Raw genomic sequence first — 72089 nt, 5'->3', positions numbered from 1 at the left:
ACTGTTCTACCTGATCATTTTGTTGAAGGTATCATCAGCATATGTAGGAAATTTACATATATACTATATACTTCTCGATAATTCAAATTACAGCTTCGCAAAGATTGATAGTTAAGGCACAGAAGGCAGAGTATTTCTTGGAACTCTAAATTGATGACAAACAAGCTATACAATCTGAGGTTAAAGCATTACAAAATGACTTGAAAGGGTTTGAATTTTCATTTATTTATTTATTTTTGTTCTCTGAGCTTTTTTCTGAATTATAGAGAGACACAGGACGACTCTCAAGAATTAGGTAACCAATTTGTAGAACATTTATGTCACTAACAACCTAGTGTGAGATCATAGAAAATAATGTAAATATAAAATTTATTGGAAAGAAAAATACCAGCTTAATCAAGTATTGTATGCTAACATCACGTATATTCGGAAATGTCAACCTCGCTATGTTTCAAGGAACAAATGATGGGCAGAACAAAATTTACCTCAGCTTCAAGGGCCTTGCATCTTTCCCTTTCTTGATTTAAATCTTGCAGCATGTCACCGAGAATCTCCACTTCTTTTCTTTTCAATCTGTTAAACTCAATATTGAAGAGGTTTATGACGTGACTAAACAGAGAGCAAATAATTCAGTGTGTGCATAAAGAAAGTACCTTTCTTTTAACTGAAGATTCTCTTCTTTCAACTGGGCTAAAACATGAGGACTGGAACTTGATGGTGAAAATTCAACGTTCTGTTGGCACATTTATTCATCGGTATTAACTTAGAAGTGTCATGGAAGCAGCAAGATAATTTCTAAAATCTAATAATATAATTCCAGGAACACATCATGAACATGAATGCAACACATTGATATTCATGTAATACACATAAAAGTGGAATTGTTGCCACGAGAGTATTGGTTTTGCAATTTTAGTTTTAACTCGCACAGCCGATATGCAATGAAAACAAGATATTGTAACTTCATCGTCAAGTAATCTTTTACTACTAGCTTATATGTTTACTGAAAACCCTTTCTTCATACTTGTTAATATGAAACCATGAACTTAAAAGACATCAATAATACGGTAACAAAGTAATCCTTACGTTATGGAAGGATGAAAGCATTGACAATAATTTACCTTCAATAGTGAAGAAAACACAAACTGCACAAGATTTCAATTCTATCAAACTCAATCCTTGAAAGAGTTAGAAACTAAATACCTGTGAGGCTGAACTTCTGGTTACTCTAGTAGTTCTTTGGGAAGGTGTCTCATATCGTTCAGCTTCATGATTCGATATGTCCTGTGATTTATTCTTTCCATCCGAGTGCTTTGAGGATGATTGATTGGCTTGCTTACCAAAACTACGATTTGGCAAATCATCATCATCACTAGCATCAACTGTATGTGAAGAGGGTTGAGCAGTATAACTCGGACGCTTTCTAAGCACTCTTGCATCCCCCTTTCCATTCGAATGCCCATTGCTAGCACCCTTGTCTACCAAATTATGTGTCTTGTCACTTGTAGCACTCTTTTTTGTCTTTGGTTGAGGCGTAGGTGTATCAAGCCCCGTCCCTGGAAAATGTAGACACTTGTCAGTTAGATAACATACTGAGTTTAAGTAATTCTTTGGAGAGCGGGAAGTGGTTATAGTTACTAAGGCATCTCCTTTATGAAAACACATGAACCCAATCACTTTCTTTGGTCTTCGATACCAAACCACACTCTCAATTGCCTTACACGCTAAGTATAGCTTCATCCCCAGTTTCTTTATATTACATAAAAATTTAAACAACAAGAAGTAAATCAAGTCCATATTACTCACTCATTACTTGCAATTGACATAGAAACTGAATTTCATTTGTGCTCAGCAAGTATTATCTCATGCACCCTATCATCCTAATTGCATGCATTCAGATTCACATCTCACAAAAGACACATTGCTTTACCTTCAATAACAACACCCAAACAATGTGTATGCCTTACCTCTTTGATGGTTTTTCTTAGAGCCTCGTGGAGCATAGCCTATCTTATGACAATTTGAAGTCCTGGCATAACCACAGCATAACAATTTTAAAAAAAAAAAAAAAAAAAAAAAAAAACCCTCAAATAATAATGGCAAAGTAAAAACAATTACGAAATAATTTGTTGAAAAGTAGAATAAAATACAAACCAATAGGTCCTCTGCATCTGAATCAATCGTGTCTCAAGTCTAGCAAGGATTGTAGTTCGCTCAAAACCTTGCTTATCATGAGCTGGTTCAATAAAATTGGCTTCAAGCACACCTTTGGCAAGGAAAGACAGAAGTAAGCAAGATAAAAAAGATAATTAAACTTCTAATAGTACAATCAGTAGCATACCTATAACTCCACGGCCATCACTACCAGGAGGATGCCATACTCTCCAAAATGGCTGGGACAATGACAATATAGAACATTAGGTGTAGATGCTTGCATTAAGAGAAAAAAACACAACATCCCATAATAGATATTACTTTCAATTTATAATTAATCAGATGATATAACCATGGTTCTTGAGATAAGGATTAAAAACATGAAAGACGTGCATATATTAAGAACATTTGAAGATGGAACAATTAAACCAACTATCTTACATATATAAAATAAAACTCTAATCCTAAACACATGACCAATGATTGCTTAGCTCTCCAATACAACATACAAGTTCCAAGTATGCTGAACCATACATTTACAGAAATACATTAAAAATAATTAGAAAAGGATACAAACAGGAAATAAATAGAATAATTATCCTCAATTCATATCGCCATAAGTTGAATTTTGTCACTTGAAATCAGAAACAGCAAGTGAACATGACACTACCTTGATAAGTCTATTCTTGTGATACACATTGAACCCCTGAACATCAACGTGAGACCTTGCATCCTTCACAAACCCAATGGTAACAACAGCAACCATCTAATGAAACAACAAGTTAATAATGAGATATAATTAAAGAAATTGCAAATAAACATAACAAATCATCAACAATATAATTACATTTGAGTCCTTCGGAATCCCATCAACGCCTGGCTGAGGCCGATAAGTAACTTCCTGAGACATCATCATATCATTCACAATATTATGGTGCTCAATATCTTTACCACGCAAGATCATTCGAAAGTTAGGAGGAGTCCTGAGATAGAGTATAGCCGCATAACTCTGCAACCCAACAACCAATGTGATCAACAACCGCAGAAATTTATGTTTGTTATATAAGCATCACTTGCATGTATTCATGTTTACGAAAGTTGAAATCATCAATTGTAAAAGCAACTCATCAAAGCAGTGAAGCACACCCCAACACCTAGAGCCATTGTCTACCTCCCTTGCCTTTCAGATCTGTTCCTGCACATGGTATTATTTCACCTAGACTCTACCACAGTTTCTTTCTTCTCATCCTATCCACCTATTGTTAACATGTTTGCCCCACCTTCCCCAAGCCTAGAAACTTCATTTCATTACATTCATAAGTAAAGGCTATATGAAATATATTGAATTGATTGTATTCACGAGATTACAAGCTTATAGAGAAGTTCATTCTATGAATGTTTGTCCATTTATTTGGGGGAACAAGAACAGCAAAATAACCATCCTTTACCTTCATTTTTCAAATATTTAACTTGTTTAAGCAAAAAACTAGGTTAACATCTCTGGAACTCAAATATCATTAATTCACACAAAGTAGATAAAATATCACCAAATAAAAAGTTTCATCTCTTACATACATGATATCAAATGAAAGCCTTTCTAACAAAAATGCAGCACATAAACGATTAAGCTTGAATTAATATAATAATGCTTCCACTGCTATAAATTAGAAATAGTAAACAAACTTTCGTGAAGCTATTCATCATCATCATATTACTTGTCCACCCTAGCTTGAATGCTTAAGATAGATGCATGCACATATAAAGCCTTAGACCTCCACCAGTATAATACATCGACAAATAGTGACACAAAAGGAATAAATTCAGCCTTTTAAATATAATTGAAAACCAATTACAGTAAATATGACAATGTCTTTCTATTTACACACATCCATACACAACATGACAAAGAATACCAGATGGAATGTCCCAAAAAAAGTCAACACAAAGGATATGACAAACAACTACTCAAGAATTATAAAACTGAAAATTACTGAGAAAAATCATTTCAAGAATTATATGACAGGTGTAGGCTTACCCTCAGTGAATGCCTATACGTTAGGAAGTGCTTTGAGTTGGGGCATTTTTGGGCCATATCTATGTTCTTCTCATCCCTGTTGACCCCTCTGATTTGGATGTCCTACAGATCAACAAACCAAGGTTTACACACGAGGACTTAAGCCACATACAAATCAAGTTCTCCACAAGCATAAATTACATGAACAGCTTACATGTGGGTCACTGTCAAAATCAAGTTCCAGCAAACCCTCATCATCCTCCCAGAGATTATATATATAGATCCGTGTACCTTGATCTTGCATATGATTGAACTACAGAAGTTGCAGAGTACACATGACAAATTAGCAAACAGTCAGCACACAATTGCTCATGGAATCAGGAAGGAAAAGTTTCAATCACAATAAAAAAAAGTAACAAGCAAGAATAACAAGAATTAATTACTCTTCACCTGCTGGAGAAGATCTGCTTCACTTGAAAATGGAGACCACTGCACTATTGTCTCAACATTTTGATTCCATTCGGTAGATGATGGCCTACCAATCCTAATCCAATCTTCTCCAGCTCTTTCATAATCAAGCTTTCAAGAAAAAAGTACATCACAGCCAATGATCAAACAATATTGTAATTGCCAAAAGTATGATATGTTGGCATAAAGGATAAGGGGAGCAACTTAAGTATCAATACTAGCAACATCATAATTTTGACAAAGCTAAATGGCAAATTGAGGGTATGTTTGGTTACCGGTTGGACTATTGAATTTGAAGTTGGGTTGGAAGTAATTACATTTAGTTAATATTTGATTTATGATCTAATATATATAAGATTAAAAAAATTGAAAATGTGTTTAATTATTTAATAAAATATATACAATATGAATATCGTTTTGTAGCGAATAAAATTTTATATAATACAAATAAATAAAAAAATATAAATATTTATTTATGATTAATATAAATTAATTCACAAATAAATAGGGAATTTTGAATGTATATAAATTTTTATTTGTTTATTGAAGAGAGATTAAAAAAAAAAAAAAATTGAATAGGTTTTGAGTGGGTCCCAAAGATGTTATATTTTGAAAAAAAAAAAAAATTGGGAATACAATGCCAACGTAGGCTGGGACGCCAACCAAACACACCCTAAATACTCAATAATTTTGCCTTATAACTCATTTGCAGAACACTCAAAAATAGCTTATCGCATATGAATTTCATTTAAAAATCTCTAATGAAGACATTAAAAGAAGATTATTAACTTAAAGAATTATGGGATACCACTCACCATGGGAACCACAATATCCTCTTTTCCTGTGTTCCTCAAAAATGTATAGGAGAGCAAGCCAATACTTTGTGTGCACCTGATAATCCAATCCATCAAGTAGGATTGCAGGGCAAGGGGGAAGAAACAATCAAATAATTCAGCAATTGCAATGCAGAATGCATAATCATAAAGCATGTTGTTAAGGGGAAAAAAATATACATTGTAGCTGGAAATTATGTTAGGTCGAATTGCTCTTCACAAAAGATAAAAAGCTGCTGCAGGATGTACTATGTTATCTACAAAACCAATTGATTAATCTTTGTAACTTATTACAAACATATGGTGCCACTAGAGAGGAGCATGGTGTATAGCATCAAGCAAATTGGAGAGGCATATGTCCTATATGTTCATAATGATATCCACCTCAACAACTAATCTGATGTGCAAAGTACAACTAGATAAAGAATGCAAACCTTTTCCCATCATTCCCAAGACTCCGAGAAAATACTATAACATCGGCGCCAAGTCTCATGGTGCTTGTCTTGAAGCCATTTCCATCTGGCACATACATCTTCAGCAGTTAATCAAGAAGCAATATAAAGATATCTTTGGAAATAAAACTATGCATGTGAATGTGTGTAGAGAATGAAATGTGAGATGTATTATCGGCACACATGGAAGAAATGGAAGGAGGGAGAGAGAAAGCACATTGTCCAATAGTATCTGCCAATTTGCTCTTCGCAGAATAACCAAGAGACATGCAGTGTCGTATTTTATCCGGGTCCATTCCACCACCATCATCTATAAAAGAAAAATATCAAAGCGAATAGTGCACACGAGGATGAACATTTACTTAGGATACCCAAAGGCAAGATATAACAGATAACTTGCAAAAACCAAATTTTATAATTTCCGTAGATTATTCTGAATTTTAAAATATATAATAGAAATTATTAATAAATGATTGCAACAAAAGAGAATTAGAGAACTCAGACTATCTCATATCAAGAAGAGTCTCAGTGTTTGTATGCATCCTCAGAATCCAAGCATACAAAATAATGAATCTATAATTACAAGATAATCCGAAGCATCTGTGGCGAAGGAAACAAAATAAAGCACCTTCAATTAGCAACATTTTGCTCCCATTTTTTGTGTTTTGGGCCATATCAATGTTGACATATGTTGCTCCACTGCGAACCTATAACAAAATTGAAAATAAAAAGGCAGAAAAATTAGATGACAAATGCAACAACGATGGCTTAGTCATTATCAACAAAAGATACATGGTAGTTACTTCATCCAGTGAGTTATCCAAAAGTTCAGCAAAAGCTGCACATCAAAAACCAGCATGCTCAGTAAGAAAATATATATAAAACATAGAAATCCACCCAAAACAGAAATGTTTATAATATGAAATTTTGTTAATTACATATGTTCCATTACCTCCAAGAACCCATTTATGGCTGGTAGCATTGGAATGTAAGAATTTAGGGTGTACCCTAACTCGATCCATTCCTCCTGTAAAGAAAAAAGTTATTAGTTAAACCTAATGCATTTTCGAAGAAAGGTTTATCTAATCAACAAGGACAAAGAACATAAGAAGTTTTCAAATAGCTATTTGAGCAGTATCACATATAATTAGAAGCACAGTATCTTCCATTAGCTGAACAAAATGCAACTCTTTCTAGAGTGCAACAATCTTTACACTACTAAAAAAATTCTTCCTTGTCTCCTCACAGCTTTCGAGAAGCATCTCAAGTAAAAAGAACAACATACACAATAGAATATAATATATAGGTGTGTTTGTTTGGGGTTTATTTTTGGGTTTGAATTTTTTAATAGTAAAAATTGAATTTAATAGTTGTTTGATGTGATAAAAATAGATGTTGGTGTAATGTTTTGAATGTAAAATAGATTTTTAGTACTCCCCCCGTCCCAACTCAAAATAACCTTTTTATCATTTTCGTATATCCCATTCAAAAGTATTCATCTTCTATTTTAGTAAAAATAATTATATATAATGCAAAAATATCCTAATCTTTTACTTAAAGTACAAATATACCATTACACGTACAATTACTTTATACATAAAGTCAAAGAACAAAATTGCCAAAACTTCTTCCACATTTCCACTAACTAATAACTATTATTTCTTAATCTACTACAAAACTCTAAAGGGGTATATTTATCTGGGACGAAGAGAGTATAATATTAAAAAAAAATATATATTGATCGATTTGATATTTTTTAAGGAAAAAAAAAACAAACTGAATATTATAAACCCCTGGAAAAACCCACAAAAGAACACAACCTTGATGGTTCTCTAGTCGAAACATGAAAACCTTGCAATCAGCTAAGCTTACAAAAGGGAAAAAGAGAAGAGACCTACAAATGGGAAGACATGTCAAGTGTGTAGCTAGAGAGAAATAACAACGTTGCATTACGAGACTGTGGATGGATTAACAATGTGAGATGGTATCTGACAGGCTGGATTGACACTTGACAGCAATCAGCAGGAATAGCAATGATAACTGCGAGGGCAACTCATCCATCTCATGCTTGGACAGAGATGAACCAATACTGTTAACTAGGCTATTGATATTTCTCGTAAAAAAATCTCTAGACCCATAGTTGTCAATCTCGGATAGGGTAACAAACTAACAGTCAACCTCTAAGATACTATATCAAAATAGCGGGGATAACAGGATGGCCACTATAAAAAATTTAAGCATGCATATATTAAAATGATTATATATAGAAAATTACAATAAAATGCATAAGAAAATTCTATAAATTAATTTAACAATTCTCATTCAAACCAATAAAACTGCAGATATATAATCTTAATAGATAGTCAAATATCCGGCTATTGCGTGTTTCTTGGAACCAACCTCATAACTTGGAAGGCCAAGAAATAAAGTATAGCGAGTATTTTATCTACGGAGGCAGAATATAGAAGTATGAGCAAAATTACTTATGAATTGCTATGGGTCTCCTACATCCTAGAAGCTCTGTAGGTTCATGTTCAATAATCTACACACTTCAGTGTGCCAATCAATCAGCTATCCACATAGCAAAAAGCCCGATCTTCCATGAGAGAGCTAAGCATCTCGAGATTGATTGTCACTTTGTTAAGACACCATTACATCAAAGGGATTCGTTGCTCCAATTCATGTCCGCAACAGATTTTAATTAACATTTTCACCAGCCCCTTGGCTTTCAAGAATCTAAGCAGCAAGCTTTTCTTGAACACACTTGGCATGAGGGTAGGGTATGAGAAGAAGGTTGCAATTGTACAATGATTCTAAAGTAGAGTGGTGAGTAACAGAGGATGAAGATGAAGACTGCCCTCCTTAATTTTAGCATCAGGTGTTTCGTATATTATGTAAAAATATTGTGTTTTTTTGTAGGCTTTACCAAAGATTTTTACTCCTCCCTCCGTCTCATAACAAAATATCCATTTTAGTCCGTCCCATAACAAAGTATTCATTTCCTTTTTTTTTAGTAATTGTACCATCTACCTAACATTACAAATACCCTTTCAACTTACAATATACTACACAAATGCAATTACCTTTATATCACACAATACTGATAAGGTTATTTTAGTCATTTCTACTTTATTCCTACTATATTCCAATATAATACTAATATTTCTAAAACCCCATGCAAAAAGCAAATGGATACACAGTTATGGGACGGAGGGAGTATTCAAATTCTTTTTTCTCCAAAGATATCAAATCAAACAATCTTTTGTTTTTTATATTATACTAACAGTCTATTTTACATTTAAAACATCACAACAACATTTATTTATATCACATAAAACAACTATTCAAATTCAAATTTTTACTATTCAAAAATCCAAATCCAAACCCACAAACAAACACACCCATCTGTTTGTTAGGCAGTTAGATGGACTCTTAAATCACATCAAACAACTATTCAATTTCAAATATATACTAATAAAAAATCTAAACCCACGAACAAACACACCCGATTGTTAGGCAGTTAGATGGACTATTCTAGAGTGGAAATTTTCTGTTAGAAATTTGTTATAGAGTGGAAATTTACCTCTCACAATTTGTTTCTTCACAAGGAACAGCTATTTGTGGCAGTTCCTTGCCGTGTTTGCAGTTATATATACACAATGACAGAATACAGAGTAGAGAGTGTGCATATGAACGTTCATTAAACCCTAATTTCTCCAGCGAGTGTTATTGTGTGTGCATTATCTGTTCAGTCACTAAATCCTACTAATCTTCAATTTTCATTTCCATTTTTATTTTATTTTGCAAGATTTCCTAGGGTTCAGTTGTGAGCAGTTTATTTCAGCCCACTTCTTCTACCAGAAGAGAAGCTTCATAGTTGAGAAACAAACTTGCTAGAGATATAATCGGTGCTGCTATGCCCTAGATCATAAATTTGAGGAGGTGAAAACGCTTGAACTAACGATTCAGTCACCAAACAAAAGAGATACCAAAATTGAAGAGCAAAATCAAGACATGCGGAAGAAAATCGGGAAGAAAGCACATCACCATTGGAAGAATCCCAATCCCCAGAAGGCGCTCCCTCATAGTCCCCCGCCTTCCAGAACTGCTTCATACTCGGCTCCAGGCTCCCTTCCGCAGCTGGAATCGCCAAACTCGACGGCTCATCCCCCCTCCAAGGCAACGGCAACGGAGCCCCCTTAGCCGGAAGCGGATCCAAAAACCCCACCGGCAACACCGAATCCAAGTCCTCCGCCGCCCTCTTACGCTTCTTCTTCCCATTACTCTTCAGCTTACTAACGGAACCGCCATCGTCGGAAGAAGAGGAGTCGGACTGCAACCTGGAGTCAGACTCAGACTCGGAGCCAGAATCGGAGTCGGAACTCGATAGTTCAATTAGAGGAGTAGCCGCACCAGGATTTGGCTTCGATTTCTTGGATTTGGGAACGACATTGGTGCCGACTGTCTCCTTTTTCACGCGAGAAGAGGAGCCGCCAGCCATTGGAGAAGCAGAAGGTGAAAGGATTGTGGGTTCAGAGAAATTTGATCAAACGAATATCCCGAGCTGCATTTATTACCTACTGAGAGGAAGGCGGTTGATTTTCTCTCCGGTTCGGGGTTTTACGGAATTCTACAATTCCTTAGTAAATCGCGCCTGCTGTTGGAACTATAAAAATGTATTCAAATAAGTTAAAAACTAGGGTTATTTAAATAATAAAATTTTAAATTAAAATAATTATTGGTATAATATATAAATAAAGAAACAAAATCAAGTTTGTAAGGATAATCCGGTGGTGTTACAATGTGTCACTGTGAGGTCATGAGTTCAAACTCTCAAGCATAACTCTCACGCGGTTTCGAAATTTTGCGTACTATTTTCGTATACTTTAAAAATTGCATGACAATATTCCCCAATACTTTTACAAACGTTGCATGTGACCCTATCCCCGATTTCATATTCATATTTTTTGCATGACGAAGGGTTTGATGCAATATTTTTTAAAGTATAAGAGGTGTCATGCAATTTTTTAAATAAAATAGAGATTTACACTGAGTTTCGAAACTATATAGGGGATTTCATGCAACGTTTTTTAAAATATAATGAAACTCCAAGCAATTTTAAAATAAATAAGAGACTTACGCTGAGTTGCGAAATTATAAGAAAAATATGGGCAATATTGACATCATAAAAGAACAAAGCTATGTAGTAATTAATTATTAGTGTTGATGTAATTAATTGTTGGTTGGAAATTTCCAATGCTCTAAGAGCCTCATTAGGTAATTTAAATTGACTAAACGTTCATTCTATAAATAGTAAGTGAAAATTAAATGTACCTAATAGTGGATGTCATGTGAACCTTATCTGTTTTAGTAATAGCACAGAACAAAAGCGCGCATGCCTCTGCCTAATTTCATCTTCCCACATAAAGAAATTTTTTTAAATAAATAAATATGAAAATAGTAATATAAAAAGAACAAAAGAAAACAGACCCATTAATTAATCTTTTAAGGTGTTTGTTTGTGGGATTGGATTTTAAATACACTATTCATTCAAAAAAATTTCCTCCAAAACATCAAATCAAAGATTTATTTTTTATTTTTTTTAATATACTAAAAATCAATTTTATATTCAAAACATCACATCATCACCTATTTATAGCACATTATACAACTATTAAAATTCAAAAATTTTACTATTCAAATCTCAACTCAAAATCCAAACCCCCGAACAAACAAACCCCTAGGTATTAACGAGTTCAGAGGTAAAAGTTTAATTACCTATAAATAGAAATATACTCCATCCGTTCCAAAATTAAGTATCCATTTGTTGTTTGCACGTAGTTTTAGAAATATTAGTATTATATTGGGACATAGTAGGAATAAAGTAGAAATGACTAAAATAACCTTATTAGTATGTGTGATATAAAGGTAATGGCATTTGTGTAATATATTGTAAGTTGTAAAGGTATTTGTAATGTTAGGTAGATAGTACAGTTATTAAAAAATGAAATAGATACTTTGTTATAGAACAGACTAAAATGGAAAAATGGATACTTGTTATGGGACAGAGAGAGTATATAAAGTGATCCGCACCTAATTTAGCATTTTTTTTTTCTTTTTCGTTTATATACTTTTTATTGTTTTATTTCACTTTTAAGGTTTTATTTTAATATTTTTTTTGTTCAATACACAACCAATTTAAAATAAATTTGAAGAGAATAATTTTATTTTTCTTTCATATATCCATATTTGCAAAGAAAATTACAAAAAAAATTTCAAGTAAATACTCCATTCTATTGTCATTTCTATCGTATATTTATTTCGTTGGCAAAATATATTTTATATATTTGCTGGTATGAGGCCAAATGACAAGGTGTTTTTTAGCAAATGCTGGGCAATTCTTGGAAAATACTTATTTATAATTTCTTGCAAAACCTAGTAGGGAATCGCATTTTGATATGTAAAATAATTCAGCATTGTTGAATATTAACCATAATCTTTAGTTTATATTTTGTTAAATCTACATAGTTAGATACCAGCGCGGATGTGCTGATTGAATTTATTCAGCACCTTTGTTGACAAGTTAAAATATAATTATATTAATTTTTATAATTAAATTATATAATTAATATAATTAAACAAAACATATTTTTATGCATCAGCACAGGTGCTGAATTAACAAATTCAACACCTGATCTGTGGGTATTAGATACTAGTATTATTTAAATTAAAAATTGAGATTAGATTCAACATTACTATAATGGAATTAAAAAAAATTGGATTTTATTTGTTAAGCTTCTCATTATGAGTAGGAGTCCCACTTCTATTAGTTTTATTTTTTAAATATACATACATAAAAAAAAAAAAAAAAAAAAAAATTATTCTTTTAGTCTCGTAGTTGATTTTTTTTATTACTTTAGTTTTGTATAAAAATTATCTTTTTTAACACAATTGGTTCACCGGTGCCAAAAATGTGAACGTGGCACCCACCTAACAAGTCGGAGCACACATGTCTACCAAGTAGGCGCCGTCTGACGAATACGTGGAATATTTTTATTTAATTTTTGAAAGATTATAAACAAACAAACAAGTTTATGTGTCTCTGTGAGGTTGCGCTTTCCTGACAAACATATAAACAAGCTTAAATCATCGATGTAACTTTGGTGTAGGGGTAACATCGACTTTCTTTTCGGATGATGTCACGCGGTCCGTTCCGATTGGTTCACATAAAGATTTTGTAATCCTTCATTTTTTTCGTAAGATGTCGTTTTCATTCTGGAAGAATTTGATTGCAGGTCTTCCTTTTCTCGTCAAAATATTTATATTATTTTCTTTTAATTTAGTGTCAAATTTACTATGATTCTATATATGTACATAATTTTTGTACGATATTTTCTATTTTAAGTCAATTTCGCATTAATGGTTGATATTCATTATACAATAATTAATGTATATGCATAAATAAACACCGTATATTCATTTTATTAAAATTTTATTTTATTTTTCAAAATATATGATATTTAATTTAATTTAGGTATTTATTTTAATGCAAAATTTAGAAGTATTGTCTCATTTACAATTCAATCTTATTTTTATTTAAATTAGAAAAAATATCCAAAAATAATGACGAATTGATACGGATTCCAAATAAAATAAAATCAACTTAATTTTCCCATTAATTTAACATCAAATTTTGTATAAAATCATTATCCCATCACATGTTGGGTAAAAAAAGAATGGAAAAAATTTTAATTACACAATATTTATGTTGAATTGACATCATAATGCCATATTACTTAAATGAAATTATAATACTGTAAAAAAACATACTGTTAGCCTAAAAAATAATTTTCGGCCTAAAACTTCTCATCGGGAGTATTGGTGGGTTCACGGGCAACTCAATGCGAATCCCTGATGGTATGCAATAAATTTAAGAACAAATCACACAAAAATAATCAAAGAAAAACGGCACAAACGAGTTGTATTGATTCAAAATCGATTCAACATTATTTTACAAAAACAAATGAAGAAAAAATATAAGAAAAATGTAAAGAAAAGAAGGATAATATTGTGGATTGAGATGTGGTCAATCCTTATTCGATTGGTTCTCTTTTTGTCCCAAATCATTTCATTAATTTTTTGCATTAAGACCTTCCCATGATTTCACCCCACTGCTCTTTCATAATTGCATATAACATCTCGTTAGAAACCTTAAAAGGTCTTTTAACTTTCTTGCATAATGTATAACCATCAAACCTCCTTATTGCACTCATCAAGACTCTGTTATTGACAATTAACTCTAAGGGTCTCCACTCCACTCGTCAACCCTCAAATATCATCGATTAAACCGGTTTTTCATTGGTCTTGCATTCTTTTGAGCCGCCACTAACATTATCCACCATCAATTTAAATACTTGGACTTGACGCTAACAAAATTATATTGCGTTGGCCTAAGTGATTTTGATCAAATCGATCAAAAGTCCTCCAAAAACGACCCGCCATTATTGATGGAATTTTTATGTGGCAACACATACTTTATAATGTTATATATAATTTGTTTTCCAAGAAATGATTACCGGGCGAATGCATCATTTCCAAGCTCTGACAATACGTACATGAAATATTGTAAATATACACATAGACGATGGATATAAACTAGTTCATTGTGCTTCTTTCTGCGGAAGTGTGGCCGACTGCAGGAGGGAGTCGACGGCGGACGTGGCTGGGAATTGTGATGAGGGAGTGTCGTTCTGATGGGATTATGATTCGGGTAAATTTCGGGGCTAGATGTTTATGTGGAAGGATTAATTAAATTAATCTGTTTGATTTATTATCTTAATAAAAAAAATTGCTTCACCATGTTATCTCATGTATAACATAAAAAAAAAAAAAATGATTCATCTAAAAAGATAAAGTGAATATACAAAAGATATTAATTTGTATATTAACGACACAACTTTCATACATAACATAATGCATTTATCTAAAAACATAAAGTGAACAATCCCTTGTTTGAGTATTATTTATTTTATTAGTTATCAAATGTATTATTAGATAGTGGAAAAATATGATTTAAGTATGATTTTTGTTTGAGTATTATTTATTTTTTTAGTTATCAAATGTATTATTACATAGTGGAAAAATATGATTTAAGTATGATTTTTTTTTAAAAAAAATTAATTAAATATAAAACAATCTATTTAACGTTAATATAATTTTATTTCTCGAATTGTCATATCTTATAAATATTACTTCATTCGTTCGGCACTAAAAGTTATATTTATTTTTTTGCATATTGATATTTGAATATTAATTATATATCAAAATATAGTACAATTTAAAGGGGAAAAAAAGACAAAAATACTTTTATTAGTATTTTATAATACTAATATAATAATTTTTTTTTACAAAAAATTATACAAATATAAAAATATTTTTAATGTTAATACAATGACGCAAAATATAAAATAATATTTAAAAGCTGACGGAGATAGTACAAAATAACAAATGATAATAACAACAACTAGATATTGTAATATTTATTTTTATATGATTTAAAATCAATAAATAGTACTCCCCCATTTCGTTTAATTTGTCTACTCTTTTTATTTTCGTCCGTCTCACATAATTTGTCTTTTTTTTTCGAAATATAATTATACACTTTAATTACATTTTTAAATTCATAATTTATATATTTTTTATTTTAATTAAACTATTTAGTCATCTTAATCTTAAATTATAAATATTCTTATTAATCATAATTTTTTTTATTAATATATTTTTTACTTACTTACTAATTATCCAATATTTAAAACTTCGTACCTTACCTAAAGTGGAACGGAGGAGTATAATTTCTTATTAAAAATAAATCACACTTAAAAAATATATTTATCTATAATACAGTATAATTCTTATTTATATTATTGTATATTAGCATATAATAATAAAGAATGGGCGGAGGAGGTGGCTGCCTTTATAGGTTCCCACCGCAGTGCTTCCCGTGGTAGATATTATACTCTCTACGTACAATTTTTATTGTTCTAAAGTATATTTGTACAATTTTTTAGGTAATTGTTTTTTTGTTATAAATTAACAAATTTGTCCTTAATTGTATGATAGAGATTAAAAGTAATAAATAAATGAATGGAAAAAATATAAAATTTGTGTTTAAAAAAAGAAAATAGAATAATAGTTGTTGGACGTCCCAAATAAGAAAGTAGGACATTAGTTTGTGGACGGAGGGAGTACTAAGCAAACAATAGTATTACAAATAACACAAAATATATATTAATATAATACAAATATAATATATGAATTAACAACACATACTATAAGCTCATACAACACACGCAACAGTTGATTTTATCACATGATATACTCTATTACAATACACTTGTAATTATAAACAAACGACATCTATTTTTTTACACACAACATGTAATGTGTGTAATAAAATATGTGTTGTTTGTATATTTTATATGTGCTGATTTTTCAAATCAACACTGCAACTATTTACAATCATCCACTACGATTAGGCATCATGATGATAGCGATGAAGACGTTGTTTCGAGTGCACATCTTAAGTAATACTCTCTTCATTCGGCTAGAAAATATACATATTTCTATTTTGGGACGTCAAATTATAAAGTATATATTTCATTAAATATCTTATTTTTTTTACAAATACTCTTACTTTATATCACATTATTACTTTTACACCAAAAAATAAGAGCAAAAATGTCATTATACCACATTCAACTACTCACTATACTTAAAATATTATTATTTCTTCAACACCGTGCCAAAAGTAAATATTTACTTTTTATATGGACGGAGGAAGTATAATAATGACGTTTTTTACCAACATTGAATAGATATGTAATTTTTTAATACTAAGTTCATCTTTCATGTACATGATTAAAAAAATGATTATACATTAAATTTTTTACTCCCTTAGTTTCAATAAATTTTCTATGTTACCGTAGACATGAGAAGTATAATTATTAAATAATTAATAAATATATTAATAAATAATTATTATATATTTTAAATCATTTAATTAAGATCAAACAATTATAAATTTTAAAATATAACTAAAATGCAAAATTTTTTCAAAAAATTATATTCGACGAACGAAAATAAAAAATATGAATGTGAGGCGTAATGAGTATTAATTATTAATTAATCTGAAAAATATTTGTATTTTCTAACTAAACATTTTCCAATACTATTTTATATAATTGTTATATTGGGAAATCCATGATTTTAGAAGAATTTCGGAGGAATCGAGACGGAGGAAATAATAATTGAACTCAGAGGTTGAAAAGAAGTCCATGACAAAGATCATTGACCAATACAATTTTTTAGTTTTTTTATTTTTATTTTTCAGTATTTTACTTTTTTTCAATGTTTTTATTGTTTTCATATTTATCGGCTTTCTTTACCGTTTTCTTTTAATTCGTTTGTATCTTTCTTTTTCAGTTCAATGAAACTTTATTTTTGAGTCTTTTTTTTCTTTCACTCCCATCAGTGAATTTTCTGCCGAAATTCATTTCCGCATATACGAAAGATCACTTAAGGAGCCCATCAGTGAATTTTCTGCCGAAGTTCATTTCCGCAAACACGAAAGATCATTTAGGAGCTTTCTGGAGTACTCTAGAGAATCATTGACAATACTACTATCGATATTATCAAACTGTTGTAAAAATCGATATATACGAATTTCCGTATACCATATAAATAAATTTATGTATTTTTATTATATAAATTTTATTTTTTACAATATGATATTTATATTGCATATATTTCATTAAAATATAATCTTTAAAATATTTCAAAAATTTTTAATCATAAATATTATATTTTATTTAAAAATATCAACAATACAATTCACATATAATAATATTATGACATATGTTATGAGAAAACGAGAAAGAAAACAAATAAAGAACACAGAGGTTTTACGTGGTTAGGTGACGGTGTGTCAACCTACGTCCACGGGCAGGAACCGGAGAGATTTTATTATACTGATTCAGAGATTTACAATATGTCATCCGACTAAGAACCATAGTTGTCTATTTATAAGCACCCCAAAACACCCTAAACCCTAAGCCTATTTGTTATTAATTAGGATAAGCCCAAAAGGAACCCTGCCAATTGAAACAGCCCTTTCGCTTTGGTTTAGGGTCGGGTAGACCGCTAAATCCAAGTCACGTTTCAACAATCTCCACCTTGACTTGGAGTTTTTCCAACCGCCAAAGGTTCGTCAGTATCTCTCAGTCGCCTCCTTCCTGCCAGATGCCCCGAGAAGGCTTTACCTCCTACGAATATTCACCAAGTTCAAGCAGTACTCAAACTTCTCCGTCGGTAGCGCCTTTGTCAACATATCAACTGGATTCTGTTCTGTAGCTATTTTCTGAATAGAAAACTTGTCTACCTCCAGAACATCACATATAAAATTCTATCTTACATTAATATGTTTGGTTCTCTCATGATACACTGGATTTTTAGCCAAACTCAAAGCACTTTGACTATCACAGAATAACACCGGTTTCTCCACCTTCAGACCCAAACTCTGCACCAGACCATGTAACCAGATACCCTCCTTAATACCTTCAGTCATTGACATGTATTCCGCCTCAGTCGTCGACAATGCAACCGTAGGTTGTAAAGTAGACTTCCAACTGACTGCACATCCAAACAGAGTGAAGATAAAACAAGTTAGTGATCTTCGTTTCACCAAGTCACCCCCGTAATCAGAGTCTGCATAGCCAACAAGACCATCACGATGGCCTTTATCATCATATACCAGACAAATATCAGACGCTCATTTCAAATATCGCAAGATCCACTTTACAGCTCCCCAGTGAGCTTTACCCGCATTAGCCATAAACCTGCTCACCACACTAACCACATAAGCGAGATCCGGTCTCGTACATACCATCGCATACATAAAACTTCCAACTGCACTTGAATATGGAACCGTCTTCATGTAACTAACCTCTTCATCTGTAGCCGGTATAGTGTTTCGATCAAGTTTAAAGTGTGCCGCCAAAGGGGTACTTACCGGTTTGGACTGATCAACAGAGAATGCCTGCAAAACTTTCTCAATATACTTTTCTTGAGAAACCCATAACCGTCTTGCTTCTCTATTACGCTAGATCTCCATACCAAGTATTTTCTTAGACGCACCCAAATCCTTCATCTCAAACTCACCCTTTAGTAGAGCCTTCAAGTCATTAATTACAGCCATGTTTTTAGCTGCAATTAACATATCATCCACATACAACAACATATACACAAAGGAATCAGTAGAAACTTTCTTCGAGTAAACACAATTATCAAACTGATTACGAGTATAACCATTAGACACCATGAATGAGTCAAATCTCTTGTACCATTGCCTCGGAGACTGCTTCAAGCCATACAAAGATTTTTTTAACAAGCATACCTGGTCCCCTTTAGAACTGTAAAACCCCTCCAGTTGAGACATGTAAATATGTTCTTCTAGATTACCATGAAGGAATGTTGTTTTTACATCAAGCTGCTCCAGCTCCAGATCAAAAGCACCCACCATTGCCAAAAGAACCCGAATGGTTTTGTGTTTCACCACAGGAGAAAAGACTCCATGGTAATCGATTCCTTCCTTCTGTGAAAATCCTTTTGCCACCAGTCTCGCCTTGAACCTAGCAGGTTCAACACCAGGAATTCCCTCATTTCTTTTAAAGACCCACTTGCATTCCACTGGCTTCACCCCTTTTGATAGTGCAACAAGATCCCAAGTCTTGTTCTTTTCAAGAGACTGCATCTCTTCATTCATTGCCATAATCCAGGTTTCTGCATCTTTACTCGCCACAGCTTCTTTATATGTCTTTGGCTCATCAGAGCCAAGATCATCACCAACCGCTAGTGCATAAGCCACAGAATTCATGTCCTATGTATTGACACATCCTGCAAACTTAGCCGGTTTCTGAATATTTCTCTTTCCCTTTCTTGCTGCTATGGAATCTTCAACCCCAGTACCAGCGTCATCAGCTTCCCCCTCAACCGGTTTCCCTTGAGGTTTTGACTGATCTGGTTGATCGGATTGATCAATAGTATTATCCTGTTGCTCTTCATCTAACACAACTCTGTCAGGAGTCTCAAACTCCACCCTCTGGTTAGCACAACAATCTTTTGTACCTGCAATACTTTCACAACCTCTACTCTAATCAAGCATAGAAGATTCATCAAAGGTTACATCTCTGCTAATAAGAAATTTACCAGGATTTTTACCTTTTGTACACCACAGTTGATAACCTTTTACTCCTGTTGCATACCCTAGAAATATGCATTTTACCGCCCTTGGCTCCAGCTTACCATCATTCACATGAGCGTATGCAGGGCATTCAAATATTCTTAGATTAGAGTAATCAGAGGGTTTACCGGACCATACCTCTTGAGGAGTCTTTAAGTCAATTGCAGTTGATGGAGATCTATTAACCAGATAGCTAGCAGTGTTTACTGCTTCAGCCCAGAATTGTTTAGATAAACCAGCAAATAATATTATTGATCAATCCGATCAACCAGATCAGTCAAAACCTCAAGGGAAACCGGTTGAGGAGGAAGCTGAAATAACAAAGACAAAAGAACACAAGATTTGGTAACCCAGTTCGATCACGATGATCTACGTCTGGGGGCGCTGCCAAGCCAGGAATTTTATTATAAAGTACGCAGGCACCTGTTAAAGTGAAAATACATGGATATTTATAGCCTAAGCCTTTGACAATAATATCCAAATCATATCTCTAAAATCTAAAATATAATATCCAAATCATATCCCTAGATTTTAGGATATAATCAGGTTTCATATCCCAACAATCTCCCACTTGAAGACTGATTTCATCTTCCACTTCAACATACCTCATCCAATCTCCACTCCCCACCATTCGGTGTTCTGATTCGAATCATTCATTTACCAAAATTACCTGTGGTATAGGATTCCATGATTCCCGAATCACTGCATGAGTGGAATGACGCTCCTGAGACCAAAATTCATGACTTTATTGGACTGCTGACGCTTAGAATCAGCGTATCGGATATCTCTTCCGTTGCGTTTGCTGAACTCTGATCCTTTTCCCGTGCCCTGCACTGTCGTTTCAAGTGCCCCTTGCAGTTCCAACATACCACCTGACTTGCATCTTCTTTTTCCTTATTCTTCGGCTTTAACTTTGACTTGATCTTCACCCTTTCCTTTTGCCTCAAATCTAAATTCAGTTGAGACATTCTCCCAAAGGGTTAGTCGAACCGCACTCATCGTCTTCCTGTCGATCTTCTTGTATTCGGCTTCATCCATGTCTTCGGATTTCTCCTTCAATACCGCATCTAGATCTTTACCATTCATGTAATCTTCTATATGCATATTTTAGAAACCGAAGTTCATACCATCGAATACCTTGACAACATGACGATCACCCATCTTGACTCCCACAAACAAACCCAAAGCTCACTTGGTATGAGAGCACATCTCTTATATCTTCTCCGCTGCGTTTGCCGAAACCCTTATCCTTCCCTGCCTGCCTACTGTGCACTGCCTATCACAAAGGGACCCGCTGCCTGACCTACCAGTCGGAACCGACGCAACACCGCCAGGAGACTTTCGACACAAGGCACCTCCGCAGGTCACAAGGGATTCCCACAGCCACAATCAATATCCGATGCCTCCCAGTCCACCTTACTAACGAACCAGGCTCTGATACCACTTGCTATGAAAAAACGAGAAAGAAAGCAAATAAAGAACATAGAGGTTTTACGTGGTTAGGTGACGGTGTGTCAACCTACGTCCACGGGCAGGAACCGGAGAGATTTTATTATAATGATTCAGAGATTTACAATATGTCATCCGACTAAGAACCATAATTGTCTATTTATAAGCAACCCAAAACACCCTAAACCCTAAGCCTATTTGTTATTAATTATGATAAGCCCAAAAGGAACCCTGCCAATTGAAACAGCCCTTTCGTTTTCGTTTAGGGTCGGGTAAACCGCTAAATCCAAGTCACGTTTCAACAACATATTATTATTAACTTACTAATTTCTATTATCTTAAATACAATGTCATTAACCAAACACGTCGATTGCAAAGAATACATTTTTATTATTTATAATGTATTTATTATGATATTAATATAAATTAATTCTATTTATTTTTTAAAAATAAAATAGTGTATAAAAAATAGTGACAAAAGCCTACTGCATTAAAGAATATTAATATTATATTGATGGTTAAAAAATACAGATAAATAAATTATTCTTGTGGATGTATTTTAATTTAAATATAAAATATATTCATACTTGTCTAGTAATAATAAAAATATAAGAATAAATGAGATTATTATTTTAAAATAAATGGTAAAATAGACTGTTCGATTGAAACAAAATAAAGATGTCACAAATTGCACAATAAATAATTTATTTTTTTTTTAAAAAAAAATCAAATTAAACACACCCTGACAATGAAATGTAAATTTTGACCACAAATACAACAATATATATTTATATACTCCCTTCGTCTGAACTACCATGTCCACATTGCAGTTTTTGTTCGTCCCATATCCCATATTATTTTTTTTTTTGAAAAATTATTATACATTTTAATCTCATTTTAAAATTTCTAATTTAATTTTTTTAATTTTAATTAAACTAATTAGTTATCTTAATCTTAATCTATAATTATCTATATTATAGAATAATTATTTTTACTAATACATTCTTAATTATCTACTAATTATACTTATTTTAAATTTTCGTGTCTACAGTTACTCAAACATCCAATATGGGACGGAGCGAGTATTAATTTTGAAACAATAATCTCCACATGTTTTTTTGAGTGGATTAGTTTGAAATTAGAGCCACTAACTTTGCAATTATTAAATTTTCCCCAATAATTTATATATTAATTTGGCTTTTTTTGAATGTATAAATTATATAAATTAATAACAATTAGAGCCACTAACCTTGCAATTATTAAATTTCCCCAATAATTTATATACTTAATTTGGCTTTTTTTGAATGTGTAGATTAAATTAATTAATGATAAGTAAAATAGGATGCTTCATGGAAAGATGGCTTGTCATAATCTCCATTGCCCTCACACAAACAAAACCAATTTGTATTTTTTCTAATGTGTGGAAAAACTACATATATAAATCAATTATTTAAATTACAATTGAAAGTATCTGTTTTATTATTTTTGTTTATCCAATTCAGAATCGACATCGAGGTGCCAAACGACTCTGTCGATAAGAGCTCTTGGGAGTCATCAGCCTGTTATCCCCGGCGTACCTTTGATCCGTTGAGCGAGAGCCCTTCCACACGGGACTCCCGGATCACTATGGCCGACTTTTGTCACTGCTCGACCAGTATCAATTTTTTATTATAATAAAAATAATTATACATTAATATCAAAATATCATTTTAACGTTTATATAAACTACAAACATATCATTATACATAAAATTAATTTATATATTATAATAAAATATAATATTCCCTCCGTCCCATTGAAAGATAGTCATTTTCTATTTTTGTCCGTCCCAAAACAAGGTTACTATTTCCTAATTTAGTTTTTGTACTGCCTACCTAACATAATAAATATTCTTCAGGGGTATTTTTATCATTTTCACAACAACCCAATATAATACTAATATTAAAAAATTTACGTGCAAAATATAAACGGTAATCTTTTTACTGGACAGAGGAAGTACTATTTTATTTATAATTAGTTGTTAAGAGTAGAAGGGGGAAGAGAGTAAAATTTTTTTATTACTTTTTAATCAATTACAAAAGTCAAAATGATCGATTTAAATTGAGACAAAGAGAGTATAAGATACAAGTTTTAAAAAAAATGATAACGAATATGGTATTGTAGCTAAAATTCAATGAGAATTTAAAATATAATTAAATAATTATTATCATAATAATTCTAGATATGTTTTATACATTGGGGTTTTATTTTTAAAGGAATTTATATTAATCCCTCCGTCCATTGAAAGGTTGTCATTTTTTATTTTCGTCCGTCCCAAAACAAAATTATCATTTTCTGATTTAGTAATTGTACTATCCACGTAACATAATAAATACCCTTCTAACTTACATTATATTACACAAATGTCATTACTTTTATATTATACAATATTGATAGGGGTATTTTCGTCCTTTTCACTACAACTCATTATAATACTAATATTAAAAAATCTAAGTGCAAAAAGAAAACGAAAACCTTGCAGCAGGGCGGAGGAGTATTATTTCAATTGAATTCCAATTGGGTTGAATAGAGATTTGTATTGAATTAATAAGTAAAAAAAAAAAAATGATATAAATGTGTATTAAATTAAATTTATGAAAATAATAATAATTTAATTTGAGTATCAATTTATGTCAATTATAAATAAATATTTATATATATTTTTAATATATTATATAAAAAAATATCTACAAAATGACATATTTATTGTAATTTTATTTTTATTTTTTTACATTTTCCAAACACATAAATACAATATATATAGATTATTATTTTATTTATATATTTTTTTCATTTTCCAAATTAAACTCACGCATTGCAATGTACAATTTTATTTATTAATTTTATATTTTATGAAATTAAATATATATATATATATCTAAATGAATAAAATGAATCTTGGTTGAAACTGTCCCGTAATTCAACAAATTGAAAAGAACTCAAACAATTTGGAATGACTATTGACTTTCTTTTATGTTTATTTATTTATTTATTTTTCCCAATTATATATTGTGCAATTATACAATTTTATATAAAAATTATACATTTTTCATATAAAATAATACTACATTAAACATGTATTTTATTAAAATTGCAGACAAATATATATAATAATGTCATATATATACAATTTGCTCAAATATTATTTAAATTTAAGCAATGACAAATATATATATATATATATACATCGTGTATTAATAATACTAATAATAATAATAATAATAATTTAGCATTATATAACAAATATTGACGAAGAAACAATCTAATTGTAAATTAAATTAAATTAAATATGTGCATAATATATGTGAATTCAAATTTAAATATGGAATAGTTGCATTTCATTTTTTTTTTAAAAAAAAAAATTAATAACAAGTAGTACATTTAATTGAGACGCGTGTAGAGTTATTAGTAAACTAACAACCAACACTTTTAAGAATTTTTTTTAATATTTTCGCTTGTCTCACTTTAAAGTATTCATTTTTTTTTATATATAATTAAAGTAATCATACACTAATACCAAAATACCTTCAATTTTTATTTAAATTAAAAGTATACCATTACACATATTTATTTTTTACATAAAGTCAAAGATAAAAAAATATCAAAATAGACATTTCCACAAACTAATAAAATACGATTATTTCTTAATCTACTATAAAATTCATTGAATGGTCTTTTTCAAAATAGGAACGAGGGAGTATTAAATAGTCATTTTAATAATAATAAAAATAATTAATAAATATATCCAATAAGAGTAATACTTTAAATACTAGTAATAATATAAAATATGAAATTGTCATCACGTTGCATATGCACTCGTGTTTGTTTTGCGTTTTGATTTAAAGGGAATTTTTGTTTACGTGAAATATAACTGTTGGGGCGCAAATTCAAGTCCCACATTGGAAGTTATAAAGAAAATTACACACCTTATAAGTCTCAAGTGAACTCCACTAAATATGAGGCCTTTTGGAGAATATCCAAAAACAAATCCGTACGAATCCGATTCATTCTTATTCAATACAGTATGCGAATAACTTTGTCAACACTATCAAAACAATACCCAATCGGCCCTTTGTTCGAAATAGTGATTGTTATTACATACATCATGTAAAAATATAAATTTAACAAAAAAAAAAAAAATACTCTATCCGGCCATTAGTAAAAAAATTTGATTTGACTTTTGCATACATTAAGATAAATCGATATTTTATATATATATATAATATAATAAAATAGTATAATATCTATTTTATCCTTGATATTACAGGAAAAGTAATTTAAAAAATAAAAGATAAAAATATTTTAATATTTAGTGAAAAATTATTTTTATTAAAAGAAATTAAAATAAAAAATTTTAATTTTAACAAAGTAAAATAGTAAAATAAAAAGTTACTAAGGGTGTGTTCGGTTGTAAGACTTTTACAAAATTTTATTATTCATCCTATTTTTTCCCCCCAAAAACATCAAATCAAATACCTATTTTTCATTTTTTATATTATAATAAAAATAAATTTTATATTCAAAATATCACATTAACACCTATTTATATCACATCATACAACTATTCAAATTCAAAATTTTTACTATTTAAATCCCAACTCAAAATTCAAACACCCAAACAAACACACCTAAATAGATGGAGGCAGTATATAAAAGAATCTAAAACGTGGAGTAATTTTAATTGCAGGGGTAGGTAGCTGTTGGCTGTTGATGCACTTCACCTGAGATGCCAATTTTGTTCCATCCCTATTTTGTCGTCTTCCTACCACAATCTCTCTCTATATATGCACAAAATATGTATCTATATCTATATATAGACGTACCCAAATCCAACCTACAATTTATTTTTTTTCTTTTCACAAAAAACACGTATACGTCAGCTTGAACTTGGACAAAGATATCGAGGGGCGGATGCAATATCAAGCAAGGTAGGTTAATTAATTTATAAAAAAATAATATTATATTCGTCAGTCTTTAGAAATTATATTTACTTTTTGCATCATTATACTAAACATTAAAAAAAAAAATTATATTTATCCTTCTATTAAATCCTGTTTAGATAGGCTTTTGGCACGAACTTTTACCTTCTGTTAGAAAAAGCATTTTCTATTTGTTTGTATTGACTTATGTCTAAAAACAGAAACAGTTTTTTAGGCTAAAAAGTGTTTTTTTAAAAAGTACCTTGGCGATAGCTTCTTAAACAAGGAGAAACACTTTTCGATTGAAATTACTATTTTATCGTTAATAATAATAATAATAATAATAATAATAATAATAACAATAATAATAAATACAATAATATAATATAATACTAATATAATATAAAAACAATTAATTTATATTTATAATATAGAAAAATATATAATAAATTTTAATAAAAATAAATTATTATTTTTAATTTATATATTATACTTTAATTAAAATTTAAAATTATAATTAAGATATTAAATTTAAATAGAGTATATAAATATTTTAATTATATTAAAATTATTAATATAATTTATAAAATTTTAAGATAAATTTTAAAATACAAGTAATTTAATTTTGGATTGTAAATTTTATTTTTAATTTATATATTATCCTTAAATTCAAATTTTAAAATTTATATAATTAAATTTTTAAAATATATTTTTTATACTATAATTTAATTAAAATCTTTAAATATAATTAATAAAATTTAAAAATATATTATAAAAATTTTATAGAAAAATACTATTATTTTAACATCGTGTCCTTTTGAGTAATTTTAATCGTTTAAAAGCACTTTCAATTATGTTACATTCAAACATTTTTTCAATAAAAGTTGTTTTTATATAAATTCATCCAAACACAAAATCAAACCGCTTCTGCTTGTGCTTTTGCTTTTGGCTTCTGCTTATTTTTTTAAGTCAATCCAAACGGACCCTTAGTATTACAAGACGCTAGTGGAAATATTTTTGCAATTTTTTTTTAATTTGTACTACATTTTGATATACTAATTAATATTCAAAGATCAATTCGCAAAAAGTAAATGAGACCTTCAGAGCGAACGAATGTTGTAAATTGTAATCTTTTTATCTTAAATCGGTCTCTTATTATTATTTATTTCTATATAAAAAGTTATTTCGCTCTGTTCACCCATCACTATTTTTTAATTGTGATTCCAAAAAAATAATAATAATAAATAATAAGAGTCAAAATACTTATTATAAAAAGTCAAAAAATCATTAAAAAAAATAAAAAAATCAAATATTCAACATAAAATAATATATTTTATATTTTTGACACAATTCTTTATACCGCACACCAAGAATTATTTCATCTACAAATGTTGCATGAATGAATGTAATACCTGGAGTTGGGCCGGTGTTAGGCCAACTCTCATCGATGAGCCGGTGTCAAGCCATCCAATGTTGAATATAGATTAAATAGATTGAATAGACTATTCATGTCAACAATGCGCATATTTCTTTTCGAGAGCTTTACTGAAATAATTTTAAAGTTAAGCGTGCTTTAGAGTAATTTGTTGGCATGTGAATTCAGTCTACACGCCACAATAATTCAATCCTTTTTGTAATATTTTTATTTATAATAAAATTTCATCATTTACCCTTGTAAAATAAATTTATACACAAAAAATAAAATTAAAACTACCAAAAAAGCTATCAAGATCATATTATTCATTTAAAAGCTTATATAAAAACAAAAATACAAACATTTCACAAAAATAATAATAATAATTATCTTTTACTTAGAATATAAGAATATTACATATATATATATATATATTAATACTTTGAATTAGTTTTTATTTATCTATTTTAAAATCAGACAATGTGAGAAATTTTAAAATAAAAAATAAATATTTTATGTAATTTTTATAGAAAAATTGCTAAAAATTGTAATGTAAACTTGTACTCTTTTGCTTTTTAAGTTTAGTTTTAATTTTTTACTATGCAATTTTTGCAATTTATTATAAAAAAAATATTATTTTATATTATAATTATTGCATTTAAATTACTCTTTAAATAATAATTTTAAATTAAATTCTAGAAAAAAAAAAAAAAAAAACGATAAGAGTAAAGCCTTCTTGAGTTCGAAACAATTTCTCCATCATAGACTTATCCTTTTAAGTCTTCTAAGACATGGTTTCGACCCAATAGAATAGGTCATCGATAAATTTATAAACGGCGTCCTTATCCTCTACATACGCAAAATCAAACAAACTAAAAAAAATAGATCAAGCATGATGATTAAGGATTGTGAAAAAAAGTATGTTTGAAAATAATAACAAATATACCGTATAAATTTTATTTTATTTTTATCATTTTATATAGTTTTGTAAGTCACCGCGTGTCATTCTTTTCATCATAAAATCTTACAAGCAATCACGAGTATTATAAATTCAAAATAGAAAAAAAAAAAATATCTTAATTGAAGGATAAGATACAACTACATAAAATTGTACAACCAAGATAACATCATGTGAACATTTTTAAAATTAGAATTGCAAATTTTCTCAACAATCTATTTTCAGGAAAAAAAAAAAAGAAAAAAAAAAGAAAATCTTGAAGTCAAAACTTAAAGCAAAATAGAGATGTGTTTGAACTGAAACATCGAGAAAAAAAAATAATAATAAAAAAGAAAAAAAAAGAAGAAGAAAGAAAAAAGAAAATATATAATCCATTAAAATTAACTTTTATTTATCATATATTGTAAACCGAATAAAAATATAAATTTATCACCTTATTAAGTTGATTATGCTAAAATTTATAGTTATTTTTATTTGATTTTTGTTTGAATTTGAAAGTTTTAGTTGCATTTGGATTTAAATGTATTTTTAACATGATATTTTGGGAGAACAAATAATATATTTTTATTAAAATCGTGTTAATTGAACAGTGGATATTTGAATTTGAAGCTGAAACTAAACACAGTACCAATATTTTTTAAAACTTGAGCACAGTTTGTTATTTAAATTAAGTCGAGTTTGGAACATAGTGAGTCAAGATTTTAAATATTTTAACTCAAATTACGATTATATCCATACTGAAAAAAATAAAAATATAAAGTAAAGATAGTAGTAAAATGTTTGAAATGAAAATTTAAAAGAATAGTTGTCTATAATTGTTTCGTTGTGGCTTAAAATTGATTTGAAATTGACTGTTAATTTAAATTTTTATTTAAATAGTATTTTGATATGATGTTTTATGAGAGAAAATAATATAATTTTATTGAAAATTGTATCAAATGAATAATGTTAATTTTGATTTGAAAGGTTAAAAGAACAAACTTAACTATAAAAGTATTTATAATATACTATTTCCGTCTGGCTCTAAAGGCCTCATTTATTTTTTGCGTGTTGATATTTAATTATTAATTATTATATTAAAATGTAGTACAAATTAAGAAAAAAATTGCAAAAATACTTTCATTAGTGTCTTATAATACTAATAGAAGAACATTTGTAAAAAAAAAATTATACAAATATAAGAATATTTTTAATATTAAGTACAAATATACATATGACCCTAAGAGGCGGACAGAGGAAATATATCTTATATAAATTTATGCATAAATTCAACATATATTTGAATAGAAAATAGTTACCAAGGTTTTTAATAAAACTTATTGATGGTTTAATGCCAATATTTTTTAGGGTAAACTGTTTTTTAGTCCCGTAACTGGACTCCCTTATCATTTTAGTCCCGTAAGTGGAGTCTGTCGCAAACTAGTCCCATAAGTGAAAAATTTTCGCTGTTTTAGTCCTCCGGCGCCGAAGACGCACACGTGGCTTGCCGGAGGTGACGTGTCCGCCAGGTGTCGCTGACCTCGCGGACACGTGGATTATTTATTTATTTTTTAATTTTTTTGAAATTTTTTTAAAACTTATTTTTAATTTATTTTAAATTTTATTTGTATTTTTAATTTTTTTTGGTCCAATTTAAAAAAAAATAATAATAAATAAATCCACATGTCCGCCAGGTGTCGCTGACCTGGCAGGACACGTCACCTCCGGCGAGTCACGGGGTGTCTCCGGCGCCGGAGGACTAAAACAGCAAAAATTTTTCACTTATGGGACTAGTTTGCGACAGACTCCACTTGGGGGACTAAAATAATAAAGCGGTCAGTTACGGACTAAAGAAACAGTTTACCCATATTTTTTAAGTAAAATAATTATTTAATGTAATATTTTATATTAAATAAATCTTGAATATATATACTTAAAAGAAAAGAAACCCAAAGTTAGAAACACAAATAGATAAGAATTTTCTCAATCAAAAATATTAAATTTAACAACCTTTTATCTTAAAATTTATTAATTTCTTTTTAAAATTTCCTAAAAAAATTTACACTAAACATAGCTTTTTATTATCTATGATATGATATTGTCCAAAAAAATAAAAAATAAAAAGTGAATTAATTAAATAAATAAATTATGGAGGTGGCAAAGAAAGAAGATTCAAGGCAAAGTTGGATTTTGTGTTACATTATACACATGCACTTAGATTTTGTTGAGTTGACATTTGAGAATTTCTTTGTCTCTATCCAAATAATGTATATATATATTTATTTATTAATTATACTAAACTTTAACTTTTATTTTAAATTTTGTGTGGGTAAACTGTTTTTTTAGTCCGGTAACTGGACCCTCTTATCATTTTAGTTCCGTAAGTGGAGCCTGTCACAAACTAGTCTCATAAGTGAAAAATTTTCGCTGTTTTAGTCCTCCGGCGTCGGAGACGTCCGCGTGGCTCGCCGGAGGTGACGTGTCCGCCAGGTCAGCGACACCTGGCGCTGACGTGGCGGACACGTGGATTTTTTTAAAAAAAATTTAAATTTTTTTAAAAAAACTTATTTTTAATTTATTTTTAATTTTAATTTTTTTTAATTTTTAAATTTGATTTAATTTAAAAAAATAAAAAAATTTGAAAAAAAATAAATCCACGTGTCCGCCAGGTGTCGCTGACCTGGCGGGATACCTGGCGGACACGTCAACTCCGGCGAGCCACACGGGCGTCTCCGGCGTCGGAGGACTAAAACAGCGAAAATTTTTCACTTATGGGACTAGTTTGCAACATGCTCCAATTACGGGACTAAAATGATAAGTGGGTCCAGTTACGGGACTAAAAAAACAGTTTATCCATTTCGTATTGCATTTAACATTTAATTATATATTTATTTTTTTCAAAACAAATTAGTAATATTTTTTTGACAGTTTAAAAAATAATCTTTTAATTACATTTAAAAGAGTAACATGGAAAACAAAATAATGAATTTGTTCACTCAATATATATATTTTTTTATACGATTCTTTATAAATATTACAAAAATATAATATGTATATATGTACTAATATATAATATATAACATATATTTTACTTATTCACAAAAAATAAACAATCCAATGCAAAATATAATTTTTTCTATTATCGATACGATTTTCATACCTAATATAAAAAAATACATTTATCCTACCCATTTTTTCTCCATTCATCAAATATATGTATCTATTTTTTTTTTCTCGTAAATTTATTACTCCCTCCGTCCCGCTGCAAGGTTGCCATTTGATTTTTGCGTCATTGTACTTGACATTAAAAATATTATTATATGTGCTATTACAATAGACTAATAAATATATTCTTGTATTTTTTTTTTTAGATTTGTACTACGTCTTGATATAATAATTAATATTCGAATATCTACTTATAAAAAACTAATGACAATCCAACAGTAAGGAGGGAATATTATTATTATTATTATTATTATTATTATTATTATGTAGTACAGTAAAAAAATATGGAAGGACAACTTTACCTTTAGAAAATGATAGTTTAATTCAATAATGATTATAATATGTATGCAATAATATGTAAATTGTAATTTTTAATGTTACGTGAAAATAGAATTACTAATTTAACAAGAAAACAAAGCTGTGTTTGTTCGGGGATTGAATTTTAAATATACTGTTTATTCAAAAAAAAATTTCTCAAAAATATCAAATCAAATATCTACTTTTTATTTTTTATATTATACTAAAAATCAATTTTACATTCAAAACATCGCGTCAACACCTATTTATATCACATCATACGACTATTCAAATTTAAAATTTTTACCCGAAGAAACACACATTTGAGACATACCATAATAGAAATTAAATAAATAAATAAATAATTATTTATATTACCCATATAATTCTCATATTTCACATTAAAAAAAAAATTAAAACTAAACAATTATTAGAAAAATAGCTACTAAAAAAGTTATATTGTTACTTTTATATAAATCAATATTTTATTAATAATGAAAATCATCTTTACCAACAAGAATATTTATCCTTATTTTGTTTTGGATAAAATAATGTAGATAAATTATATATAGATATAGATATAGATATAGATATATAGAGAGAGAGAGAGATGGGGCTATATAATGTGCAGGTAGCCTCCATTTATTGAGAGAAAGATCGCCATTATCTTCCCCCACTTGTAAACACACTTAGCCCATCTCCTCTTTTATATCTCTCTCTCTCTTAATCATCTCTCTCTCTCTCTAGACTCTATATCTATATCTATATATATATATATCTGCATGCAGTAAGTAAGAATCAGCAGCAGTTCGATCTGATATAATCATGCCCGAATTCCAGACATCATTAATACGACGACGAAGAAGAAGATACGGGTAAGGATCACGACGCGGATCCAAACCCGAACCCGAACCCGAACCCGAATCATCAAGAAATTGAGTATTATATATTATATATATATTTTTTGTATGTATAGTTGAGATGGAGGCCAAGAAATTGGGTGTAGTATTGATGAAGCTAGAGCGGTGCTTCAAGAAGAAATTCTCCGGCGGCGGCGGCGGCGGTGGAGGGAGGGTGGCGGTTTTGGTTGGACCGGAGAGGCGGCGGTTCGTGATTACGACGGATGACGTCAACCACCCGATGTTTAGAGCGCTCCTCGACCGGGCCGAAACCGAGTACGGGTTCGCTAATGGCGGCCCATTAATGCTGCCCTGCCACGTCGACCTTTTCTGCGATGTGTTGGCCGAAATCCGCGCCGCCGCCGCCGCCGCCGACGATCGCCGGGAATTGATTGGCGGCGGCGGCGGCGGCTGCAGCCCTTTCTTTCCGGCGGCGCACCGCCGTGGAGGGTCCTATCGCCGCCTCGTCGCTCGGGGTTGACGTTGATATCGTTATTTTTTAAGGCGGGAGTCAATTCGACGTCGTTTTAGGTTTTTTTTTTCTTTTATTTACAAAATATTAATTTGTATTGCAATTGGAAATAGTTAGGGTTTAATGTCAATGGTATTTTTTAGAAGTTGATTATTTAATTATATTATTATTATTATTATTATTATTATTATTATTATTATTTGGATGGTTTTGAAAAATCTTCCAACATCAATCTTAAAATAATTTAAATCTATCTTAGATATATGTTTACTAAGCTATCATGCAAATAACAATTATTTTTGTCACTGTTTATCTATAATACTATTATTTTAAAAATATTATTCAAATAATATGTTTGTCATTAGATAACATGAGTTTTAATGAATATAATATTATATTAATTAATTGTAACATTTAGTATTTTGGATAAAATGAGTATATAAATATTTTTTGATATATATGTAATTAAGTAAAATATTAAAAAGATAAAAATAAAAGTGTATATCAAAATTATTTGCTATAAATAAAATATATAGTATTTTTCAAGACAAACAAAAAAGTAAAATAAATAGTTCCATTCGTCTCACTTTAAAAGCGTCTTTTGAGATTTTGCAGTAGATTAAGGATATCATTTTACTAAAAAATAAACATTTGAATTTGACTAACAAAAATAGACATTGGAGCTATCAAAACTGATTCGCGGACGGATTAGTCCATAATTGGCCATAACCTGTTATTTGCAGACCAATTCACGACGAACGGGCTAAGATTTAAGCCGCCCAACCTAACCCACCAGTGAGTGGCGAACCAAATGGGCCTACGAACTTTTAAAATATATTTAAAATATTGTTTTTTTATATATTTAATACGAAAATAGTTATATCTTAAAATTTAAACAATAAATACTATTTTAAATATCTAATATAAAAATTTAAAATTCTAATATTATTGGTTGATATTTTTTTAAAAAAGAATGCATAATGAAAAATATTTAAATAATAAATAAATATTACTCTTATAGATTTTTCAATAAATTTTATAAAATAAAATTTAATAGAAAATGAAAGAGGAATAAAACGAACACAAAATATTCATTTTGGTGTTTTTGATATTAATTATAAAAAATTGTGTTAGTAATATAAGAAATAATATTTTGTATTAAATATTTTGATTTTTTATGAGTATATATTATAAATATTGTAGTAATTTATCTATATAATATTTTTTTTAATAATATTTATAAAAAATTATTTAAATACAAATACTAAATGAATATCTTATATTTCTTGAAACAACATAAGCAAAAAATATCAAGTAAAAAATAATCTCATCCGAAAGGGTTATGTTTCATTTAATTTGTTTATTAATTTTATATCATTTTATCCCACATAAATTATTTTTTTTAATATAATTATACATTAAATCATATTTTAAAATTTAAAATTTATATATTTTTTTATTTTAATTAAATTATTTTGTAATCTTAATCTTAATATATAATTGTTTTTATTATATCATAATTATTTTTACTAATAAAATTTTTAGTTACTTATTAATTATATAATACTTAAAACTCCAGTCTCCCAGTTAAAGCGGACAAATTAGATGGGATAGAAAGAGTAATATTTTTAGATGACAAAAAAATAAATATAACACTGTCTTGTATTTTACAAAAAAAAATTGTACAAAACATCGTGTGTTTTATTTTGATGCCTGAAAACCTTATACCATATTTGTCCAAAATTGATGTTTAATTATAATAAAAACCTAAATTACGTAAATTTTTAAATCTTAAATAAATTTTTAAATTAAATAAATAAATAATAAATAATTTTCTTTTTTAGATTTTGTAAAATAAGATAACATTTTGTTTTGAAAAAATTATAAAATAAAGAGTTAAATCAATTATTTATTTATTTATTTTACTCAAAAATTTATTTAAGATTTTTTTATCTATTTTATATAAAATTTGCATTATTGAATTCATATTTACAATAATAAAATATCAGTTTTGGACGAATAATATATTTTTTACAAAATTTTTTTTATGACGTGGGAATCCGCAACTGCTACTCGAAAAAAATTCAAATAATAAATAAAATACATGATATTTTATGCATTTTTATCAAAATAGGGTGTTATAGAAGTTATTAAAAAAATAATAAGTAAATACAAATTTAGTTGACATAAAGCTTATTTAAATTTAAAATATTACTACTACTCCCTCCGTCCCATATAATTTTTTCTCTATTTTTATATTTTTGTACCGTACCACGTAATATAATTTGTTTTTTTATTTTTTTAAATATAATTATACACTTTAATCACATTTTAAATTTTAATTTTTTAAAATTTTTAATTAAACTATTTAATTATTTTAATATTAATTTATAATTATTTTTACATTACAATTCACCACCCTTACACTAAAGTTTGTTTGTTTGGTTTTTTTTTTTTTTTTTTTTCAAATTACTAAGGAGTATAAATTAATATTTGCAATTGCCGTAAGAGACCTCTGAAACCTCCAAAAATCACCGGGGGCGCCATGGAAGGACCTTCGCAAGATTTGGAGCTCTATACGATACCCAGCTACTCCAGTAAGTTCTCGTTCCGAGCCATCTATCTCTCCGTCAACTTTTAATTTGCATCTCAATCTAGGTTATTTTGCCCTAATTTATCGTATTTAACGATTTTTCATTCGCGTAATTACGGGGAATAAGGTTGGTTCTCCTGGAACAACATCCACGAAGTGGAGCGGTTTTCTCTGAGGGAATTCTTCGACAGCTGTTCCATCACCCGCTCGCCGCGAATCTACAAGGAGTACAGAGATTTCATAATTTCCAAGTACAGGGAGGATCCTTCTAGAAAGCTGACTTTCACGGATGTGCGGAAGTCACTGGTGGGTGACATTAGCGTCCTGCTTAAGGTCTTCACGTTTCTGGAGAAATGGGGATTAATTAATTACAATGTTAGTGGTGATACTGGTAAGGAAAATGGCGATGGAGGGAATCTTAGGAGGTGTGAGGATGAGGAAGAGAGTTGGAGGGGTAGGGTGAAGGTGGAGGAAGGGGCACCCTATGGGGTGAGAGTTGTGGCTGCCCCAAATTCGATGAAACCGTTGGTTGCTCCGCCACCGCCGCCTCCTTCCATGGCTGTGGATGGCGGCGGCGTTGTTGGGGAAGTGGGTGAAAGCGGATTTAAATGGCCGCCATTGGCGTCGTATTCGGATATATATGGTGAGCTGATGCATCAGGAGATAAAGAAGGGGTTGTATGTGTGTGGAAGCTGTAAAGAGGAATGTGACTCTGCTCACTATGAGTATGTAAAGGTAGTATGGCTGACCTTCGATTTTAGTCCGTAATATATTTGTTTATGTAAGTGAATTTGGTTGTGTAGATAGTTTGGATTTTTTGGGTGGTTTTGATTTGTTCAGTATAATTTCTTCGTGCGAATTGAAATGTAGGGCAGTTTTAATGGAATGTGACATTTTACTTGATGATCGAGATAGGCAAATTAGAAATACCTTTTATATGACAGTCGAAATATGGTTATATAATAGTGAAAATTGACTTTTTTGTGTGTTGTTTTGATTCGTTTGTTATCGCGTGTCTGTACAGATTGAAGTGTGAATAGGGTAGTTGTAATGGATTTTGACATTTTTACTTGATGATCGAGATAAGTAAATTAGAAATAGCTTGAATATGACAGTCGAAATATGGTTACATGGTAGTGAAAGTTAATTTCTTGTGTGTTGTTTTGATTCGTTTGTTATCGCGTGTCCGTACAAATTGAAGTGTGAATAGGGCAGTTTTAATGGAATGTGACATTTTTACTTGATGATCGAGATAGGTAAATTAGAAATAGCTTGAATATGGCAGTCGAAATATGGTTATATGGTAGTGAAAATTAATTTTTTCTTTGTGTTGTTTTGATTCGTTTGTTATCACATGTCCGTACAAATTGAATTGCAAATGAGGCGGTTCTTATGGATTATATGATCCTTATTTGATGATTGAGTAGATAAATTAGAAATAGCTTGACTATGACAGTCGAAATATGGTTACATGGTAGTGAAAATTAATTTCTTGTGTGTTGTTTTGATTCATTTGTTATCACGTGTCCGTACAAATTGAATTGCTAATGAGGTAGTTCTTATGGAATATATGATCCTTATTTGATGATTGAGTAGGTAATTAGAAAAAACTTGAATATGACAGTCGAAATATGGTTATATGGTAGTGAAAATTAAATATTTGGTTACGATGCTCGATAATATGGTTATATGTTGGCGAAAATGAATCATTATAGAACTTTCTTTTTTGTTTTCTGTGGTGTAAGTCCGAGCTGTTTTTTCTTTTCACATGGCTTTAGCTATTCTTATCCATGGCAAGTTTAGGGGCCTTAATGCTGGTAGATAAACCATTCTTACAGTTTGACATGTATTAAGCCTTCCATCCGGCATTTCTTTCACGTTGTTTTTTCCTCCTCCCAAGTTTTACTGTCGCATAAATGTAAATTTATTTTGCACTTCTTTCTTGTGATACAGTACAGCAATGAGTTTCATTCTGCAGCTTTTATATTTACCGAGTTAAATATGGTTTGATTTCTTATCAAGCTATTACAGATCTATCATATAAAAACTTATTTTTAATTAGGATGAAGTAAATTTGAGCTTAATATAACTTTTAGCTACAGCTAGAACTGCAGAAGAAGATTCGCAAACAGCTGAATTTATTATTCTTCATTTTTTGTATCAGGAAGGGAGCTTCATTCTTTGCGAAAAATGCTTCAAAAGTGGAAATTACGACAACGAGAAATCAGCAGATGATTTCAATTTAAAAGAGAATTCAAATCACGGCGCAGCATGGACCGAAGCAGAAACTTTACTCCTTTTAGAATCTGTTTTGAAGCATGGCGACGATTGGGATCTTGTTGCTAAAAGTGTTCAGACAAAGAGTAAACAGGAATGCATATCGAAGCTTATACAGCTACCTTTTGGTGATTTTATGTTGAAATCTGCCGGCATAAAGAGTAGTTATCTGGATGATATCGGTGATTTCAATAGCTCTAAGCCAGCAGGGATAGAATCGAACGAATCACAAAAACAAGAAGTCACAAAGACAAAGGACCATGAACCCGAGAAACCCGAGGAACACGAGCATGAGGTTAAAGAACAGAGCCCCGAGTTTAAAGAAAATGGCGAAGAGCGAAATGGAGATGCTGAGAAAGAAGGTCCGCCTCAGAAAAGAGTGTGCACTCGTCCATCTTCGGATACTGAAAATTCCTTGATGAAACAGGTAGTTTTAATTCAGTTTTAGCATAGCATTTTTGTTTTTTTCACAAATCAAATCGATAATACAAAAAAAATTTGAAATTTGACAGTATTGATGTCTTACTAGGTCATCCGTGTTGCAACAATGCTGGGGCCACATGTAGCCGCATCTGCAGCCGATGCTGCTGTTACTGCCCTTTGCTACGAAAACCAGTGTTCGAGGGAAATATTTGACGACGATGACAATTACAATGTTTCAAAAGCGTCTCCCAAAACTGATGATCAGAAGAGGTAATTCTTTCACCCATCCAATTTTTTTCCTATATCTCAAAGATTGCAACTTGAGTTAATATTTCGAATACGGTTCAATAGGACTTCTGAAGCCAATGATTCCATGGAAGAAAAGCCGAGTAACGAGTCAGGTCCGATGATAATTACTGTTTCTCTCATTCTTTTAAACTTTCGAAAGAGATCATTCTTTTAGTGTTGGTGTGAGATTGGATCAGGACTCAAAGAAACAGAACCCGCGCCTATTATGTGGATGACATCTATTTTATAGAAAAAAAGCATCAATATAACTTTTTAAGAATCATTTCTTTCCCTAATTTTGTCTAAATAGTTAAGTTGGAGGCTCATTTTCGAAGGTCATCACAATAATAGGCGCGTGATTCTTAATTGTCGTTACTTTACCCTTTATATCTTTATTCCGGGTGAATATTTTTTGAATAAGTAGGTGTGTTGAGGTTCCCGAGTTTTCGATCTCCAGATAAGAGTATAATTCCGCTAAATTTGAGGACCCGGGCTGCAACCGCTGCAGCTCTGGGTGCTGCTGCTGCAAGCGCAAAGTTGTTGGCCGATCAAGAGGAAAGGGAAATCGGCCATCTGATGTCCACAATGATCGAGACACAGGTTTTTAGCCCACTCTTCGCGTTCATCAAATTATGGCAGTAATAGTAAAACGTTTTATTGGAATGATTGTTTCTTCTAAATGCAGCTCAAGAAACTGAAACACAAGATGAAATTCATCGATGATCTTGAAGCGATGATGGAAAAGGAGCGCGCCCAGATTGAGGAACTCGAAGAATCTCTTGTAGCAGATCGGATAGACGTGCTGCAGAGGGTATTTGCTGCTGGCGCTAACAAGTCGAAGGAGCAGATCTCGACAAAGCACCCGATGGATACTGCTCGGTGAGACTGGTAAGGTTAACTGCATTTTTCCATTTTATGTTTTAGATAATGAATATAATATATATATATATATATAATTAGAAAATGGAAGCCTAGTCGAATTCTTTGCTCAACTTCTAGAAGATGAATGCTAGCGACGACCTTCGTATAATGTTTATGGTACTGTTGGTATAATGTGAAACCTTAAAACTCTAACTTAAGATTGCCAAAACCTTAAATGCGCTCTATTGAAATAATTTAAAATATCATGTCGTTGATTTATTTCAATTTAAACTTTAGTTATAAATGTTGTGTCTCTTTCGAGTGTTTGAATACATGATCTTGTTATATTTACTTGTCGATCAATATATACTAGACGAAAATTAGATTTTAAGGAAACGTAGTTCCATAGTTTGAGTGAGATTAAAGCTAGTAAACGACAAATGTGCGCCAACCATGTTAGTTTGGGACATATTGTATTATCTTATTGTTGTATTTCTTATGTTGATACTTGATACATGTGAAAATAGGTAATTAGATACGTAAATTTGAACTTTACGTAATTGCGAAAACAAAACCTATCCACATTTACATGAGATAATACTTATCCAGACGATAGTTGTGTAAGATGTTTGAAAACTAAGTTGAATAGTAGGACCCTTATTTTGAAGGGTGCTATCTTGCATATTCATTGTTATGTATATATTTGAATTAATTGCGCAAGATGGATTAAGATTATCGATACAAAGGTAAAAAAAAAATTGGAAAATTGTTATGTTTGTGTGGGCTCTCAAGTAAGATATATATTTATATTTTTTCGAATATGTCAAAAGCGTATTTTTGAATAGTAAGCATGGCCAGAGACAAGACTACTTACAAGATGAAATTCTATATTTCTCACGTTGAAGAGATGTTTTATGGCAAAATTCTATTTGAACATGAATGATTGTAGCTATACATTTTGTCTTTGATGAATTTGAATGGACAAATGCAAAATCTTGTAGTATAAAAGTCGAATCATAAAAAGATCACATGAACTTACGTAATCTTTTAATATTTGTCCATTCAAATTTATTAAGACAATATGCATAAGTACAATTGTTCGTCGTTACATGTTCAAATGCAATTTTGTAACTATCCAAAGACAACCTTTTGTCATGATCAAGAAACTTTTCTTTTCCTATTTAAGTTTCCCGCACAAACTTAACATTTTCCCAAATCTTTTCCGCCATTGTATCGATAGCTTTTGATTCATCTTATGAAATAGATCATTGTTTTATACTATTCAGTTTATATTTCAAATATCACACACATATCGTTAGAAGAAATATTATCCCATGAAAAATGTGGACAAGTTTTCAAAAATAATGTCATAAATTTATTGTCAATCATGTACTAATGTGAGGAGAATGTATATAACTAAAAAAAACGAGTAATAATAAATTTTCATAAACATCAATCATTATTAACAAAATGAGCGGTTATTACTAGACATTCATCATTATTTCTCGTTGGAGTTTTCTAATACACATCATCTTGTTCATTTTCACCTTATACAATTTTAGAATATCAAAATTTGTCGTAAATATAGTAATTAATTGCACACTGAGATAAAATATATATATATATATATTAGAAACATGTTCAATACCATCATATTCAACAAATTAAAACGGTTAATTACACATAATCATTGTGAAAACAAATTTTCAAGATCAAATTAATCACATCCACTAGAGACATGGTACCTTGATTGCATGGAATACCTAATCTACGTCTTTTGTAGCATATTTTTCTAATGTCGACGTAAATGCTTGGTTCTCTAACTATGCCAAGCAATCAATGTATTAGTAGTAATCTATTTATATTGTGTAATGTGTATGCTATTAGTAATGATGAATTTGGGTTTGGCCTAGCGTAGCTCGAGTTTTAAAAACTCGAGCTAGACTTAGATTTTTTTGGGCTTATTGTAAGTTTTTGAATTTAGTCTTTTCCATTTTTTTGTGCTAATTTATTGGGCCGTGTTCATTTTCTATAGCTCTATTCAAAGTCTTTGTTCGCAACATCTTACAAGAAGATATAGGTCTTCATTTGCAAACTCAAGTAAGTAAAATCCTCTTTCCTTTGACAAAGAAACCTCGAGGCTCTGAAACTAAATTTGTCGGGTTTGAGTAATCCTAGAAGAATTTTAAGAAAATATCGTATACATTTTTATTGCTTGCGTGATGATAAAATATTTTTCTGCTACATGAGTATGTATAGTAGAATTTGTGCAATAAGTACATACTATTAACTCGAAAATAGTAACGACTTAGTCTTAGATTTTTGTCTTTGAAATCGTTTCGTTGAAAATCTTCCTTATCTTGATAGCCTTCTTTGTCTCGGAAATTATAGGGTTTGTTCGTCTAATAGTTTGTTTTTTTTGCTCATATGATTCTCAATATATAAGTAACATTTAACATTAAATATTACTCCCTCTGTGAAATAATAGTATTTTATTAGTTAGTGGAAGTGTGTAAGAGGTTTTTGACATTTTTGTCATTCGACTTTATATATAAAGTAATGACATCTGTAATGGTATATTTGTAATTTAAGTAAAAATTAAAAGAGTATTGTGATATCTGTGTATGATTACTTTTTTTTTTTAATAGGAAATAGGTATTTTGAAATGAGACAAATGAAAATGGTAAAAGGAATGCTTTGAATTAGGACGGAGGGATTATTTTTTACATTTTCGACATGATTCTTTATACCTCACACAAAAATAAATACCTCAAACCAAAATACTGAAAAAAAACAAACCTTATAACTTCTTCGTAACCGCAAATTACATTCAACATCCATCGTCTTGATCTTTACTCATTTCTCATTACGTCGCTTCACATGACATCTCACGTAAGCTTCCGTGCCAAAATCTTGACTCCGTAGTTCGGTTGAAGGGACAATCTCATGACGGGCGAATGGACATAATTGGGAGATAGCGTAAAAGAGAAATTGGTGACAATGGATGCGACGATCAACTTGAGCTCTAACATGGCTAAGTGTTGCCCGACACACACTCGTTGCCCTAACCCAAACGGCACGTACGCCCTGGGGCTCTTGCAAGCCCCGGCGATCCCATTTTGAAATCTCTCGGGTTTGAACTCAAGCGCGTCGAGGCCCCAAATGGACGTGTCCGTGTGCAGTGCCGCAACCATAACCATAACTTGGACGCCCTTGGGCACCCGGATGTCGCCTATAGTAATGTCTTGTAGCGCCTCACGGGACACAACAGGCGTTGGCGGATATAAACGCATGCTTTCTTGAATCACCATAGTCAACTGAGCCAAATTTTTCGTCATAATTCAATTTATCTTTTATATGTATATAAAAATTAAAATCTTAAGTGAACAAACCCTTTGTTGTTGTAAGGGTGAGCAAAATGTTTAAAATTCGAAACTTCAATATGATTCCAAATGAAATTTAAAATTTAGTTCGAATTTTTGAATTGGTTCGATTTGAAAATTTTATAAATTTTGAATTTTTGGATTCATATACTAAAAATCCGAACCAATCCGAAATCTGAAATATAAGTATTTAATATATTTTTATTATATATATATTTAATACTATTATAAAACAATTATAAAAAATAAAATAAACTTTAAAAAAAAATTAGAATTTCTTTGGATTTTTAATTCAAATTTCAGATTTTAAAAATAATAAAAAATTTCAGATTTTTTTGTTTGGTTTGAATTTTTTAATTAGAATTTCAGATTTTCTATTTTAGTCTCTCCATTCAAAATTTCTCATTTTTTTTTATTTTAGTCTTCTCAAATCTTTTTATTTTCTAGGATAAAATTCTCTTTACATACATTGTATTATATTTTAATAAAATATTATTTTACCTAATTTCGGCTGCCAAAAAGTAAATAAAAAAATTATTAGTAGAGGGAGGGATTAATAATTTGAATTCATATAAATTGAGGTAGATTTTATTTTAATTTTTTTTTTTAAAAAAAAGTAAAAAACAGTAGTATTAATTTAATTTGATAATTTTGACAAATAAAAAGAAAAAAAGTTGATATAAATAATAAATTCACAAAACCTCCCCAACCCCTAACCAACCAAACACGGCATAATGTTTTTGTAAAGAGTTAGAAATAAATAAATGTTGAAGCGAACCTGTTTCATGTTGCGAAGCATGTTCATGTCGGGGCTCCGGCGGCCGCCGCAGACGTCGTTAATCTCATCTCTGACTCTGCTCTGCCACTCCGGATTGGAAGCCAGCAGCATCACGCACCACGTCGCGGCGGAGGCGGAGGTCTCGAATCCGGCCAGATAGATGTTTCGGCAGTTGTCCACGATGAACTGCCGGATTGAAATTGATTTGAAATCGAAATCGAAATGGCTGCTGCTCTCTGCGCTTTCTAGAAGTTTCTGCAGCAAGTCCTTCTCCGATCCTCCTCCGCTCATTTGCCTTTCCTTCACCGTTTCCATGATCAGTGCCTCGATTTCCCTCTCCAACTCCGCGATTCTCCGGTTGTTCTTCGTCGGGAGATATCTGTGCGTTCAATGCAATAGTAATCAAGGTAATCGATCTGTATGTCTGGTTTTTTGATTTCCCGTTTTCGATAGAGATTGATTGATTATTTTTACCTAATTCCGGGAACGCCGAGAGATGTGATCCTGGTGGATATGATCTTCGAGAGATGCCCTAATTTTTGGAAAATCTGTTGCACTTTGGAGCAGTTTCTGCCGAAACAAGCTCTGGAAATTGTGTCGCCGGAGAATCTTTTCATATAATCATCGATTGTGATTTCCACGGCTCCTCCATTGTCGATTTCATGATTCAAGGAAGCTACCAGTTCGTGAGCTGATTCAGTGATTATGTCCATCATTCCCTGCGCCAATGCATTCAAGGTGTTCGACGAAATGCCTGAGAGAAAAAAAAAAACACAGAATAATACTACTAATGCTAATGCTATGATAGTGTTCTTACCTTGACTTTATCCATGAATAATTCAGGTGCTATGATCTTCCTCTGGCGTGCCCAAATCGAGCCATTCGACGTCACGATTCCCTGCCCGAGCAACGGACCGAGATCCTCCCGCAAATGAGACGGCTTCCCCAAGTCGAGCGACGTGCAGGTTGCTATCGCCTTCACTAAATCAGGTTTCGACACGTACAGTATTTGCAAATTTCCGAGCGAAAACAGGTACAATGGACCTGCAATCACCAAGGTATCATCATTGAATCCCATTCATGTTTACTCTACAATGTCGATATTTTTCATTTTGAATACATACGTACGTACATATATACATACCGTATTTCTTTCTACTTTGCTCGAGAAAGGAGAAAATAAAGTCGGCCGTGTCGTGGATGAGGGGAGGGCACGTCTTCTCCATCTCATCCCGGGATTTCTTCAATTCAAGAATGTTGCCTAGCATGAACTTCGGAGGATGGCCATCGATCCCTTGTTGAACCAAGATTCTGCGCAGCTTTCGCGGCTTGGCGACGAGAGTGTCGTAGAGTCGAAGCAGTAAGAATCCAAACAGGATCACAAACACTGGAAAAATCATTTCATCAACCATCTGTAAGTCCAAAATTCTTATGCTTTGTTATTATTTTCTCAAGCTTAAAGAGTGAGATCCTTCCTGCCTCTTTATATATATATATATATATATATTTTGTTTGTTTCATTGCTGTTTGAAATTGATTTGAAATATTGAATTTTGTTTAAATAATATTTTAATGTGATATTTTATTAAAAAAAATAATATCGATGACAAACATGTTGAACCATATCTTGCATTATTGACTTGAGACTTGGAAGTTGGCATTGTTCCTCTCCACTAAGTATTCGATCTTCTTCGACAATTATTTTGGAAATATTTTTGTTTTTTTAATTGAGTGGTGGATGTGATGTTTTGAACAGATTTTGTAGGTAATATTTTAATTATGAATTGATTGTGAATGTGATGTTTAGGGTTTTTTAATTTTATTTATTTATTTTTTTATGTATAGTACGAAAATAATTTGTTTAATTAATCTTGTGAGAAAATATATGTATATATTTTTATTGAGAATTATGTACTTTTACTTTGAAGGATTAGATTATAATACTTATATTATTTGTATGGATTAAATAATTATGAGATTAATTAATATGGTGTGTGTTTACTTGTAAGATTATGATTTTCTATTTTGGTTTTGAATGGTAAAATTTTGAATTGAAATAGTTAATTGATGTGATATAAATATATAAAATTAGATTTTAGTATAATAAAACAAATAAATAATATGTTTTTTTGGAATGAAAAGAAAGTTGAAATAGTAAAATTAGTTATTAAATCCCACAAGTAAATACACCCACGATGTTTACTTTGTTTAATTAAATATAAGATAATATAAACTTTAGTATAAATATTATTGGGATAAATTAATTCTACCTATCTAGGTAGATTAATTACTTTAATTAGCATATTAGTGTGGCAGACTTTAATCAATCTCACACTTTAATTCATATAGTAAATGTGTTATTAGTATTGATAAAAATAATATTATTTACCTTAATCATTCAAAAAAAAAAAAAAAAAACACACCTCTAAAAAGTTAGTGTATATATATATATATATATTATAGATAGAGGTTTTTGGAATTTTGGAAATTTGAAAAACAAATAAAAAGTTAATATTTGATTTGATGTTTTGTGAGAGAAAAAATGTACTTGATGTGGTGTTTTTTTAAAAAAAAAAATTAATGCAAAATGAGTAAAAATGTGTTGGGTAAACAAAGCCGATTTTATTTGTTTATGAATTTTCAATTTGAATTTTACTGTTCATTAATTTCTTTTTTAAAAAAATATCACTTAAAACCTATTTATATAACATAAAGCAACTTTTTCAATTTAAAACTATACTATTTTAACCTTTAGATCCAACTTCAAAATCCACAAACACAACCCTGATAATTATATTTCATTGAAAAGTTACCATTTTCCATTTTCGTCCGTCTCAAAATAAGGTTACCATTTCTTAATTTAGTAATGGTACTTAATATAATAAATATCATTTCAACTTATAATATATTACACAAATGTCATTACTTTTATATTACACCATACTAATAGAGGTATTTTTGTATTTTTTTACTATAATCCAATACAATATTAATATTAAAAAATTTACGTGTAAAAAACAAACGACATCCTTTCAACGAGATGGAGGGAGTATTAAAATAGGATAAAATATACTCCCTCTATCTCACTCCAAATGGACTCTTTGGGTTTTTTTAGTAAATTAACGAAATAATAGTATTTTATTGGTTAATTGAAATATGTAAGAAATTTTGACATTTTTGTCCTTTTAACTTAATATATAAAGTAATTGTATATGTAATGATATATTTGTAATTTATGTAAAAATTAAAGGTATTTTAGTATTAGTGTATAATTATTTTTACTGAAATAGAAAATGAATACTTCGAAGTAAACGGACGAAAATAATAAAATTAATACTTTGAGTTGAGACGAAGAGAGTATTTTTATATAGTCTATTAACTTTATATGAATTATTTATTTATTTATTTATTTATCAACTTAATTCAATTTTAATTATTACTTACCCATTTTTGTTAATGTTTAACATATAAAATTACTATAATTTCGGTTACATTTGAAATATTGAAACAATGCGAATTCTCGTATTCAACATAAGGCACCAATTATTCTATTTGCAAATATTTTAACAAAGTAATAAGAACTAAAAATGAATTAATTTAATAAATAGAAGACAAAATTGACACATGATTAAATTAAAGGAATTGAAAAATATAAATTTATTACCTTATCCAAGTCTATATTTTTTGTTCTTTAACTATTTTATATTTAAAATTTATATTATTGGATTGACACAATTTTTTAATAAATACATTATTTTATAACAAAAATATTATATCAATATATCATTTAAATAGAAACGTGCTACTAGTGCCAACCAAACAAAGTTGTAAATGATTAAAAAATAAAGTTGTTGTTTCTTTCCGTCTCATATTCTATGTCATTTTTTTTTTTGGAAAATGATTCCACACCTTAATCTCATTTTAAATTTTTTAATTAAACTAATTAGTTATCATAATCTTAATTTATAATTATTTATATTATAGGATAATTATTTTCACTAATAGATTCTTAATTATCTACTAATTATACTCCTCCTAGAATACCGTGTCTATGGTGTAGCGGACACGGTATATGTGGGACGAAGGGAGTAATATTTTAAGAATTTTATTATTTTTTTTTTTTGTGTTGATCTTTGGATATTAATTATTTACGAAAACATAGTACAAATTAAGAGAAAATGACAAAAATATTTTTATTAGCGTCTTGTAATACTACTCCCTCTGTCCCATTGAAAGGTTGTCATTTTCTATATTCGTCCGTTCCAAAACAAAACAAGGTTACAATTTCCAAATTTAGTAATTGTACTGCCTACTTAATATAATAAATACCCTTTCAACTTACACTATATTACACAAATGTCATTACTTTTATATTACACAATACTAATAGAGGTATTTTCGTCATTTTCACTACAATCATTATAATACTAATATTAAAAAATCTATGTGCAAAAAGCAAACGCCACCGTTGTTCCGGAACGGAGGGAGTATTATATAATAAAATTTGTGCAAAAAATTATACAAATATACAAATATTTTTAATATAAAATACAATAAGGCAAAAGATAAATCAGACCTTAGATCCGGACGGATAGAGTATTCTTTATTTATTTATTTACAATAATATTTTAAGTTAGAATAATGTACGTATCGTTCTGATTATTTATAATATTTATATAAATCAATAAAAAATTTGTATTGAACTTGAATGTTACAGTTGTCTTAGGAATAAAATCTCGATTTTATTATTAATAAAAAAATTTAATGATTCTCAGATATTTTCTTATTTATTTTCCTTCAATAACTAGAGTTAGTTAAAAATTGACAAAATAAGATAATTTGATGATACATATATTTTAATAAAATTTATTCGTATATATTTTAGAGTTTTAATTTTTTGTTTCGATGATAAATTCTATTTAAAATATTAGTTTTGGTGTTAAACGTAGATTTTTTAAAATTGTCATTGATGTAATTGATAGTATAGAATTAAAATATTTATTCAATATTAGATAAGAAATAAATTAAATTAAATTTTGATTAATATATTATTATAATATTATCAATATATATGTTACTTTGTAAAAAATAAAATTTGATAAAATAAAAAAAAACTATTAATTATTTAATTTCTGTTCATTTTATTTTTTAAATTGTTATAAGAAAATATTGTTATTTTCTTTAATAAGAAATCATATTATTATAAAAATTAGCAATATATTAAGTAAAATATTTATTAATATTACAATAAATAGTCATTTTAAATAAAAACTTGGTAAAATTGTTTATAACTCCCTGTAGTTTCGAAATTCAACGTAAAATTTCCATATACTTTAAAAATTGCATGGTACCCCCTTATACTTTAAAAAACGTGCATGAAAGTTCACCACTATGAAACTTTCTTCATGTGATAAAAAGATGATTTCCTATCTATATGTTTTGCATGACATGGGGGTTTCATGCAATATTTTTGAAAGTATAAGGAAGCGTCATGCAATTTTTTAAAATAAAGTGGGGATTTATGCTAAGTTTCGAAACCACAGAGTAGTTTCTTGCAACATCTTTTAAAGTATAAGGCGGCGTCATGCAATTTTTAAAGTAGATGAGAGATTTACGTTGAGTTTAGAAACACAAGGGAGTTATGGACAATTTTGCCTAAAAACTTAGGTTGTGTTCTTTAGTGAGTATTACCATATATTTTTACTATTTAACTTTTTATTTTCCTCTAAAAGTTTCAAATCAAATATTTACTTTTTATTTTTTATACAACTAAAAATCTATTTTACATTAAAAACATTACATAATATCTATTTATATCACATCAAATAACTATTCAAATTCAACTTTTTACTGATACAAAAACACAATCTATTCCAAACACATACATCATAAGTGTACACCTTATGACATTAGGTGTGAATGTTTTGTCTATACATACGTACCTTTTTATTATTGGATGCAATTTTGTCCGTAAATACTAGATAAATTGTACTTTTTCTATTTCAAATATTTTGCAATATTTGGTTTTTTATTTGTACCAAATTCACTGCAATATTTTTAAATTTAGAAATAATTAATTACATATATATAAATATACATTTTACTTTTATCCCATCAAATCACTTAAATAAAAATAAATAAATATACATTTATCTCTCCAATCACATCACATAATCTTCAAATTATCTAAAATTACCCTACTTAATACTACTCATTTAAATTCTCATATTAACTAAAATGTTGTGCAGTGTTTAAGACGGATGGAGTATTTGTTTAAAGATAGACTGAAATCAATCAAATTCACTCCATGGTCGTATCATTTTTCTAACTCTCTTTAATACATATATTTATATATATATAATATATGCTACCTCCATTTGACTCGAAATGTCTCATTTACTTTTTGCATATTGATTTTTGAATATTAATTATTATATCAAAACGTAGTACAAAGTAACAAAAAATTGCAAAAATACTTACATTAGTGTCTTATAATACTAATAGAAGAACATTTGTACAATAAATTATACAAAGATAAAGATATATTTAATATTAAAGACAATGACATAAAATGTAAATGTAAGCCTTAGAGGCGGCACGAATAAAATTATATATATTACACTCTACAACATATATATATATTCATATATAGCATATTATAATATATATTTATATACATATATACTTTAAATATATTACTATTTCCGTCCGACTCTAAGGATCTAATTTACTTTTTGCGTGTTGATTTTTGCATATTAGTTATTATATCAAAATATAATACAAATTAAAAAAAAATTGCAAAATACTTATACTCCCTCCGTCCCGTTGAAAAGGTGGCGTTTGCTTTTTGTTTGTTTTGTACTCATAATTTTTTTAATATTTGTATTATATTGGATTGTAGTAAAAAAAAAAAACAAAAATACCCCTATCAGTAGAGTTGTTAACGATCCGAGCCGAGCAAATTTTAAGTGTTTGTTAACGTTTGCAAACAAGGCTCGTGTTCGTTCGTTAAGCTTTTAAGCTCGTTTGTAGTGCTCGAGTTCGGCTCGTTAAGAATTTTTGTTGTTTGAGCTTGTGTTTGTGTTCGGCTCGTGTTCGTGTTCGGCTCGTTTATCTTATTTTTTAAAATTTATATATAAATTATAAATAAAATTTAAATTTATTTTATTTATATATTTTAAATTAATATTTTATTTATATATTTTAAATTAATATTTTATTTATTTATAAATTATAATTTTATATGTATATATATTTATAATAAATATATTTTTTTTAAACAAACATTCACGAATGTTCGCGAACAAAGCTCGGGCTCGTTCGTTAACCAAACGAGCCTGTTTATGTTGTTCGGTTCGGTTCGTTAACGTTTGCGAACTAGCTTTAACTGAGCCGAACCGAGCCGAATTCACGAACGGCTCGGTTCGTTTAACAACTCTACCTATTAGTATGGTGTAATATAAAAGTAATGACATTTGTGTAATATATTGTAAGTTGAAAGGGTATTTATTATGTTAAGTAGTTAGTACAATTACTAAATTAAGAAATGGTAACCTTGTTTTGGGACGGACGAAAATAGAAAATAGTAACCTTTCAATGTGACGGAGGGAGTATTAGTGTCTTGTAATACTAATAAAAAAGATATTTCACAAAATTATACAAATATAATGATATTTTTAATATTAAGTATAATGACAAAAAAGATAAATATGACCCTTAAAAGCGAATATAATATATAATTACTGGTTGAAGATAAATTTCTATTTGTTATTCCAATAATATTAATATTTACGACACAATCAAATATATTCACTTTTTTAATTTCTCTTTAATGATATTTGAATTTCGTCCTTATGTGAAATTCTTTACTTTACTTTTAGTACATCTTCTTATACACTTTGAATGGAATACTAATACGATGGGTTTGTTTATTTGGAGTATCGGATTTTAAATATAGTATTCATTCTATTTTTTTCCTCCAAAAATATCAAATCAAACATCTATTTTTTATTTTTTACTTCCTCTGTCCTAGATACCATGTCCCGTCCCACATACCATGTCATTTTCCTTTTTTGAAAAATGATTACACACTTTAGTCTCGTTTTAAATTTTTAAATTTTATTTTTTTAATTTTAATTAAACTAATTAGTTATCTTAATCTTAATTTATAATTATTTATATTATAGGATAATTGTTTTCACTAATATATTCTTAATTATCTACTAATTACACCCCTCCTAAAATACCGTATCTACAGTGTAGCAGACACGGTATCTGGAACGGAGGGAGTATATTATACTAAAAATTATTTTTATATTTAAAACATCATATCAACACATATTTATATCGCATCATACAACTATTCAAATTCAAAATTTTTACTATTCAAATTTCAACTCAAAATTCAAACCCTCAAACAAACACGCCCTTAGAGTATGTTTACTTACACATTTATAAAACGTGTCTCCATGGATATTATTTTAAAATACAATATATTTTATAACTAACATGAAAAGAACACTTAAAATTAGAAATACAAAACAAACTAGCCTAACATGCAAACATATATATGATACATATAAATTTTATGCATTTATAAAAAAATTCATAATTTAGCACAAAATATTATTCTTTATATTATATATATATAATTTTTTATACTTAATATAAAAAAATCCATTAATCTAAAAATACAAAATAAATACATAATTAAGCAAGACAATAATATTGAAAAAAGAAAAAAAAAAAAGTAAACAGAAAAAGAAAATGAAACTTCATTAAAATAATATTAATTAATTTACAAGAAACTGTTTCTTCAACGGTGTCTTCAATCCTCATTATATTAGTAAGCCTAAAGCTCTCTCTCCCCCTCTCCATGCTGCAAAAAAAAAAAATATTATCACGTTGTCGAATTTAATTTACAGACAATTAAATTCAATTCGAAATTTTTACAAAATAATACAAAAAAGATAACGGCTATAGATCCCACGTTATAAAAAAAAAATTCGTTATAAAAAAAAAATTTAAAAAAAAAATAAAAATATCATCATGCATATAAAAAAATTAGTCTCTCTCTCACACACACACCCATGGAGTGTGTATATTTTTATATTTCATTGTTGATTATATTAAAATATAACTATAATAGCTTTTATTTTAAATTTTATATCCAAAAATAAATTGATTGTAACGTTTAAAAAATACTGATTTGTTTCGATCAATACATTAAAAACTGATAAACAACATATATATATATTCATTCATATTTACAAAATATGTTATATCGACATATATCTTGTATTGAAATCAAAAGTAGTATGTAACAGCCCAAATAAAAAAAATAAAAAATCTTGAAGTGTCACAATTTTATAAATTATCCATCATATATTATCTAGTATATAATGTGAAGTAACTTCGACATTACACGATGAATTACCAAATTTTAACAAAATAAATATGATTGTCTCAATAATATCAAAATATCTTTAAATTAAGTTACCTTATTGGATGTAAGAAAATGAACAGATTTGGCCGTGGTTTTTCCTTTCCCGTTTGGTAGCGCCGTGTGTCTTTTAATGAGCTTCTCCCTCACAAATTTCTCGTATATAAATGCCGCCCCTCGGAATTGGGGCAGCACCAACCACGCCACCATCGCTAGCTTCACGTCGTACCATATTGGTATCCTACGCCATGCCAACGATAATATTTACAATAAATTAAATACTCACTCTATCATTCATAAATATATTCATATGATCGGATACGAATTTTAAAAAAAATAAATTAAAATATATAAAAAAACTGTCGTGAAAAAAATAGAAAAATTGATGTTTGTTGTGACAAAAAAAAAAAAAATTTTTTAATGACTGTATTTTATACTAACATTAAAAATACTCTTACAATTTATAATATATTACATTCTTTTTCACTTTATTCATACCACATCCCAATATAATACTAATATTGATAAAAGTCCGTGCAAAAAACAAATGAATTAGATAAATAAAGGACGAAAAAAATATATAAATTGAAATAACAAAAATAATAATTATTATTAGGCGGCAATTAACTCATTGATAGGATCAAATGCATCCATATATATATATATATATAACATAATACTTCATCTGTCCCAATACAATAGTCTTCTTTACTATTTTTGTCTGTCCTAAAACAATAGTTTTATTTCCATAAATAACCATATCACTATAAAACTACTCCTACTTTTTGATTTTTATTACACAATTGCCACTGCTTTTTATACTAATACACTCACAAGAGTAAAAAAAAATTTTATCCATACCTTTTATCAATTACCAATATAATATCAATATTCCTTAAATCTCATGCCCAACCCAATTAAAACTATATTTATGGGACGGAGGGAATATAATTTTGTGTTGTATAAAATTATATACTGTACAATTTATATATTGTTATATTTTATGTTTGTATATATGTATACTTATTGTATTGGCATATACTTCATCCGTTTTGTAGAAAGTGCGGTTATTTTACTATTTCAATCCGTCTAGCAAAATGTGCTCAAAATTATGTAAAAAATTACAATCTTTTATATCACAATTTTTTTCATCTATTTAAATAAATATAATTGATGGATTTTATATATTTCTTTAGATCCATACTATTTTAATTTAAAAATTATGTTACTAACCCCTATCAAAATTTTAATTGTATCCTTAACAAAATTACAAAACTAATATTAAAATACCATTGTTTAATTTTTTTTTTTTATCAAACAATTATAAGTTTCATTAAAATATTCAATATAAATTTCATTAAAATATCTTAAATATATATAAACACATTTATATATTTATTTATGTACATTCATACAAAGCTATTTATTATTTAGAATAATAAAATTTTTAAAAATTAATAATTGAGTATAATTTTTTTTTAATCAAATTTTTTCAAATATTATTATTTGAACTCTATATTTAAAAAGTATATATATATTTTTTTCACCAAACATTATTATAATATAGAATTCAGATCAATTTTTTCTAAACTCATCCAAAAGAAACACTTTTATTAACAAATAAAATAAATAAATAAATAGGAAAATCATTGATAAAAAATTAACCTTTAATTTATATATATATATTGCTAAATTACACAAAATTCACATAAAGTTTCATGCGCCAAATCCTTATACTTTTAAAAGTGCGTTAAACTTCACTATAGTTTCATAAACTTTGCATTTAACCCCTGAACGATTCTTATTTAACGGTATTTAACATAAATGCGCTCAAACTGCGAATAAGAATATCAATTTCTAAATCACTAAAATTACAAATATATTAATTTTTTTTATATTTAGCCTAAAACAATAATAAATATACTAAAAAATAATTATTTTTTTCAAGTTTTAAAAATTTATTTTTATTTTTCTCAAATTTTAAGAGTGTTTTTTTATTTTATTTTTTTAAGATTAGATATAAGAAAAATAAATATATTTGTAATTTTAGGAATTTAGAAATTGATATTTTAAAATTTATTCGTAGCTTCAGCGCATTTAAATTAAATACTGTTTAAAATATAAAAGATTTGAAACAATTTAACGAAACAAATAGATTCTATTTTATGCAATTTAGGTTTTTTATTTTTAAATAAAAAGGTAAGGTATTAGGTAGGTAGGGTAGGGTAGGGTAGGTACCATTCGAGGAGGGGTTGAAGAAGCATCTCCAGCAGAGTGAGGAACGAATATATGATCCAATAAGCTAACCACTGTTCGTCATCCACCTTCGACGTGCTCTCTATCGCCACCACTGATGCATACCTAATTCAAATTCACCCCAAATTCAAATTCAAATTCAAATTCAAATTCAAAACCATCAATTAAAGAAAGATGCAAATATAAATATAACATTTAAATAAAAATTAATTACTTACAGTGGATATAGAAGCATCGCTGCCGGCCTGCAAATATATTGCAAAAAAGAGCACATAAATCAAACTATTAGTGAATATAAAATAAAATAAAATAAAATACCCACCCAGCCATGGCATGAAGATAGGTTAGAAGAGTCCAGAAACGACCCATTTAATTATGTAATATATGAGCTAAAATATTTAATTAAAAAGAAGAAGGAAGAAATTAGAAGAGTGTTATGAAATGAGGTTGGAGATGGAGAACGAAGGAAGGTAGCTTTCTATCTCATCAAACTCTCTCTCTCTCTCTCTAAATGTGTATGTATCTGTGTATATATACAGGGGGAGATGTGTGTTTGGTCGTGTGATAGGGACACGTGGCAAGAACGGAGAGAAGGATCGAATCCTGATAAAAACCAGATTTAGTTTAGAACCGACCATCCACTCACCCTGCTTTTTCACTTTTATACTCGCTCCGTCCCAAAATTATAATCTTATCGTGTTGAATACGAGATTTAAAAAATATTAATATTATATTGATAATCGATAAAAAATAATAATAAATAAATTTTTTGCCTTTGTGAATATATCAGTATAAAAAGTAGTGACAATTGTATAATAATAATAAAAAAATAATGATAGTTTTATGGTGATATGGTTATTTATGAAAATGAGACTATTATTTTAGAACGGACAAAAATGGTAAACAAAATTATTATATTGGGACGACGGAAGGGGTAGTTTTATTCGATTTTAGGAAAATGACTTAATTTAATTGTAGTTTTGAAAATTTTATTGTTGCGAGATTGTTGGAAAGAAAAATTATGTAAAGTACAAAGAATTGAGTAGAAAATATAAAAAAATAATAAATATGTGTAATATATTAATTATTTTGGAAAAACTTGTCGAAATAAATAGGTGAAAAAATAAAGCCTATATTACTCTCTTATTTTCAAATTATTGTCTTCATTTTACGGTAGACGACAGATAAATTTTAGAAAAATATAATTAATAAATAATTAATAATATATTAATAAAAGTAATTATTAAATAATAAAACTAATTATTAATTATCATCTAAATTTATTTAATTTTTTAATAAAAAATAATATTCTCTTTATCTCAATACAATAGTCTTGTTTACCATTTATTACTCTTATTTTTTTTTTATTTTTACACAATTGTCACTATTTTTTACACTAATACACTCACAATGACAAAAAAATATTTTAATTATACTTTTTACTGACTACAATATAATAATATTTCTAAATCTCGTATTCAATCCAATTAAAACTATAATTTTGACACGAATGAAATATTTTTTTACATATTTAAAAAAATAAAATTTTTATTTAATTGAAAAAAGAAGTACCAAGTAGAGGAATATAAAATACCCATAGGGTGTGTTTGTTTGGGGGTTTGGATTTTGAGTTGGGATTTGAATAGTAAAAATTTTGAATTTGAATAGTTGTATGATGTGATATAAATAGGGTTTGATGTGATATTTTGAATGTAAAATTGATTTTTAGTATAATATAAAAAATAAAAAATAGGTGTTTGATTTGATGTTTTTGAGGGGAAAAAATTAGATGAATAGTGGAAATCCACCAAAATCCTTCAAACAAACACACGCTATAAGAGTATGCGTTGTCCCCGACAGAAGAAACGTGTGCAGCACAAAAGTCGGTGACACGTGGCGGGCGGTGGGGGAGCCACCCTTGCAAGCTTCTTTAATTATTTTAAATTAATGATGTTATCAATTTCCACTGTTTCCCATCTTCTAATTTCTCCGCTAATTATTTAATTAATCAATTGTTTTTTTAGGTCGGTGACTTCTACTTTGATTTTCGTACATTTCATAAATATTTATTTATATGTTTGTTTAATTGTATTTTTTAAATTTTTAATTGTACTCCTATATATATATATATTTATTTATTTATTTATCACAGTTGTGGACTTTACAGCACCTATGAATCTATGATTCCTATTCTCTAAAAAATTTGAGAATTTAATTGTTTTCTTTCAAAGAAAAAAAAATCAACAATTTTATTTAATAATTTCAAATAAAAAAAAATATATTACTCCCTTCGTCCCAGATATCGTGTCTACTACTGTAGACACGGTATTTTAGAAAGGATGTAATTAGTAAATAATTAAGAATGTATTAGTGAAAATAATTATCTTATAATATAAATAATTATAAATTAAGATTAAGATAACTAATTAGTTTAATTAAAATTAAAAAAAATTTAAAACGAGACTAAAGTGTGTAATCATTTTCCAAAAAAGAAAAGTGACATGGTATGTGAGACAGACAGAAACGGCAACGTGGACATGGTATCTCGTACGAAGAGAGTAATTTTTTTAGGACTAATTTAAAAAATCTAAATAGAGCAAGATTTAAAATTTTGTTTAAATAATATTTTGTGACAAAAATATAATATATATTTTATTGGAAGCAATGCAGAATAAATAGTGTTGATTTCAGTTTAAACTCAGTAACAAAAAAATATCAATTTGCATGCATATTTATTATTTTTATAAAATATTTTTGTTATAATAACTTTATTAGTAAAAAAATAAGCCTATGTTACTTTGTTTCAATTTTTTCCAGTAATGTTTTTTTTGCATAATTTTCTATAAAAATAAATTATAATATCTCATAAAATATTACATATAAATAATTATTCAAATTAAAAACTTAAAATATAAAGTATAAAATCAAATCTCAAATGACTTGCAATTTTGGTTCCAAATGTTTTAACATGTCCAATTGGTAACATTCATGTAACCAATTGATACCAATTAATTAAGGTTTTTTTAAAAAAAAAGAAAAAAGAAAAAAGGAATTAAACTGAAATTAATATTATTTATTTTGTATAATTTTCAACAAAAATATAATGATACTCCCTCCGTCCCATAAATATAGTATTAATTGGGTTGGACACGAGATTTAAGGAATATTGATATTATATTAGTAGTTGGTAAAAAAAATAGATAAAAGACTTTTTTGCGTGAGTGTATTAGTATAAAAAATAGTTGCAATTGTGTAATAAAAATGAAAAAGTATGTGTAGTTTTATGGTGATATGGTTATTTATGGAAGTAAGACTATTATTTTGAGACGGACAAAAATGGTAAACAAGACGAAAAAAGTACTATTTTATTTCATCACACATCACATAAAAAATTATTTAAAAAAAAAATATTCAAATCTAACATCTTATTTCAAATCAAATCAAACTTCAATCAAACAAAACATACCTTAAATATATGTTTTGTATACTCCCTCCGTCTCAAACATCGTGCAATATTTTCTTTTTGGTATTGTTGATGTAATTTTTCAACAAAAATAAAGTAAAATTCAAAGATATAGAAAATATCCTTAAACTTGATTAATTAGTGCCTGAGATTAGGAATCTCTAAACACTGTATGGTACAGAAAATAAACTGGAAAATAAAAGACTGAAATTTAAAGTGGTGATCCCCAAATCTGACTTTGCTTTGTTGAAGTTGATTGAAGATACCTCGCCAAACGATGATTCAAATCCTTAAATATTCCCTGGGAAACCGTACTGAAAACCGTCACCCGAACGGTTACAACGTCCCCTTCTCAACCGTCTTCCAACCTTTCTCATGCTGACACGTGTCCCCAGCAGACCAAAATTCCCTATACTTCGCTCCTTGAGCCGACCACAAACCTTCCGCTCTTTTGGCCCGACTTCGTCCTTCGTCCGACCTACTTCTTCGCCCGACCCCACTTGGGCCGACCTCCATATCAACCGCCCCCTGTCTTTGATCAAAGGCCTCCGCGTTTGTCCGACTCCGCCTTCTATCCGACCTACAGTTTACCCGACCTGCGGATATCCTATCTCGACAACTTTTCCGTCTCGAAGACCTCCCGACTTGAAAACCTTCCGATTCATCGTCTTTCCGTCTTGCGGACCTCCCGACCTGAAGACCTTCCGACTTGAGATCTCTCCATCTTGCGGACCTCCCGACCTGAAGACCTTCCGACTTGAGGTCTTTCCGTCTTGCGGACCTCCCGACCTGAAGACCTTCCGACTTGAGGTCTCTCCGTCTTGCGGACCTCCCGACCGGAAGACCTTCCGACTTGAGGTCTTTCCGTCTTGCGGATCTCCCGACCTGAGGTCCTTCCGTCCTGAGGACCTACCGACCTGAGAACCTTCCGTCCTGAGGACCTACCGACCTAAAAACCTTCCGTCCTGAGGTCTTTCCGTCCTGAGGACCTACCGACCTGAGATCCTTCCGTCCTGAATTTTCCTTAGAAATAAATAAATAAATTTATTTTCCTTGATTTCCTCACGGTGTCCTTCAGCCAGTTCAATCAACCCTATTGCCAGGCCCATTCCTCGTTTTACCTTGGGCTTTTAACCTAATTCTAAATTTCGTACGTAACAACTTGCCCGCCGCCAAGGGACTTTCAAACGCCAATAAATGTTTGGAAGTTCATAAAGCACTACCTTCTTGAAAAACTCCCTTAGCAACTACACCAGTTACTGCAACACTCCTGGTTTATTCCTTCTTCGCAATACAAGCCTGTGTGAATCACAATCCCAAAACATTCTAACTATGGCGAATCAATACATTCCTGCCCTTCCTTTCGACGGAACCCTTCCAGAAGGTCCATTTTCAGCCTCGAAAGTACTAACTCCGACGATCCGTCCATATTGCACTACTCCTGAAGATTCAAATCGGATGAGGGAAGTTTTGGAATCTCGCAACACCTTGGCTATCAACAATCCCAACTACCAAGCAGTTCGCATCCGAGACAGCATCAAGACCCATCTCACAGACCCAAAAGATCTGTATCGTGCTTGGTATCGACGAGTAGCAGAACACTTCCAGACCCAATGGCGATCCCAAAAGATCGACCAAGCAATACTACTGTCTACCATGCCTATCAACCTGCATGAGAAGGTGCTGTTGGCCATGTCCGCCTTCTGGAATGCGGAAAATGGGACTTTCCTTTTGCCCTCGGCCCCCTTTGGCCCAACCCTTATGGACGTGGCCATGATCGCACATCTCCCAGTCGTGGGTGAAGACCCTGTAATGGGAGCCCTAGATGGGCAGGAGCCACCAGAAGACCATCCGGGATGGTCTTTACAAGGTGTGAAGGAATGGGGTTGGACAAAGTTCGCAACCGACCAGCAAGGGGCTCCAGGGACTCCTGTAACCGACCGGGAACATACTGCCTTTATTCTGTTCTGGCTTTGTAGGTACATCATTGTTTCTCCTTCCAAAAGTGTTCTTCCTTCTCACCTCGACCTGGCCATTCATATTGCGTCAGGTCGGTTCTTCTCCCTTGGCACCCTATTTTTAGCCAATCTGTTTGAAGGACTCACCAGGGTTAGCCTTCGTTTAACAGATAACGATAATAGGAAATTAGACACTGCCGCGTCGGGTCCTTTTTGGTTTTTAGAACTTTGGTTCCGTCTTTACTTCCCCAACGCGTTTAACTTAGGATCTCCGCCCACTATGCCAACATCTGAAAAACATTTAGGATTAGTCCTCAACCGACTCTGCTCAGGACGCAATAAACTCCAATCGTCCGATCCAATAATAACTGCCATTTTAACAGATACCCGCAGTAACTTTCGATTTTCTATGTATAAAAAGTATGCGGGTTATGCTCCCGACCATTTTTGGCCCTTTCCAGTACCAAACCCGCTTCCGACTCCTGAGCCTTGTCCTCATCCCACCTATCCTTTCGCCTGGGACGTCGCCCTCAAACCCAGGTCTCTTTTTAGTAGCAAGAAACTTGATAAAAAAGGGCAGAAAACTTTTTACACTTTTAACTATGAACCTCAATTCATGGCGCGCCAGTTCGGCTGTTGCCAAGGTATCCCTGGACCCGTCGCGTGTCCCCAAATAATTTTTCAAAGTCCCGACCGACGCGTCCTTCCTAATTCAATCCCTTCTTATATCTCCCAGCTCACCACGTATATAATTTCCAATTCTTATATTCCTTTCCGCTCCAACCCTGAGATTGTAGATACTTTCAATGAATGGTGGTCGGTTGTATGGTCCCTGATATCCCCTGATGAGGATCGGTTGCTGAACGTACTCCTCCCCCCCCCAAGGACTGGTTCTAGGGGCGGCGATACATACTAGCACCCAAAAACAAACAACCGCCCCGGGAATCGGATCTGGGGGTCCCACGCGCAAAAGAAAAACTTCCCAGCTGCAAACACCCCCGACCTCGGAGACCGACCAGCAAACACTAGCAGACCTTGGAATAACTAGGACGTCAGCAAGGACCCGACCCCGAATTGGTAATGTTTCTTAACACCGTGAACCAATTCACTATATCATAACTTTGATTTTACTCATTTCATTCCCCAGAAACGACCTTGGTGACACCGACCATGCAACCGACGCCAGCACCAACCGACCATTCAATCGGGCCTTTGGTCCAGACCAATTTGCCAATGAGCAGTCGGGCGGAGGACCCGACGCGGAGGCAAACCCCTCCTCCCGTACCGAGGAGTGGTCGGGCCAGGCCCCCGACCAGGAGACAATCTTTACCAACAGTGCCTATAGAACCAGTAAGTTCCTTTATCAGCAAGACTTAGGATTCGGATGATCAACCTTAATATATTTAACAACAAACATCTTCATGATTTTTCCACAGACACCTTCACCCATCCCATCAGCAGCAGGGGTCTCTTCTGACAGTGAGGGGACTACTTCCCAGATGGGTCGGCCGCCATACATGGCATCAGACTCATCTATGTCAAAGGAAGAACCAGCCGCCCTCGCCGAAGCTGACCCTCAAAACGACACCCCTGATGCTGCTGATCCCGAAATCGAAGGTGCCCCAGAGGTCCTGGCTGCAGTGGCTCTAGAGGTAGCCGTCCAACCTGCAGCCGCCCTACCAGCAGCGGCGCTCCCTCTAGCCATCGAATGGCAGGCAGAAGAACCACCTGTGGCAGCCCAACCTCCAGAAATGGAAGAAATGTCTTCATCCGATTCGGAGACTTCTGTGAATTTGGTAAGATTAGACCAATCCATGCCATAACTTTTCTTTCGAAAAACACTAACTGTTTCAAATACTACTTTCCATAGGGACCCAGGTCGGCACCTCAGCGACCATTCGCAGCAGCCGACGAGTCGGCTGCTGTTATACCAGCTGTCTGCCCAACTCGACCGACCTCATTGCTGCCCCCCTCACTGACAGCAGTCCGCCCAGAGGTACCACATATTTCTCCAAACAAATTTGCAACTCCCTTGGAATATTTATTGACGTTATAGGACTTGCAGGGGCCTTCGGACTTAGCTGTCCTATCGACTGTTCCGGTTCCAGCGGAGGCCCAGACTGTGTTCACTGAGGCCATTAACCGTCCCCTGTCCGAATTAAGGTCCGACTTATTGGACAAGCTCATTCAGACGGTTGGTGGCCTTCTTTATTACACTCCAACGGAATCACCAGCCGTCCCCATTCTGCATCGGCTGATGGAAAGACTTACAGAGCTCAAGACTGAAGTATTAGTCATTGGATTCCTGTCAGCCGAAACCCCCCAACCCGACTTCGATCAAACAGCGCTGGAGAATTCTTTGGCTAAAACCCGAGAATCCCTCCAGCAGACTACTGGAAGGCTGGGTGGTCTCCTTAACACGAAAGCTCAAGTTGATGAAGCTATTCAGAAAAAGGAGGCAGAATTGCGGGAGCTGAGGAAAGAACAGTCTACCCTGGATAAGCAAATTACCAATGAACAGCGTCTGATTGAGAAGTACACCAAGAATGAAGCTGAATTGGATCAAGAGCTGAAAACCCAAGCCCGATCCCAATTCATCATAAGATATCAAACGGCTGCCAATACCCGAAGGCTATCCAGGGATGAAATCAAATGGACCCATATAAAAACTGCCCTAGGGGCACTGTTGTAATACTTCCCCCTTTGTAACAACAACTGACTTAGTAATCAATTTTTTCTTTCTCAAAACAAGGATCACCTTTCAATTCCCAGCTTTATAGGAAACGAAACAAACTCCTTCTTTAAAAGAACACTGTTTCTCACATTTTAAGAAACACACTCTAAGGCATATTAGAAAAATCAAAACACTCGACGTGTTAACAAACATGGCAAATGACCGACCTCATGTTCCATCAAGCAACTGGGAAGGTGTTCTCCAACCCTTCTTTGTGGGTAATCACCCTATTGGAGGCCATGCAGAAGACTTGTTACATATACTCAAGCAACTAGACTTCAAATTCCGATTCTCCCAACGAGGTAGAAGAACTATTCATCGCGTCATCCGCCTGATGGAAAAAGTCATTGAGGGATATGAACCTCTTCGTGACATCCTTAGTCGCATTCCTGATCTCCATCATCACATGGAAATGATTGAAAATCATGCAGCAGCCATACTTCCAGACCTTGGTTGGGATAACATATTTTCCAATCAACGAAAAGTCTTTTCAAGATTGCGTACCATTGTTGACCGTGAACATCAAGCCCTAACAGACATGCAAGCACGTACCCATCAAGATCTAGATGACATGCAAAGCCAATGGGAAAGGTACCGACCAGACTTGGAAGATCTTATTGAAGAGGAACCAGAGCTAATATCTACTCACTGGGATGAAAAGTCTGATTCAGAGGCAGAAAATTTCTCACAACTACACGATGACTAACAGAAATGAACCTTCCAGTAGGTTCGAACCCCATAACTGGGTTCTGAATAATATTTTGTTTCAGGCAGTTTTGTTATCTGAAAAGGCAGGATAATACCTCTTCAGATATTTAGCATTAATACAATCATGTACTCTTCTACCTTCATGATTTACAATAATGAACGCGCCATTTCCAATATCTTTTTGAACAATGTATGGTCCTTCCCAATTCGGCGACCACTTCCCCAATTGATCAGTTTTCTTATACGTAGGAAGAATGGTCTTCCAGACCAAGTCTCCTTTCTGGAACGTCCTATGGAGAACTTTCTTTCCGTAACTCCTTGCTCTGATTTCACTCTGTTTCACATTTCGCCTTATTGCATGGAGTCGGTTAACATCCAAATCTTCTAACTGTTGCATCATAAGTTGTTGGTATTCCTCTGTAAGACCACCATCAGTAAATTCTGTTCGGCCAGATGATACTCGGATTTCGGCTGGTAAAACAGCATCTTGGCCAAATGTAAGTTGGTAAGGTGAGAACCCTGTGGCCGTACTTCTGGTATTCCTATGTGCCCATAAAGCCTGAGACAATAACAAATGCCACTTTCTCGGGTTCCCTTCAACCATCTTCTTTATAATCCCAATAATAATCTTATTTGCTGCTTCCGCTTGTCCATTGGCTTGGGGATAATAAGGTGAAGAATGATGTAGTCGGACACCAAACTCTGTTAAAAAACTAGAAAACTTTTCCCCAGTGAAAACCAAGCCTTGGTCGGTTGTTATAGATTGAGGAATACCATATCTATAAATAATTTGATTCAAAACGAAGTCTATCACTTCTTTCTGATCCACATTTTTCAAAGCAACAGCTTCTACCCATTTGGTAAAATAGTCAGTCGCAACCAATATGAAACAATGATGTTTCGATGAGGCAGGATGTATCTTACCAATAATATCCATAGCCCATGATTTAAAAGGCCATGGTTTTACCAAGAATTGCAATTCGGTTACTGGCAGATGGTTTAAATGTCCATGTCTTTGACATTCCTGGCAGCCTTTTGCAAATTGTATGCAATCCTCAAAAATCTTAGGCCAGAAAAAACCCAAACGATGAATGGCCCATCTCATATTCAGACCTGCCCGATGAGCTCCACATATGCCACCATGTACTTCTGTCATCACTTCTAGAGCTTCTTTAGACCCCAAACATTTCAAAAGTAGACCTTCAAATGATCTCTTATACAAAATTCCATTTATCAATTGAAAACGTAAAGCTTTCAATCGCGTCGCAACTGAAACATTTGCACCAGGATTCTGTAAATACGTGATAAGCTCTGTTCTCCAATCGGGCACTGTTTCACTGGTACCTTTGTGTCCGACTATAACTAAGCTGTTGGGCTCCTGCCCGATAGTAACTACGCAGTCGGGCTCCTGTCCATCAGTCTCCTGCCCGACCATAACCTCGCAATCGGTCTCATGTGCGACTATCTCCTGCCCGACCGTAACTTCGCAGTCGGGCTTAGGTCCGACAGTCTCCTGCCCGACCATGACCTCGCGTATTGGGTCTGTCTTTTCTTCTATGCCCGACTTGACCTCCGACCACATATTCCCTGGAATTCCTTTACAGGCCCTTTGAGCCAACTCATCAGCACGTTGGTTTTCTTTCCTTGGAATGAACTCAATTATTACTTCTGAGATTTTTGTCAGTAACTGACCCACAATGTCCCTGTATTTGCGAAGATGAGGGTAATTGCAAACATATTGATTGTTTACCTGGTTGACTACCAATTGAGAATCCCCTCTTATAATTACAGACTGGACCTTCCTGGCAATTAAAGCCTCCAAACCCAGAATTAAAGCTTCGTACTCTGCCGAATTATGGGTCATGGCTTCCAATCTTAGTTGTAAGTTAATCTTTTGTCCGTCGGGTCCTTGCAAAAAGACCCCTGCCCCTGATTTGTTTCCAGAGGTAGAACCATCAAAGAACATCAACCATGTTCGGGTACTTATATAAGGCACACATCCGACCTGTAGGGTGTTCCAACATGATGAACAACCGAATGGTCGGACGCTATCATTATGAGAACACCCGACTTGGGAAAATTCTGCTAAGAAGTCGGCTACTGTTTGTCCCTTGACTGCCCTCAACGGGGAATGTTGAAGATCAAAAGGAGCCAATTTGATGGCCCACTTCATGAGTCTGCCCTTCATAGTAGGTCTCTGTAAAATCAATTTGATGAGATCCACCTTTGATATAACCTCAACTCTTCTGGGCAGCAAGTAATGCTCAAGTTTAGTACAAGCAAAGACCAATGAATAACACATCTTTTCTGGCATAGTGTAATTCAGTTCTGGTCCTGTAAGGGTTTTACTGAGATAGTAGATTGCCCTTTCCTTCCCATCATCACCATCCTGTGCCAATAAACAGCTGACCACTTCATATGTATTTGCTAAATAAAGTTTGAGCGACCGACCTTGTTTAGGAGGCATCAAGACTGGAGGATGAACCAATGCCTGCTTGATAGCATCTAAAGCCGTCTGTTGATCGGGACCCCATTCAAAAGCATCTCTTCCAGCTTTCAACAATTTAGTAATGGGTCTGACCTTGCCAGCAGCATTAGAAATAAAACGCCTCAAATAATTTACCTTACCCAGAAGACTTTGGATTTCTTTAACCGTATTGGGTGGCCGACTGTCAAGAATAGCTTTAGCCTTATTGGCATCAATTTCGATTCCTCTCTCATGAACTAAGAATCCTAAAAAGCTCCCTGCTGATATTCCAAAAGCACACTTGGTTGGATTCATCTTCAACTTGTACCTCTTCATTCTTTCGAATGCCTCTTCAAGATCCCTCAAATGTTCATCAAAACTGGAAGATTTAACAATAACATCATCAATATAAACTTCCATAGATTTGCCAATTAAATCATGAAAGATCGAATTCATGGCTCTTTGGTAAGTTGCCCCTGCATTCTTTAACCCGAATGGCATGACTGTCCATTCATAAATACCTAAAGCCCCTGGGCACCTGAATGCTGTCTTAGGAATGTCTTCTTCTGCCAGAAATATTTGGTTATAACCTGCATAACCATCCATCAGACTAAGGATTTTATGCCCTGCTGCTGCATCTATTAACATATCGGCCATAGGCATCACATATTCGTCCTTAGGGGTAGCTAGATTCAGATCCCTGAAGTCAATGCATATCCTTATCTTACCATTTTTCTTGACTACTGGCACAATGTTAGCCAGCCACTCCGCATAACGGCAAGGCTGAATGAAACCTACTTTGAGAAGTTTTTGGATTTCTTCCTTGATTTGAGGCATCAGATCCGGGCTCATTCGCCTTGGAGGTTGTTTGTAAGGTTTACAACCTTCTCTGATAGGCAATCGATGCTCTATTAAACTTCTTGTCAAACCAGGCATCTCTGAATAATCCCATGCTAAACAATCAATGTTGTTTCTAATAACTTCAAGCATCATTGTTTGTTGCTCTTTGGACAAATAACCACTTAACCTGATCACTTTTGGAACCAATTCGGTTCCTAAATTAAACTCCAATAACGGGTCTTGTGATGAAGCTGTTGGTTCTGTTTTTTTCTAATAAGTCGGGCCAACGAAATTGTTCATCTTCTTGGAGGTGAACATCCAGAATCTCTTTATTATTTTCTACTTTATGTAATAACTGTTTTAAATAGAACTTATTAATAAGAGAACTACATACTTCTAAAGTTGTATCTTCCATAACAAACAACTTATACGGAAATGGGTGTGGCTTTATTATGAGCCATACAGTAAAGGTGTTCTTTTAATAGAACATCGAGTTCTGGCCAGTGACTTTATAACCCTTGTTTGGGTATTCCCTGGCCATATACAACTGAGACATCGGAGCCAAGTGACTAGAATAAAACACTGACTCTTCCACTTGTTCTGTTACGTCGAATGGGTTGTCATTCGCTTCCATTTTAAAGACCTGATTTCCTTCCCAGAACATTAACTGTTGGTGCAAGGTTGATGACACACATTGAGAGGCATGAATCCAATCTCGTCCCAGCAAAAGAGAGTATGTAGTATCTGCGTCCACAATAAAGAAAACAGTGGAAATTTTCTTTGGTCCGACCTCAATTGTGGCAACCATCATACCTTCAGGCTTGGTCGGCTGCCCTGTAAAACTTGTCATTTCGAATTCCACAGGGGACAGATCATGAATTCCTTTCCCTAGCTTCTTGAGAGTCTTCAATGGCATAACATTAAAGACTGCTCCATTATCCACGAAAACCTTTGTGATTGGTTTCCCACAAATGTGAGCATTAACATACAGCGGTTTCAAATGGGAGTTCGCACCCTCTGGAATAGGAGGAAACACAATTGAAGGTGCTTCCGACTGAGGCTCAGAATCTGTAATCTTTGCCAACTCTGTTTCCTCTAATTCGTCATCTGCCAAGAATGCCCATAAAGGTTCGTCCATAGTATCATCTACCAGACTCGCCCACGTCGGTTCATCACTCATCTGGTTAATCTCTGTCATTCGACAAGGGATTCGTGGTCCCAGACGAGATTTAACAGATCTTGAATTTTCCTCTGTAGGAACCACTTCTTCCTTCGTCTCATTTCGAGATTGAACCGTCAAGGATTCAATACGAAATTCTTCCAGAGATGGATTGATGTTGATCCGTTCACAATGTTGGCATCTAAAACCTTTAATTATTTCATCTGCCATTCCTTTACCTTTCCCCTGTCCCGACGAACTTCTTTTGGTATAGTCGGAAGCTCCTAATCCGTCCTTCGGTTGCTTTCCTGACCAGACCCGACTGGACCGACTTATTGGAGACTGAATGGCCGCTCCCTGCTCGTCGGTCGTTTGTTCTGTAAAAACTCTAATGGACTGATCTCCTGTCAAGTGGTCGGCTGCATTTTGTTCGTCGGTTCTTTGTTGTACTGCAGGAACTCGTTTCCCATACTTTGCAGCATACCTGCGTTTGGCATTGCGAATCTGTGTACGATTCATACCTGGGAAACGAGGATCTATATCAACGGGTAAAGGCTTTTTATTTCGAGCCCAATCGTTCCCGACTGAACCCGTTTTTCTGGTCGGGTGGTCTCGCACTAAAACCTTTTCCTTCACTTCCACATTAAAAGAACCGTCTGGACGGTCCCATTTTTCAGCGACTGGCCTTTCAACAACTTTGAGTCGTTCTTCCGGTCGGCTGCTGTTTGGCTGATTCCCTTTCTTTTTTCTGGGACTTGCCTGAGTTTGCTCCCCTGTTTGTCCACTATTGACCGAACTTTTCCCTGTTTCCGAACTTGGTTGGATGTCAACCATTGCAGTTGTTACTTTCGGAAATGGTTGCTGGTCTACACCTAAAGTGATGTATTTGAGCCGACCTGTCTTGATGGCCTTTTGAATTTCCTTCCTAAAATGAGTACACTGACTTGTAGTGTGTGTGAAAGAATTATGCCACTTACAATATGGTCTCCCTTTGATTTCTTCTTTAGTGGCAAGTCTTTGGCCCTTTGGAATACGGATCTGCCCATCAGTCAGTAGGATATCAAAGATTTCATCAGCTTTCGAACTATCAAAGGTCGGTTGCTCCTTTCCTTCAGATCCTGGTACTGGCTTCAATTTAGGACATACATACGGTTTTCCAGAAAGGATTTCGGCTGCCATCTCTTCTGACTGATTAAAATCAAAGTCGCATGTTTCTGTTCCCATACTCGCCATATGTTGGCCTCTATTACGCCTGTTATGCTGATCTTCCTCTCTGAACAAAGACTCTAGACGTCCTGCCTTGGATGCAAGACTTGCCAAATCCTCAACATCCAGGGCAGTGAGTGCCTTTCTTAAACGATTATGCATATTCCGGACCACTAAATTGGTCATCTCTTTCTCACTGATTACCGTAGGACATCGTCCCTTCATCAATCGTACCCTTTCTATAAACTGTGAAGCAGTTTCTTCTGGATACTGTCTCAATTCAAGTAAATCAGTTAAAGACACAACTGGTAAAGGATTGAAGAATCTAGCGTGAAATGCCATCTCCAGTCCTTCCCATGTCTGAATTTGTCCAGGAGGTAGACTTACAAACCATGAAAACGCCGTTCTGGTAAGAGACAAACCAAACAGCTGTAACTTATAAAAAGGGTTATTGCCAACTTCTCCTAATTGTGCTGTGAACCGACCAACATGTTCTATGGTGGAAGATCCGTCCTCCCCTGAGAATGCATGAAAGTCGGGTGGTCGAAAATTCCTTGGGAGAGGGTGTTCCTGAATGATCCTTTCTGGGAAAGGTCTTTGATATGCAGGGCGGTTAGCCATCTGAGGAGTTAATCCATACTGATCCCTTAATATATGTGCAATCTCATCAGGATCTACATGAAAGCGTTGATGATCAGGAACCTGGAACGGATCCTGCACAGGAATATGAATCGGATCATGTATATATCCTTCAGGCCTGTCCTCCCTTGTATTGTTCGGTTGCGAATTGGTAACCCTTGGTCCCAGTGGAACATTGTTGGGAAAAGTCAAAGGAGTTTTTCCCCGATCCATTCGGTTGGGATTTGTGGCACTTGGGAATGTACTATCCACGAATGATGGCCCTGCGAAATTTGTCTGTGGTCTGGACGGTGACACTCCTGGTGGCGTTTGAGTGGGTTGAAGACTAACCCTTGACAATGCTTGATCTATCATGTTCTGCAACTGACTCTGTTGCTCACGCAACACGTTCGTTTGTTGCTCACGCAACATATTCTGCATAACCAAGGTATGCTGGTTGTTCATTTGTTGAACATAAGACCACCAATCAGTTGGTGGTTGTGGGATTTCCCCGGCATTTGGCACAATGGGTGGTGGAACGGATTCTCCCACCGGTGTCGAAGATGCTTGCGGTTGTGACCCTGCCATAACCCTTCCGATGATTCGGCCGGATCTAAGACGTATGAAATTATCGCCGGAATTGGAATGAGCAATTTTGTCTTGCTCCCACTGTGGTCGCCAATTTGTTGATGTAATTTTTCAACAAAAATAAAGTAAAATTCAAAGATATAGAAAATATCCTTAAACTTGATTAATTAGTGCCTGAG

The 72089-nt window shown here is 31.7% G+C and overlaps 5 protein-coding genes across 7 annotated transcripts in view; 2 read left to right on the top strand and 3 right to left on the bottom strand.

Annotated features, from left to right (window-relative positions):
• Window positions 1-10471, bottom strand: part of LOC127262918 (protein MICRORCHIDIA 7-like) — a 10966-nt gene extending 495 nt beyond the window's left edge. The window contains exons 1-19 of the mRNA XM_051291787.1: window positions 9969-10471; window positions 6874-6948; window positions 6725-6759; window positions 6550-6628; window positions 6139-6231; window positions 5904-5988; window positions 5452-5527; window positions 4619-4747; window positions 4383-4481; window positions 4190-4291; window positions 3002-3163; window positions 2825-2920; window positions 2342-2393; window positions 2155-2266; window positions 1968-2029; window positions 1204-1556; window positions 654-733; window positions 486-573; window positions 1-10 (exon numbers count right to left, since the gene is read on the bottom strand). The exon at window positions 1-10 is cut by the window's left edge and continues 113 nt beyond it. Coding sequence (XP_051147744.1) covers window positions 1-10; window positions 486-573; window positions 654-733; window positions 1204-1556; window positions 1968-2029; window positions 2155-2266; window positions 2342-2393; window positions 2825-2920; window positions 3002-3163; window positions 4190-4291; window positions 4383-4481; window positions 4619-4747; window positions 5452-5527; window positions 5904-5988; window positions 6139-6231; window positions 6550-6628; window positions 6725-6759; window positions 6874-6948; window positions 9969-10422 — 2242 coding nt within the window. The 5' untranslated portion in view covers window positions 10423-10471. The remainder of the gene's footprint in view (window positions 11-485; window positions 574-653; window positions 734-1203; window positions 1557-1967; window positions 2030-2154; window positions 2267-2341; window positions 2394-2824; window positions 2921-3001; window positions 3164-4189; window positions 4292-4382; window positions 4482-4618; window positions 4748-5451; window positions 5528-5903; window positions 5989-6138; window positions 6232-6549; window positions 6629-6724; window positions 6760-6873; window positions 6949-9968) is intronic.
• A 25905-nt stretch (window positions 10472-36376) lies between these two features.
• Window positions 36377-43253, top strand: LOC127263004 (SWI/SNF complex subunit SWI3A). 3 transcript variants are annotated; one of them, XM_051291913.1, is made up of 8 exons: window positions 36397-36465; window positions 36589-37196; window positions 38626-39165; window positions 39268-39431; window positions 39513-39562; window positions 39907-40049; window positions 40135-40337; window positions 43236-43253. In XM_051291913.1, the coding sequence occupies exons 1-7, from the start codon at window positions 36414-36416 to the stop codon at window positions 40330-40332; spliced, it is 1755 nt and encodes a 584-aa protein (XP_051147870.1). In that variant the 5' UTR covers window positions 36397-36413; the 3' UTR covers window positions 40333-40337; window positions 43236-43253. The 3 variants fall into 3 exon arrangements, with proteins under 3 accessions (XP_051147868.1, XP_051147870.1, XP_051147869.1); XM_051291912.1 differs by lacking the exon at window positions 43236-43253 and adding an exon at window positions 42346-42737; XM_051291911.1 differs by lacking the exon at window positions 43236-43253 and having other exon boundaries at window positions 36377-36465; window positions 40135-40571.
• LOC127263005 (cytochrome P450 714C2-like) lies at window positions 43012-45915 on the bottom strand. The gene is made up of 5 exons (XM_051291914.1): window positions 45616-45915; window positions 45289-45515; window positions 44946-45190; window positions 44472-44850; window positions 43012-43627 (listed from the first exon to the last, which is right to left on the bottom strand). The coding sequence occupies exons 1-5, from the start codon at window positions 45881-45883 to the stop codon at window positions 43199-43201; spliced, it is 1548 nt and encodes a 515-aa protein (XP_051147871.1). The 5' UTR covers window positions 45884-45915; the 3' UTR covers window positions 43012-43198.
• Window positions 45916-53223: 7308 nt separating this feature from the next.
• LOC127263023 (HVA22-like protein e) lies at window positions 53224-56669 on the bottom strand. The gene is made up of 5 exons (XM_051291941.1): window positions 56492-56669; window positions 56388-56414; window positions 56152-56274; window positions 53971-54154; window positions 53224-53349 (listed from the first exon to the last, which is right to left on the bottom strand). Exons 1-5 carry the CDS (start codon window positions 56536-56538, stop codon window positions 53323-53325), a joined length of 408 nt encoding a protein of 135 aa, XP_051147898.1. The 5' UTR covers window positions 56539-56669; the 3' UTR covers window positions 53224-53322.
• Window positions 56670-63249: 6580 nt separating this feature from the next.
• On the top strand, window positions 63250-64163 carry LOC127262895 (uncharacterized). The gene is made up of 4 exons (XM_051291759.1): window positions 63250-63386; window positions 63461-63586; window positions 63656-63897; window positions 64127-64163. The coding sequence occupies exons 1-4, from the start codon at window positions 63342-63344 to the stop codon at window positions 64161-64163; spliced, it is 450 nt and encodes a 149-aa protein (XP_051147716.1). The 5' UTR covers window positions 63250-63341.
• The last annotated feature ends 7926 nt before the right edge of the window (window positions 64164-72089 follow it).

Source organism: Andrographis paniculata, unplaced genomic scaffold (assembly GCF_009805555.1).
Source record: "Andrographis paniculata isolate CXL003 unplaced genomic scaffold, ASM980555v1 Contig66END, whole genome shotgun sequence".
In the NCBI taxonomy this organism is placed as follows: Eukaryota; Viridiplantae; Streptophyta; class Magnoliopsida; order Lamiales; family Acanthaceae; genus Andrographis; species Andrographis paniculata.
Note: the sequence above shows the minus strand (reverse complement) of the source record. Positions and strands in the feature narration are given on the sequence as shown.

Bases quoted from the DNA above. Each gene is read 5' to 3' on its own strand.
- LOC127263004 (XM_051291913.1), top strand. From the start codon at position 36,414: ATGGAAGGACCTTCGCAAGATTTGGAGCTCTATACGATACCCAGCTAC. The intron at 39,166-39,267 runs GTAGTTTTAATT...ATGTCTTACTAG, and splicing joins AAAATTCCTTGATGAAACAG to GTCATCCGTGTTGCAACAAT. The intron at 39,432-39,512 runs GTAATTCTTTCA...ACGGTTCAATAG, and splicing joins AAAACTGATGATCAGAAGAG to GACTTCTGAAGCCAATGATT.
- LOC127263005 (XM_051291914.1), bottom strand. From the start codon at position 45,883: ATGGTTGATGAAATGATTTTTCCAGTGTTTGTGATCCTGTTTGGATTC. The intron at 45,191-45,288 runs GTAAGAACACTA...GCATTGGCGCAG, and splicing joins TATTCATGGATAAAGTCAAG to GGAATGATGGACATAATCAC. The intron at 43,628-44,471 runs GTTCGCTTCAAC...AATTTGGCTCAG, and splicing joins TGCTTCGCAACATGAAACAG to TTGACTATGGTGATTCAAGA.
- LOC127263023 (XM_051291941.1), bottom strand. From the start codon at position 56,538: ATGGGTCGTTTCTGGACTCTTCTAACCTATCTTCATGCCATGGCTGG. The intron at 56,415-56,491 runs GTGGGTATTTTA...ATATATTTGCAG, and splicing joins TATCTTCATGCCATGGCTGG to GCCGGCAGCGATGCTTCTAT. The intron at 53,350-53,970 runs GTAACTTAATTT...TTTTTTTTGCAG, and splicing joins ATTTTCTTACATCCAATAAG to CATGGAGAGGGGGAGAGAGA.
- LOC127262895 (XM_051291759.1), top strand. From the start codon at position 63,342: ATGGAAGAAATGTCTTCATCCGATTCGGAGACTTCTGTGAATTTG. The intron at 63,587-63,655 runs GTACCACATATT...TAGGACTTGCAG, and splicing joins TGACAGCAGTCCGCCCAGAG to GGGCCTTCGGACTTAGCTGT. The intron at 63,898-64,126 runs GTCAGCCGAAAC...CTGATTGAGAAG, and splicing joins GTATTAGTCATTGGATTCCT to TACACCAAGAATGAAGCTGA.